The sequence below is a fragment of the Lactuca serriola genome, chromosome 3 (assembly GCF_051521515.1).
Source record: "Lactuca serriola cultivar US96UC23 chromosome 3, Lser_US96UC23_V15, whole genome shotgun sequence".
Classification (NCBI taxonomy): Eukaryota; Viridiplantae; Streptophyta; class Magnoliopsida; order Asterales; family Asteraceae; genus Lactuca; species Lactuca serriola.
The window spans coordinates 97,138,137-97,210,225 of NC_136410.1; the positions used below are offsets into that span (position 1 = coordinate 97,138,137).

Here is a 72,089-nt window from a genome sequence, read left to right on the forward strand (position 1 = left end):
GAGGGTGTGTGCTTGAGATTTTCGGCGTTGGGTTTCCGATAGATCTGGTCCCGATTGCGATGGAGGACGTATGTGTCATCGTGGGCATGGATTGGTTGAGCCGATATGGGGCCGTGATAGACTGTGAGCAGCAATTGGTGACGATTCGAGATCCTAGTGGGGGAGTGCTGACAGTCTATGGCGAGGGAACTCGAAGTGGGTCAGCATTCTGTTTGGTTGCCAGAGCAAGGAAGAGTTTGCAGCAGGGCTGCAAGGGGTTCATAGCTTATATGATGGATACCCGGGAGACCGCGGGAAGGCCAAGTTTAGTTAATGATGTTCCGATAGTGCGTGAGTTCCCGGATGTATTTCCCGAGGAGTTGTCGGGTGTGCCTCCTGAGAGGCGGGTGGAGTTTCGCATTGATTTGGTTCCGGGGGCAGCGCCTATCGCTAAGGCGCCTTATCGCCTTGCACCGCCAGAGATGCAAGAGTTATCGTCACAGCTTCAGGAGCTGTTGGGGAAAAGGGTGTGTATCACCTGGTTCTTGGTACGTAAAAATTTACCTAAGTAGTTTGCATTTTGGCCTTAGACTCAGCGAGTTGTAGGCCCGACTCGCCGAGTAGAGACGGGTTTGGGAGCACGTTTACGTTGGCGACTTGGCAAGTCCACATTCTGGACTCGGCGAGTCCCCGCTGTCTGATGAAACCCTAAATTTCAAGGGTTTGCACCCTATTTAAACCCTCTTATCCGCCCCTAAGCTTGCCCCTTTCACCCTCAGAGCTCTCTACTTCGTCCAAGCCTTGTTCCTTGTGAGATTGAAGCATTTTGGTGTGTTTTCTTGAGGGTTTGGAGAGGGAATGAGAGTAGATCAATAAGAGAAGAAGGAGGCTAGACATCCTTGTGTTATCTCAGTGATTTCCTTGAGGTATAACTCATTTTCCCTCTGTTTTCATGCTTATTGTCCCTTGTAGCTCCATGAAAGTCCTTCTTGAGCCTTTCCCCAAGCTTGTTTGTGTAATAGGGTTCGTAATAAGTTGTTTAGCCTCTAGATCTAGGCATGATTGAGCTCCAGGAGCTTGGATCTACTGCCTTTATGGAGCCATATTGCATGAAAGCCCTAGATCTACTCTTTTAGTGCATTTTGAGCCCTAAAACCTTCATTGGTGTTTATTTACACGTATAGTTGGAAACTTTACGTGTTAACCAGGCCCTAGAAACCCAGATCTATGTATGGTATGAGTTGGATTTAAGGATAATCGCGTGTATAGTATCTGCATGTGGCAGACTCAGCGAGTCGTTCATCTGACTCGGCGAGTCGAGTCGCGAGTCCCCGAGTTTTTCCCCCTTTTCGTGTTGCGGGTTGGAGTAGTGAGTCATAGGGTGTGACTCAGTGGGTTGGAAGCCAGTCTCACTCATGTAGTAACTCGGCAAGTCAATGCCATGACTCGGCGAGTTCAAGGCAATCTTCTTGCCTTAGGAACAGACTCAGCGAGTTGTTCATACAAATCGGCGAGTCTCAGCATAGAGTGTTCTTTGGATGAAGACGAACTCGACGAGTTGTTCATACAACTCGGCGAGTAGGATGAAGGACGTTTGGTCATCAGTTTAGAAGGAAAAATCGTCGAGTCGATGCCAAACTCGACGAGTAGGGACGAGACAATGGTCATACAAAGGGATAGGGACTCGGCGAGTTGGCAGGCCAACTCGGCGAGTCGGGTCAACTAGAAGTTGACTTTGACTTTGACTCTTGGTTTGGTTAGGGGTAAATGGTCATTTACCCTGAGGTCGATTAGCAGCGTTTGACTAAGTGTTTGGTGGGAATTCCAGCCGGAAGATTTTCGGAGCAGCAGCAGCAGACAGACCGTTCCCACGCAGATCAGTAGCTACTACGAGGTGAGTTACCTTCCAGTAGCGGTGGGTCTACGGCCACAATGTCGGCCCACCAGTAGGAGTTATATGTTAGATGAGTTTCTTTGTGATATCATCTAGGTTTGCTTCTACCTGATATGTTATATGCTGTCATGATATGTATATGTGATAGTAGTAGAGTTCGGTTGTTAGGACCGAAGGGTAGGTCAGATACCCCAGATATGTCTGACAGTATGTGATGATATGTTTATATGCTATGTTATGATATATGTGATAGTAGTAGTAGGGGTGAAATAGTCCTCAAGGATCGGTTGTTAGGACAGATGGGTAGTCAGCACCCCATAATGGCTTGACATGGGTAGTCAGCACCCTAGAACGGCTTGACACGGGTAGGTCGGCACCCCATAATGGTCGTACCGGGTAGGTCAAGCACCCCAGAATTGCCCGACAGTATGTATGATATGTGATTGTATGGTATGTGGTATGATGGGGGAACTCACTAAGCTTCGTGCTTACAGTTTTCAGTTTTGGTTTCAGGTACCTCTTCTTCGAAGGGGAAGGAGCTGGCGTGGTAGTGGCACATCACACACACGCTTTGTATTCCGCACTATGAGATCTTCCTGGGGATTTGTACTCTGACGTTGTTATGTTTTTATAAACTAGTTTCCAGACACGCACATCTTTTATGAAATGATATGATCGGTGAATGTTTTATTTCTAATGTTTTGCTAATTATGTGTTTGAAAAATGAAAATTTTGGCTCGTATTTTTGGGACGTTACAGGGTTTATTTGACCAAGCAGCTTGCCTTGGGGAGCGCCGATCCTTTTTGTCAAGAAAAAGGATGGTTCGCACCGGATGTGCATCGACTATCGGGAGCTGAACAAGTTAACGGTCAAGAACCGTTATCCGTTGCCGAGAATTAATGATTTGTTCGATCAGCTTCAAGGGGCATCTTGGTTTACCAAGATAGACTTGAGGTCTGGATATCACCAGATGAGGGTGCGTGATGAGGATATCCAGAAGACAGCGTTCAGGACGCGATATGGGCACTATGAGTTTGTGGTGATGCCTTTTGGGCTCACCAATGCACCAACATCGTTCATGGATCTCATGAACAGAGTATGACGGCCGATGTTGGATCGATCGGTGATCGTGTTTATTGATGATATTCTAGTGTATTCTAGATCCCGAGAACAACATGAGGAGCATTTAAGGAGATCCTCGGGGTATTGAGTTCGGAGAGGCTTTATGCCAAATTCTCCAAGTGTGATTTTTGGTTACGAGAGGTCCAATTCTTGGGGCATCTTATTAATCAAAATGGGATATTGGTCGACCCGAACAAGATTGAGGCGATGATGAGTTGGGAAGTGCCGAAGTCTGCCACGAAGATCAGAAGTTTTCTGGGGTTGGCCGGTTATTATCGGAGATTCATTCAGGATTTCTCCAAGATTGCAGTGCCACTCACTAGGTTGACCCGGAAGGGTGTTGCTTTTTCATGGGGTCCGGAGCAACAGACCTCGTTTGAGACTCTTCGCCAGAAGTTGTGCGAAGCCCCGATGTTATCCTTTCCAGAGGGAGTTGAGGATTTTGTGGTATACTGCGATGCATCGATATCAGGGTTGGGTGCAGTTCTTATGCAGAGGGGGCATGATATGCATCGAGGCAGCAGAAGCCTCATGAGGCGAGATATCCCACCCACGATCTGGAGGCAGGAGCAGTAGTGTTTGCTCTGAAGATTTGGCACCACTATTTGTACAAAGTTCGGTGTACCATTTACGTGGACCCTAAGAGTTTGAAGTATTTGATGGATCAGCCCAACCTGAATATGCGGTAGAGGAGATGGTTGGATGTGGTGAAGGATTGCGATTGTGAGATCCTGTACCACCCGGGTAAGGCGAATGTGGTAGCCGATGCCCTGAGTCATAGGGCAGAGATGCCCCGATACGAGGTATGTGTAAGAGAATGACCGTGATGACTCCGGTGTTAGATACCATTTGTGAGGCCCATGCAGAGGCTGTGAGACCGGAGAACCGCAAGAAGGAGCGAGTGTTTGGGCATGTATCTGAGTTTGTGACTGATAGCCGAGGGCTTATGACTTTTCATGGTCGGATTTGGGTGTCGTTTATAGGCGGGGCACGTAGTGTTTTGATGGAGGAGGCACATAGAACGAGATTCTCGATCCATCCCCGGGCCACTAAAATGTATTTGGATCTGAAGAGAGACTATTGGTGGCCTTGTATGAAGAGAGATGTTGCGTGGATTGTAGAGAGGTGTTTGACCTGTTGTCAGGTTAAGGCTGAGCACCAGCGTCCACATGGCAAGTTGCAGCCACTTGAGGTTCCCCAGTGGAAGTGGGAACAGATTTCTATGGATTTCATCACCAAACTGCCAAGAACCCCAAGGGGTGTCGATGTGTGACATCCCCATTTTTACGGCCAGAAAATACCGATTTTGTTTATGCTTTGTTTAAAAATCAGAGTACTTCTTTTAATAAAAATCTTGTGGAATTTGTTCCCAGAAAACCACGATAAATACGTTATCAAAACATTTTCGAAGAAACGTATTTTATTCATTTCAAAACACTTGGGATGTCATCGTCAATACAGAAACATAAGCATAAACAAAACTTACATTTATTTACACTAGTGATCTACATCTCTTTAAATCTCTCAGTGTAATGAGACTTCGTATCAACACCTGTGATAATAATAAACTGAGTGGGTCAGGTTGGGAAACTTGGTGAGCACATAGGGTTTTCAACCCACAATAATATAATTATTATGTTTAAACATCAAACAATCAACCCAATTACCCATTCCCGTTATCCTCACATTACATCCCTAAAACATCTAACACAAGGGACCTAGTCTAAGGACTATCATCGGGATGGACACTACTGCTAGGGGGATTCCTAAGCAATAAATATCCTAAAGGCAACCATGTGGGGGATGGAGTACACCTGGTGAGCACACAGTTCAAATAAACACACAGTTCGAATAAACACCTACAGGTTGCGAGCCTGCTAGTGTTCCACTGGACTGTCTAGAATAGTCTGTGGTCGTCATCTATACTCCGCTAGATGACTGGATCATCAATAACATCTATAACGAGACCTCTCATTATTTCATTTTATCACACAACAACTAACACATCTACCCATGTTTTACCCTAACATTTTCGTAGATATAAAATACATATACAGTTTAAATCATTGAAAACATGTATAAAAATGTTCATCCAGCATAGATAGCAAGTATTCAGATAATATGCACACATAGCACGTAATTTATATAAAATACTCCGTATCTATGTGTATGCTGAAAGTAACTATGCACTCACCTGATTAGGCAGTGACTCTTCACTCGGACAGCACTTCGTTACTCTTAAAACAATTTCCTCGACAAAACCTAGTATCAATATGAGTATATGACTAGGGTTTAGTCTGACGTTAACCGCGACTAATTAATAGTACAGCTATTATTATTATTATATAAGCGTTAAATAACACTCAATATAACTCATAATAATAGCCCAAATACTTATTTTAAGGTCCTAATAACATTAGTATATTAAAACATAAGCTATACTAAAGATAGGTTAGGCGTAGCTCACTTACAACGAGTTTTCTCGAAAATCGGGCTTCGCTGGAGCAGCGTTCCCGAGCCGAAAGGCTCTTTTCTCAGGACTCCGGGAGCCTCAGGGCTTCCTTTAGGTGCTAGGGGGTTTACCTAGGCTTTTAGGGGGGTTAGGGGGCTAGAGAGAGAGAGAGTCTAGAGAGAGAAATAATGGTTTGGAAAGGTGTGAGAATGAATGGAACCCGGCACCTCTATTTATAGGGGTGCTGACTGATGGACTCGCCGAGTAGGTGGACCTACTCGCCGATTTGGTGCATGTGGCAGCCTTCTGGTGGTGCCACGTGTCCAATTCTGGTGATGCCACGTCACCCCCTATCGCGTATCAGCCGTCAAACTTAGAAAAATCATAACTCTCGCATACGAGCTCCGTTTTTGACGTTCTTTTTTTCAAAGCATAGGAAAAATCAAGATCTACAACTTTCATTTAGACTCCGTTGGCTAATTCTAGACCGATCTCAAATTTAACAATAGGAGGCATTTAGACTGTTAAATGACCGCGAAGAATTCGTAACTCCTTCATACGAACTCCGTTTTCGTCCACCTTTTTACCATTGAGTTCCTATTAATGAGATCTTCAAATCTCATTTAGGTCGTGTAAGCCAAAAACCGCTCGAACTAAAATTCGAGTTTCGGGCTGTACACTGCTAAGCCGAAACTTCGAAAAATCATAACTTCCTTATACGAAGTCAGATTTGAACGTTCTTTTTATGGATTTTCTCGGTTTAACATAATATACAACTTTGGTTTAGATTAATAAGGCTAAAAAGTCTTCTATCGTAAATTCACTTTTTTTTACGCTTCCCGGTGTCGTGCCGGTTCTGTCGTAAAACTTCGACGGGCCATAACTTTTTCGTTAGAACTCGGATTTCAGCGTTCTTTATATGTACGGAAACCTTGAGACATATTCTAAAACTTGGTTAAGATTATTTATTCTAGATAATCTTTTGTTGAAAAGTCGTTTACGACCCCTATTGCCTCTAAATTGACTAGCCCGAATCTGCGGGCGTTACACGATGCAATTTGGGTGATTGTGGATCGATTGACGAAAAGTGCTCACTTCCTTGTTATCAGTGAGAGCTATTCTGCAGAGAAGTTGGCAGAAGTATATGTGATAGAGGTGGTGTCTTGGCATGGGGTGTCGATCTCGATTGTGTCAGATCGAGATGTACGTTTTACTTCTAGGTTCTGGAAGAAGTTTCATGAGGAGTTGGGTACGAGATTTCATTTCAGCACTGCTTATCACCCTCAGACCGACGGTCAGAGTGAGCGGACTATCCAGACACTCGAGGACATGCTTCGGGCATGTGTATTAGACTTTGGAGGAAGTTGGGACACGTATCTGCCTTTGGCTAAGTTTTCCTATAACAACAACCACCATTCGAGCATCGGTATGCCTCCCTTCGAGCTGTTGTATGGAAGGAGGTATCGGACTCCCATTTTTTGGGGAGAGGTAAGACAACGTATGGTGGGTAGTACGGAGATAATACTCCAGACGACTGAGCATGTTCAGCAGGTCAGGCAGAGGTTGCTGATGGCTCAGAGTCGCCAGAAGAGCTACGCGGATAGGCGTCACTCAGAGCTCGAGTTCCAGGTTGGTGATTTCGTTATCCTGAAGGTATCACCTTGGAAAGGTGTGATTCGATTTAGAAAGAGAGGCAAGTTGGGGCAACGATATATATCGGTCCATTGAGGGTGATAGCTAGGGTGGGCAGAGTAGCGTATCGTTTGGAGCTACCTGCCGAGCTGAGACAGATTCATGATACCTTCTACGTGTCTCGGTTGAGGAAGTATATTGCCGATGAGTCAACAGTGGTTCCATTAGAGGACATTCAGGTGGACGCGAGCCTAAACTATGTTGAGAGGCCAATCACGATCCGAGATAGGAGGATCAAGGTTCTGAGGAACAAGGAAGTGTCCTTGGTTCAGGTCCAGTGGCAACATCGGAAGGGGTCCGAGCTGACTTGGGAGCCGGAGTTAGAGATGCGGGAGCAGTATCCAAAATTGTTTGCAGAGCGAGACTTCAGGGGCAAAGTCTGATTCTAGTGGGGGAGAATTGTAACGCCCGGTTTCCCAGGTACATTAATTAATATTATAATTTGAATTGTGTTGAGGTGACTCGACAAGTTGGTGCTTAGACTCGTCGAGTCAGGTCGCGAATGGGTGACGTGGAAAATGATTAGACTCAACGAATCAGAGAATGCACTCGCCGAGTCAGAGCTGGCGAAAGAAACCCTAATTTCTCTGGTTTGGGACCTATTTAAGGACCCTTATAGCCACCATTTGCGGCTACCAGACCCTTGAGAGAAAACCTAAGAGTGTTTGAGCGTTTGTGAGAGGAAAGAAGCCATTATTTGATCTTTGTGGGTTGGTTTGCAAGAAGAAGGTGGTTCCAACTTAGAGGAGGCCAAGAAGGTTGCATATCTGTGGATCTCGAGCAAAGAACATCATCCTTGAGGTAGCATATCGGTCCTTTTTCTGTTTTGTTGAAGAATCCATGGATCTAGGGTTTTCTATACCCTTTCTTGGGATGATTGTTGGATATATGGTCCCTTATCATGTTTAGACTTCGGATCTAGACCCATAGTGGTCCAGAGAGCTTAATACATCTTGCTTTATGATGAGTTATGGAAGAAATGGGCTTAGGATGTTGTATTTGGGGCAAATGCTTCAAGTAGAGTTATTTGGACGATGCATGAGTATCAAGTTTGAACCTTTACGTGTTTATTGAGCTTGGGAAGGTCAGATCTATGGATTAGAGGAACAGATCTGACCTTAGAAGGCCATTTGAGTTCGAGCATGGAATGAACTCGCCGAGTCCATGAGCAGACTCGACGAGTCGGCCCGGGTTGTCCCGTGACTCACACAGTTGGTGATTCGCCGAGTTGGGGCAAATGACTCCGTGAGTCAGTTGGGATTTAGGGGACTTGAGTTCACATCTGAACTCGCCGAGTCAGTGCCTAACTCGACAAGTTGGGTCAAAGGGTGGCCATTTACCAGTGTTGACCAGAGCTGACTTTTGTTGACTTTAGGGCATTAGTCAAACTAAGTCGGGGAGGTATTAATTAGAGGTGTATTTATACTATAGGAGGAAGCTAGGTCAGAAGATTGAGCACGAGCGATCATCCGACATCTTCGAGGTGAGTCTTCTCACTATGCCTTACCCGATGGGGTAATTATGTGTGACCAGAAGGTCTTATGTGTATGATGAAAATGTGATGTATGTTGTATATGTTATATGTTATGATATGAGTATGATGATATGGACCGGAAGGTCAACAGAGCATGGACCGGAAGGTCAACAAAGTTATGGGATGGAAATCCCCTGAGACACATGGATCGGAAGATCCCATAGAGCTATGACCTGGAAAGGCGTATGTGTTGTACGTGGTATTTTAGGGAACTCACTAAGCATTATTGCTTACCATTTGCGTGTTATGAGTTTTAGGTACCGGTGATGATCGCGGGAAGGCGCCAACATGATCAGCACACACTTATGGTGGAGATGTTTTGAGATTCTGGGGATTTTGATTTGCACTTATGCTATGTAAAAACAATTGATACACGTTTTTGAGAATTGTGATTGGAGTATTTTTATTAATTTAAAATGAAAAATTGTTTTGAAATTTCACGGTGTTACACAATTGAACATAGATGAACATAAAAAAACTTAAACGAACAACATAAACGAACGTTCACAAATGTAAATGAACGAACGAGACCATTGTTCATGTTCGTTCGTTTAACTAAATGAATGAGAATTTGTGTTCATGTTCATTTATTTATTAAATAAACGAACATAAAAGAACTTCCCGATGAATAGTTCACGAACATTCAGTTCGTTTACAACCATAGTTATAATTATATGCCTTTATTTTAGATTATACATTGAAGCCGATATAATTTATGCACTTATAAAGGTATTATTAGTGATAGCGTGCCCCTAGGCATGCCAGAAATGCCAATTGGATGAGCAACATAATCAAGCCCGTCAACCTCCTTTGCTAAGCCAACATTCGTTCCGTCCTTAGATTAAGTTACCTCTTAGTAATCAGAATATGACGTGGAACCCTTGGTGGAAAGTCAGCAAGCGACAAACCATCACTGCTAACTTCAGTACAGGTGCACGCACCAGTACCATGGTTAAGTAAATCATGGATTAGGCAGGGGACAAATGTACGATCTACCAATCAACGCCTCTGTCTAGGGTGTGACACTCCTGTCCCACGAAACTGATACGTACTTAGTGTAATATCCAGTATGCTTGAATCATTAGAGATTGAATATGTATTTGAAAATAGCATTTGTGTACGAATATTTTTATTGTGAGATCAAGAGAAGGTAGTGATAATGATTTTTAGAACCTTGTGAAAATGAGAGTTCAATTGTTCTGTGAAAAGCAAGCATGCAAGGACGATTAAAGTATGTTTATATGCTTTATTTATTTGAAGCATTTACATATAAGGAAGGATTTTCGAAAAAACCAACAATATATTTTATGAAAAATTAAAACAAATAAAGCTTGCGATTCTAGAAAATTTTACTCAAATGAGATCAGTGATCCATAACCACATATTATCTACTCCTAAACTAACATTTAATTCCACATATGTCTACAACGAAACTTGAACCCTCGACCTCAAAGAGAGAGGGCACCACGTGATACCGTTGGGCTAGAAGCCATTGGATAATATTAGTTAAATCTTCAGCGTTTAATATGCATTAATTACTTTCTTAAAATAACTAAAATGATTGGTCCAGAATGAATCGTACATGCACACAATAGATAATAAAAACATTTAAACCTATATATATATATATATATATATATATATATATATATATATATATATATATATATATATATATATATATATATATATATATATATATATATATATATATATAATAACAACAACGTTAAGTACAAAGATATTATTTTATTGACCGACAAATCACATGATTCATGACTAAGAAGTCTTGAGTTCGAGCCTTCTTATAACCATTCTTTCCATTTCTTTTTATAAAACGTGCAAACAAAAATTATACCCAACCAATGTTAACCAAATTAAATGACTGATATGAACATATTGTATAAAAAGTACGTGGGGTACTTACTTAAAAAGATTACCTAGAATAAAGTCGTAAAAAAATACAACTTAATGATTTTCTTGCAAATATTCGCTTTAAAATAAAAAGTTTGAATGAAAATTGTGGGATAATTACGAAAATAAACAAAAAAGATAAAAGTGTTAATAAGTTGCAAAGTTAAGGGTTTTATTGTAAAAATAGAAAACTAAGAAACCACTTCAAAAGCGAAGTGCTGTTATATAATCTCCGTAGATTCGTTTACGCACGACATTGAACACCCTAACACTTCCCATCCATCCCACCACCTGTGTTTGCTATTCGATCCTTCTCTGTGTAAAATCCATCGACACAACACAGGCTGATGCTGGCTTCCCCTTCATCGTATCTGTCGAATTCTTTTTTTCTCTTTGCGCACAATACATCAACAAGTCCACAACACACCGAGTCTTCTTTGACTCTTCCAAGAATCGATTATATCATTCAATTCATCATGCCTAATTTTTATTTTTACAAATCTAATTTATGAATTGTGGCTGTGAATTTGTTTGCACAAGTTTATAGCTACATCATTAACCTAATTTTTGTGAATTTATGATTTTGTTAATTGTTGGAACAGTGGAAGCTTATGTTTTATTTTTTGCTCTGCTAGATATGTAATTGCTAATGTTATATAGTTTTGTGAAAACTTAATTAGTTGGCTAATTGTTGGAATATAGTGAGGGGTTACAGATGATTTATTCCATGTTAATTTGGTCCTGGGTTTTGGCCAGTTGTATTTTGTAGATATAGTTCGTTATCAAAGTTTTCTTATTGCTTGTGGTTGTAGATTACTTGTGGATTCTGGAAAGCATTGGCTGATCATTCCATTCTATTCTATTCCTTTGCAGATATTTTGGAGCCACAAAACAAATTGCATAAGGAAAGATGCAATGGATGTAGAAAGCGATAGACTAAGCAGCTTGCCAGACGATCTTATCCATAAAATAATTTCTTTTATTAGCATCAAAGATGCAATAGCAACCAGTGTTTTGTCATCTAAATGGAGGTCTATCTGGACTTCAATGCCCTATCTGAATTTCGAGAATCTCAATGGTGGGCCCAGCATCTCCAATTTTATTTCTAATGTTTTGTCTCTCACCGTGATAATGAAACATAAGTTTCTTCGGTCAGTCTCGTACTTGGGAAAAGAGTAAGGGATGATGAATCTGTTACAGACATTCTCAATTGTGCATTGTCTCACAATGTCCAACAACTCAGTGTTACGCGTTCGCCTGAGAAAATTGTTGGACGCCCCCTCGTTTACCGATTATCATCTATTGCCACACCAGCGTGGGACCTCCCTGCTTTAACGACTTTGCATCTTCACCATATCCAATTATCTGATGATAATGAGTTTTTCTCCAAATTCACCAATTTGAAGAACCTGTTCTTAAGACGATGCACATTAATGAAGGGAGCAAAAGTTTTGAATATTTGTCTTCCTCGACTTTCTGATCTTACACTTGAATATATACGTATGGATATGGAGTTGAAGGAGTTTGTGAATGTGGTTGCACCTCAACTCAAGAACCTCACTATTAAATGGTGCGCTGGGAAGCATCTGATTTCTGCACCTGGGCTCGCCTCCTTGGTGATAGAAATTTCTCATCCATGGCAGATTTCTACACCAGGCTTCCCTTGTTTGGAGAAGGCTGATCTTTGTATGAACCATCCATTCATTGCAGATGCTCATGAAATAGTTTGTCTGCTTCAACACTTCCGCAGTGCCAAGCTTCTTATACTTAGCTTGGGGATTCTACAGGTATCGTATTGGTCATTCATCTTACCAAGATTTTTAATCTCAACACTTGGTTATGACTTATGAATATTGCATTCATCTATATCTAACTTCCTTTCCTTTTATTTTCTGCAGCGTCTTTTTGAAGAAAGGGAGGTATATCTAGAGTTCTTGCATTTGGCTGCTCCACTTGAACCTATTATATATATATACACACACACACACACATTATTATGAAGATGGCATTGATCTATATGTAATTTTCTTTTATTATATTTTCTGCAGCATCTTTCTTCATCCATGGAACTAATCCCACATCAAATTTGTGCGTTTGCTAACACAAGGATATTAAAGTTTATACCAAAATTACCAGTTAAGGTATACTTGGAAGTGCGGGCACAAGAGAAAGTAACTGAAATAAAAAACTATGATGCTTCTCCATGTGCCATCTTCCCAATGGTCTCACATAAGGTATTTTCACAATGCCAGTTTATTATTTGATATGGTTTCATCATTTTCCTAGTTTATGCAGTAAAGTGTTTTTTTAGACGACATACATAACAATACCAAAACACACAACATTGTAACATTATAACATTTTACCTTACAAAACTTGAAATTTAGTATGATTATGGAATCATATTGCAGGAGACTACAGTTATGGGGGATATGGCATCAGCACAACTATTTGTGAAACACTTGGGGCTGTGGCTAAAGCAGTGTAAAGCAAATACAAATAACAAGGCTCAAATGGATGAACATGGCAAACCACAAGTTAAGAAGCATTGGGTGAGGGAACTGCAATTGAACATTGGGGAAATGGTTGCACTGATTAATCAAAGTAAATCTGTAGCATTTGAGACTTGTCTCATCATGGCACACTCTATGTCAAGCTGTGTTGAAACATCAGAGATTATAGAATGGTTGCAGGAAAGGCGTTCATTGTTTCAGTGTATCGAAGAATTGATGACTCAGCTATCTGCATCAGAGAGGGCTGTGATGCAACCCAATTATTCTAGATTGTGTGAAGATGCTGCCATTCTCACGAATAATATATTGGGATGGATGAAGATCATAAAGGAAACAGTATTTGAATCACATTAAAATACTATTACTTTAATATTCAAATCTAGTGTTTATAGGTGATATAACAACTATATAAAGGGACATATCCCTTTGCAACACCGATCCTTAACCCTACTCAAGAAGAAATTGGATCTTTTCCTCTCCCTCTCTCCATATTTTCAATTATACGGCTTTTCTACAGTTTGGGTATGACATATTAGAGGCTACCATATTATTGGAGCTAGTTTTCCAAGGAGATTTACAAGAGAGTTTCTTGCATCATTTTATTGTTGCAAAAGGTATGATTCTAACCTAGTAAATTTTGATTTTGTAGTTTAGATGTTGTTTCATAAAGTATGTTGCTATACCTAGAGAAAATGTCATAAAGTTCTACGTTGCATACTCCCATAAGTGTTTGTGTAAAATATGTTGTGCAAATCTTTTTGTTCTAACCTAGAAAACTCATCAGAAAGGAGGGGCCCAACTTAACTGTAATGTGCGTGCATCACTATTGAATTATGAACTAGACTTCCGCTGATTTTATGATACTATTATGTTTTGGAAATTATGCTTTTCATTAATTAAACAAAATGAGTTTTCATATTATCTTGAAAACACAGTGTGACATTATATTTTATTCTGAAAAAGAAAAATTATGGTTTGAAAGTTGGGACGTTATAGCTTAAATGTAAATTTCCATGAACGTTCAAATCTTCTAATATTTAATAAAGTTTTAACCATTTTCTATTAGATGTAATATCCTAAATATTCTTTGATTTCAAAACTAATTTCATTGTTGAAATTAGACTTCGACAAAAAGACTGAATCGAGACCGAACCATTCTATAATGAGACCAAAAAAAGGACTACTCCAAGAAACACCATATTGAAAAACTTATAAGCTTAAGGTTGTGCGTTTGGCGCACATAAGCTATCTTAATTTTTGAACATATTGCATTTTAATGTATAAATTGGAATGGTCGAATTTGTTCCAATTCTTATGGGTGTAGGTTATTTGAGCAAAAAAATTGATCCAAATGACTCTTTTTTGGGGGGCATCGCACTTGATAAGTGAAAATCGAACGCGGCAAAAAAAAAAAAAAAAAAACCAAATGCTTAAAAACTAAAGATGAGGAGCCTCGATACAATCAGAAAAATTATGGTTGGCAATGGTGATATTCATGCAATTAGTTTATCACAATTCACCCCCTCCCCCCTCACATTGGAAATCTTTTGCAATGGTGAAAAAATCCCAAAATTATGTACTGATTACTATTTTTGGCTGTGTATTTTGATTCTAATTCCTCTTTATTATGTATTTTGGTTCTAATTCCTCTTTATTATGTATAAATTGGAATGATCGAATTCTAAAATTCAAGTACATCGATTGCAGTCTTTGCTTCTTATTCATTTTTATTATTTGCTTTTGATGCCATATGCCTATTTCCATTTGATTTTCTGATTAGTTATTCCAATTTATAGAGTTCGAAAGAGGAGTTCAAGAATCCAATTGTTGTTCTCATTTTGTTTTCTGAGTTTTGATTAGTGGTGCAGAAAAAGGAGGATGCAGACCACTAAGCTTGAGGTGATTTCCGATTTCTTAGTTTTCGGGTTTTTCTAATTAGTGGCGTGGAAAGATGAACACGAGGACCACCTACTCTTAGGTGTTGTTTGTTTTTTCGAAGCAAAAATCCATAAACTTTGCGGACCACCTCTGCAACCCTCTGCAGTAGAAGTGGTGAACCAAACGGCTGCAGACTGTGATAAGAAGCGTGTTTGTTTTTTTAACATCTGCATGCTGCTGCAGATATTAAAAAATTAGAATAAACTGATTTTTTAATCTGAAAAATAGTTTTTTAATACTGAAAATTTAATAATTTTTGACATTTCGGCAATAATTTATAATATTTCAGCAAAAAATAATGATATTTAAAAAAAATAAAGATATTTTGGTAAAAAATAATGATATTTCATCTACAAATTATTATTATTCAATATAAAAAAAAATTCAACAAGAATAAACAAAAAAAAAATGAAAAAAAATGTGAAATAAGATTTCAACAATATATAATCAATATTTTAGCAAGAAAAAAAAAGAGGTTGAAAGAGGTAGGAAGAGGCAAAACAAGTGTTGCACCAAGAAAAACACGCACAGAGGTTTTTTAATCCGAAGACTTCTGAAAAATAAATAGCTGCGAGATAAAAAATATTGTGCGTGTGCTGTGCCGTGCATCAGTAAGAGGTCTGAAGAGGTTTTTTTTCAAAAAACAAACAGCACCTTAGTCTCTTACTCCTTTACCTGGATGTAATTTAATTTCTTGTAGTGCCAATCAAACGTGTTCACTTTTTGTTGTTTATTTGATGACATATATGTACTATGGGTGTAGCAAATCTCAATATTTCAATATCTCAATTTTCCTTTATAAGTTACAGAGATTAAAGTAAGCCTAAATGCATAGCTGTTGTTCTTTTGATAATAAAAGTTGTACATTTGATTTGACAAACCGTTAATATGTTATCTAAAGTTATTATTGGGGCTGCTTAAAAATTATTCAAGTTTATCTCTAGCTTCTAGAGGCAATAAGAACATTCTTGTAGCAAAACAAGTTTGGTTAATATGATTGGAATCAAGTTGAATTAAAGTCCACACTGTATTCATAATCAAATGAGTTCTTAATAATGTAAATTGTGTTCTAGACCTCATTGTAATCTCCTGTGTTGACTTTTTTGTTTTATTCTATTGAATTCTTCATTGGAAATTATTCAAACCTAGAACGTTTAGAAAACTATGATACATTAGCAACATGCTTTTGGTAATACATGCATTTTTAGCTATTAGAATTGAGTTTATTGTTAAAAGTTATAATGATTTATCTTAGGTTTTGGAGAAGCAAGCACATAAGAAATTCATGATCTAGATAAATATCTACTTATTCCTAAATTTAATCACCTGTTATGACGTTAATTAATACGTATTAGTGGTTGTACTTTTACAAACTTCATAAATAGTCTTCCAATTTTCCATCTAGCATTCCCAGTTCAATAATAATTTGTTTTGTTATGATGTCTTATCCCATCTAAACCTCACTTCAGTTCACTAATATTGTTTTTCAAGAAAATAACCTCAAGTGTTATTAGTTCGGTGTAACTGAAATTTGAAATAACTGGTGTGAATTAACAATAACCAAATCCAATGTTTGTAATTTAGCTTCTCATATTTGTGTGGTAAAAACATATGTTTTTGTAGTTGTGAGACATAAAAATGGGGCGTTATTTTAACTTTTCACCCTGGACATTAAAAAGCATTGGACCACTGGATACAAGTGCATTGTCAAAATGGGTTATTTGTTGAAAGAAACAAAGTGCTTATGAAGATAAAAGAGAATGGCTATTTGCAAAATAGTGTGACATATAATGTTATAGTTCAAAAGGTTTTGAAGCAAAATAATTGTAGAAAAACCGAACTTCTCTTCGAGGAAATGGTTAACTCCTACCACTTTTTTGATGTTACCAAGGTTAATTAATAAGCTAAAAGGCATTAAAAGGGGAGATGATAAGGTGGTATTATTTTGATTGTAATGAGTTGTTAAATTAGTAAATTCCAACATTTTAGGGTTCTTTTTTTAATTAATGCATAATTAATATGTAAAAAAGATTATGTTAGATGCTTTATAATGAAGTGATTTTGCGTTGATTTCTTGTTTTTGTGGTATAAAATAAGATATGAGAATTATCTCCTTCATATTAAAATGTTAGTCTACATATATTCCATTTTCAAATGCCTAATCAACAAAGGTTGATTTTATATGTTATACAACAATATTTAGTAATTGAAAGAAATTAGTGTTCATATTAATTTCATGGTGTATGTAATTTAGAATCTTCCCTATTGTTATAACTTTGGGGCCTTTCTTATATTTTTGCATTTGAGCCTTATATATGTTTGGACCAACTATGCACAAAAATATTTTATAGTAGTTTACAAGCTAATTTTTGATAAAAACTATTTGAGATTATTTATTGATATAACGCCAAACTCAGCATAAATATGAAAGTAAAATGTGATATTTTAATAAAGAAAGATATATATATATATATATATATATATATATATATATATATATATATATATATATATATATATATATATATATATATATATATACTAGTTTATAACTCGTGGGAATCACGATTATAAAATTAATTAAACTTTTATAGTAAAAATTCAAAATTATTAATCAATTATTTTAAATAAATTATTAATTTAAAAGATATTTTTTTAGTTGTGCGAAATTATAATCGTTGATTCAAATAAATATGTAAAATTAATTTTTAATATATATTAGACATTTTTTATTTGTGAATTAATGAAAACATTAATATAAAATTTAAATTTTAAAATAGAGAATAAATACATTGACAAATAGGATCACAGTAATGAGGAGATCTAAAAAATTTAAAATGAAGAACTAATATATTGACAAGTGGCAACACATTAATTAAGATGTCTAATATGATGACACATGGCAAAATAACTACTCTTTTATTAGGATATATATATATATATATATATATATATATATATATATATATATATATATATATATATATATATAGGCAAGAAAGCCCTTATATTTGCAATTTTTAATGGTTTTATCCTTTTTGCTTTGTTCAGTTTTACCTAAAAACTTTCATTTAACTTTCTAGCTTTACTAAAGTAAAACTTGCAATAAAGTGCTTAACTTTATAATTTTTTATGATTTTATCTTAAGTACGTTTTTTAAAATTTTACTCCATAAATTTTATGAAATTTGTTCATTTCACTCGTTTTACTTGTTTTCCCTGTTAACGATTTTTTTTTGGTTGGTGTGCCACATAAGCGACCTATAATTAGAAATAAAAGAATAATGAGGCGGTAACGAAGGATGGGTCGGTACCAGTGTTATTGATGGCGATAGCGAGGTCATAGCGACAACCTACCTATAAGCTATGTCGCGATAGCGATGAAATAGCGATGGCTATTTCATTTTTAGAGAATACCTATTAAAAAATTTATACTACTTTTACTTCACCTAATTAGCAATTATAAATAATAAATAAGCTAAAAACCCCAAGACTATTAACTCAAATAAGTTCTAAAACATGCATACTACCAAAAAAGACTATTAATCTTTGATTGCAAGAGAAACCGCAGGAAGAAGGGAAGGAGCTGGCAATAGTTGAAGAAGCAGAAGGGAGGCTGGGTCGAGAGAAGAGCGTATGAACCTTCTTTGACTTAGTCAACTAAAAAAAACCCTAAAACGGGTCTATAGATACCGTATTAAAAAAAATCAAGAACGTCGCTACGTCGCTATGAAGTCGCTATTGAGCCCATAGCGACCCTTGAACGCCTCGCCTCGCAAAACGCAATAGCGGTCGCTATGCTCGCTATTGATATCACTGGTCGGTACTCCACATGAGATATATGTTGGCCGAGGCCATCAATAGGAATAGTCAGCAGAAAATCTTATGCATGAGGTGCTCGAAGACACTCAAAAACTGTTTTCTGTCTAACAGTCATTTCGAAGTCGACTTCCATATCTTTGACGATTTTGCTAAAAAGGGCACACACCAATGTTTTTCGGGATTTAGGGGGGGTGTCCTTATTAGTGAAACTGCTACAATCGAATCCCATAATCGTATCTCGAAGACAAGTCAAAGCACATAGGTAATCAGAGACCATACCACATATGCCACTGTCACGTAAGATGTGGTCTTGTAATGTCCAAGATTGGGCCCTCGAGACTACAAATTCGTAAGAGGAAACCTCGTATGCTGAGTACAAACCCAAACCACCGAATCGAATAGGTAAGGAAGTCAAGCGCCATTGGATGTCCCAAAAAAAGGGGCCTCCACATACCACCATATCCTCGACAGAACCACACAATCCTTTGTCAAAGAACAAAGTTGCATCTTCTACGTGCACCGGTTGGCATGTCCTTAAACCAAAGAAAAGTTTTGCAATGCCCATACATGATCGAAGCAAAAGGAGCTCACTCTGCGGGTCACATAGTTGTGGAAGAAGACCCATCAAATCAACATCATTGACCGCTCTCTTCATGGCCATCCCGCTAATAAAGTAATAAAGCCCGCGTCTTTGCTACCCCCCCCCCCCCCCCCAAGGAGCTTCACCCCCAAAGACGGTCTCCTTATATCTGATGGGAATAAATCAGCATGAAGCTTCCTACCATCACAGGAGGATCAAAAAAATCTCTGTTTTCTTAATGTTCATCTCAAGACCCAACCTGAACCATTCACCCGAATAATGTTCAACACTTTAGCCACCACCTCTGAATCCCCATTGACCATGGGGTGTTGGGGGGGGGGGGGGGGCAAAGTGGACAGCTGCACAGGGCCCAAGTTTTTTATTATGTATATATATATTTAAAAATAAAAAACTTATAATAATGATAGGGGCCACTTTTCTCTGACTCGTCCTGAGCATTTGAGGATATTTACATCCTCAGGATCGGCCTCAGGATCGGCCCTGCCAATGACAATCCTATCATCTAGATACCAAACATGGAGAAGGAGCTTGCAATTGTCTCTAATCTTGTGCACAAGCGGATGCAAAACGAGGGCAAAAAGAAGAGGGCCCAAAGGTTCGCCTTGTTGTACCCTAGTGGCAGACCATATATGTTGGTCTCCTATATAAAGTCTCGCTAATAAACACATGTATCTTGAAACTAGTTACATTCAAACATTTTCAAGTACAATGTCACGAGTTAGTCCGATGTGTGGATGTTCATGACATAAACGACATTCTTTGGCTTAATCTTGTTCAACTCGATCCATACGTATATAATTACACTAGAAATGAACAAGAATTAGGCCAATGAACCATAACTGAAATAAATTTAGATTACATCCATCATTCCTTGAGATTAATCAGACTATATACCAAGTTAACAGTTTTATTTCCTTTCACTTTTGTTGGAAAATTAATTTTACTAATTGCCAAAAATGGATTTTCTCCATTTTTAGCACGAATTTCGAACTTTCAATGTAATAAAAAAAGGACAAATGATTATGTGTTTGTGTTCTCTTCCGTGATACCTTCGTTTTGATATATCACACGTTCAAAACAGATTAGAAATGAATGAGAAATTACTTATCAAAGTATGGTAATTGGAAGAGAAAAATAAGTGGGTTAAATGGTTTTAACTCATCCCATATTGATGGGAGTATGAAAAGGAAATGGGTATATAATTACAAAGAGTAGCTATCTTCGTAAGATTTATTAGAACCAATATTCTTTTTGCGCGCGCACGCAAGCAGTGCAAATGCGAACCAATTTGGCTTCAGGCACTGAACTTGTGTGCGAGCGTGCATCCTGTGGGTCCGGATGCACCACCAGTCGACCAGAAAAGTTCAAGGACCTTTTTGTAATTATTTCTTTTCAGTTAGTAGTTACAAAAACAAATTAAAAGCTATTAATCATAGATTTCAGTTTTGATTTCTTGATTAATTGTCTTATTTAATTATGACGGTTACAATTTCGTTTTAATTACATCAATTATATTGGGTAGTATAAATACAACGCCTATGTGACTGATTAGACACCGAATGAAACGGAATAATACTCTTCCTCTCTTAGGTTTCTGCTTCATCTTTTATCTCTTGCTACAACCAAGATATAATCCGGCCAATTGAGGGTTCGAACAATCTAGAATAATTGCTTTCTACTGTTGTATCCAGGGAACATACACCCATATAAGACAAATTTGTTTTAAGAAAATTATATTAAACACAGGCCTCAGTCAACAATTTTAGGATTTTGTTCTTTCGTATAGTTTTTAGGTTATATTTTCCTAACACACTTTACATGGAAACATTGGCGGACCTTTGTAATGCCCGAGGGGTCCACTACTCCGATTCAGCCCCTTAGTGTATTTTTATTTTTTATTTATTTTTTTCTATTAGGTGCAACGCCTGAGAAATATAACTGTCAGCACTAGTCAAATGTTCTATGTCCGCCGCTGCATGAAAGAGCATTAATTTATAGTAGTTGACATGAATAAAAATCTAATCAAACTATGTACCAAGTTAACATTGGTGGACCTATGTAGTGCCCGAGGGGTTTTGAGTCACTACTCTGATTCAGCCCCGTAGTGTATTTATTTTTTATTTTTTCTATTAGGTGCAAAGCTTTCGAAATATGAGTGCCACTATTAATTTTTGGTGCCACCACTAATCAAATGTTTTATGTCCGTCGCTCCTAATGAATCGAGTATGAAGGGGTGAAACGGTTCGGGGTTTTGGTCGGTTCCCATTCACCAACCTAAAATAAAAATTTGTTTCACACGGAGAACAAGTACACTATTAAAAAAAACATATGACATGTAAATCAAGAAAATGAAGTAGCCATTGAAATCTCACGTGAATAATCTCAAAAAAAAAAAAAAATTACAAAAATGTGGCTGTGCTGGGTTTCAAGCGCAGGTCTCCACGGCCACAACGTGGACTTCTTACTACTAAACTACAGGCACTTGATGTTTCTTTTTATCTATAACGTTACTAAAAGAGCACAACAAACTTATTCCTCTGTTAAAACGATGGGATACAAGTATAACCTACGGCTACAAGCTTCAGACTCATTGCAAAGAAGGAAACTAGGATACATTGATGGGTTTTGTTTTCTTGAAATTATAATGTTTGAAACAATTTTATGAAAAAAATAATGACATTTTCATTATGTATCATTTCGATTTTTTTCTTTATAAACACATGAACAATTTATTTTAGAGAAATTGAGTAAATTAAGCATTTTTTAATATTATTTTAATAATATTTACCTTTTTTTTAAATGACCATTCAGTGCGGAAAGGGTTATTCCGGACCTTATTTTGTATTGGGTAATGGATCCGATTCGGTAATGTGGTTCCCCTTATAAATACTATTTTAACCCGTTACGGACATCATTTCAAACTCTGTCATTTTGGATTACCCTACATACAACATTTCAGACTTCAAACCGAAGGCCAGCGACGAGTCAGGGGACGAAGGCGGAAACGTTGAGTCCATGGACCGACGACAGTAATACCGAGTCCTTAGTTGGGTGTTGTTTAGGATGTGTTCCTAAATAGGCACAAGTTGTATGATTTTGATGTTTATGCTATATGAATGCTTGTATGTTTGATAATGGCATGATATGTAGGAGTAGGATGTAGTACTTCTATTGTTACGTAGTGTTGGAATTCACTAAGCTTCATACTTACCCTTTCCCTCTTAAAATTATTATTTCAGGATTTGCAGGTTCTAGTAAAGGGAATAACATGGCTTGACTATACAAATGTCGCAACTTGATGATTATTTATAACTATGAAACTGTATAAACTTTGTTTCCGCTGTTTTGAATGACAGTTTATGAAACATAATAGAGTTCATTATTATGGATGTTTTTAGTTAAACTTAATGGTTTTAGTCAAGTAATGAAACCTTTGGGGTGTTATTTTAAATAAATGAGTTTTTAAAAAGTTCAAAATTTATTGTAATTTTTGGAACATTACAAGGCTTCTTTAGAGTAATTTTTGAATGACCACCTTCGCGAGGATAGATTAATTGGTGCATCAAAATAACTTTGGAAGTCTATATATCCATATGATATGTATGAACTTTCATCCAAAGCAAACATCTATGTGTGACCCTTATCCTATTAGAAGTCAAATTAATCTTATCGTTGGAAGTAGGATTGCAAGTTTTCATTAGATCTAGTAGAAGCACTAGCGATTCCCTAAATATGGTGTGTGATAGACACACACAAGTTATATGCAGTTGTTTTCAAAATTAACTGAATGTCGGTCTTAGTTTGGAAATATCTTTCTATAATAAGATTTGTGACTATAGTGTTGGAATCATAGTTTATAATGGATAGACATTAGCAAAAAAGTCCGCACCCGTCAATAAACAAACATTGGAAAATTTGAAATTGATTCAAGATACATAATTCAACTTTGAATTCTTACAAATGTAACATGACGTAAGAATACTCTATCTAATGAGGTACATGGATCACTAGAATTTAATCTGATATAGTCAACCACAAATGACATGATACGTACTTAGTGTAATATCCGGTATGCTTGAATCATTAGAGATTGAATATGGATTTGGAATCAATATTTGTGTATGAATATTTTATTGTGAGATCAAGAGAAGGTAGTGATAATAGAGCAAACTATTAGTGTTGTCAAGAAGAATTTTGATGATTTTAGTTAGGATGTGTCTTTCAATAGATATGAAACACTAGACATGCTGAAATCACTCTTAAAAAGAGCAACATAACCCATCTAACAGAAGATGTCTAGAAATAACTCACTCGTTTTATGATTTTTAGAACCTTGTGAAAATGAGAGTTCAATTGTTCTATGAAAAGCAAGCATTCAAGGACGATTAAAGTATGTTTATATGCATGCATGTATTTCTTTGAAGCAGTTACATATAAGGAAGTATTTTCAAAAAAACCAACAATATATTCTATGTGTGACATTTATGATAAATTAAAACAAATAAAGCTTGCGATTCCAGAAAATTTTACTCAAATGAGATCAGTGATCCATGAACATGCCTTTTATTTATTTATTTTTTCTATTTTTATAGTATGAGAATGCTAATGGCACTTGAAGTAGTTAATTATATAGTGTATTAATGAAAAAAAATATAACTAAAGTAGAATTATATATATATATATATATATATATATATATATATATATATATATATATATATATAAAATAAAGTTAAATACAAAGATATTAAATCACATGAATCATGACTGAGAGGTCTCGAGTTCAAGCCTCCTTATCACCATTCTCTCCGTTTCTTTTTATAAAACGTGCTAACAAAAATAATGTCCAACCAATGTAAATGAGACTAAACGACTGAAATGAACAAATTGTATAAAAACTACGTGGTATTTAAAAAAAATACCTAGAGTAAAGTCTGTAAAAAAATACAACTTAATGATTTTTGATATGTGCATATGTAGCCCTTTATTTAATATTAATTTTTATCATTTATTAGCTATTTATTTGCATATTATGGACAAAAGATACTTAAAAGTGTGTGAATTGTGTTTTCAGTCCAAAAAGAATGCTTGGGAGCAAAAGAAGCAAGAGTACTCATTGTGAGTGATTTTGTTAATCTAAGCTTGTTAAAGAACCTTATATGACTATGATTAGCGAATGTGAAACTAGAATTAATAGGAAAATAGGTAAATTTCCGTGGAGCTTGTGTGATGACCATCAACAAGAGGTTAACTAAAGGGCCAATTTAGTTGACCATTACAAGTCTTAATTAACCCGAATAAATAACTTAGGAAATTAAAGTAATTAGACAACTGACCACTGTTTGAGTTAGTTTGTTTTCTAAGGATTAATGTAGCGAATGTGAACCTAATCACTTGAATCGGTAGCCAATAGAACAACTAATCCATTGCATTATTACCATAAAATCAACCATAGGATCAATTGAGTTGAACCTAAACAGAAGTTTCCTTCATTATTGAATTTAGTCGAATATTTGCTTTCCTAGTTTCTAGTTAATTAGTTTAATTATTAGTTAGTAAGTTTCTAGTCTTGCAAAACTAGAGAAAACCATCTCTTTTATTATTTGTTAGTTACTATTAAATAATTTTAATAATTAGTTTAAATTGTCGTTCCCTGAGTTCGATACCCTGCTTACTAAAATTATACCACCAATAGATAGGTTCACTGCCTTTTATGTGATTAATTTACATTTTATAAGTAGGATTAAAACTAGTTCGTTTCACACATCAATTTTCTTGCAAATATTCATTCTAAAAAAAATCTAGAAAATGATGGTAAAAGATGGTAAAATAAAAAGTTTGAATGAAAATTGTGGGATAATTACGAAAATAAACAAAAAAGATAAAAGTGTTAATAAGTTGCAAAGTTAAGGGTTTTATTGTAAAAATAGAAAACTAAGAAACCACTTCAAAAGCGAAGTGTCTCCGTAGATTCGTTTACGCACAACACTGAACACCCTAACACTTCCCATCCATCCCACCACCTGTGTTTGCTATTCGATCTTTCTCTGTGTAAAATCCATCGACACAACACAGGCTAATGCTGGCTTCCCCTTCATCGTATCTGTCGAATTCTTTTCTTCTCTTTGCGCACAGATACATCCACAACACGGGTCTTCTTTGACTCTGTCTTCTAAGAATCGATTGTATCATATAATCCATCATTCTCTTGTGAGTATAAAATTTTCCACCCTTATTTTTATTTTTACAAATCTAATTTATGAACTGTGGCTGTCAATTTGTTTGCACAAGTTTATAGCTACATCATTAACCTAATTTTTGTGAATTTATGATTTTATTAATTGTTGGAACAGTAGAAACTTGTGTTTTCTTTGCTCTGCTAGATATGTAATTGGTAATGTTATATAGTTTTGTGAAAATTTAATTAGTTGGCTAATTGTTGGAATATAGTGAGGGGTTACAGACGATTTAATCCATGTTAATTTGGTCTTGGGTTTTGGCCAATTAAGCAACGGTTGTATTTTGTAGATATAGTTGGTTATGAGAGTTTTCTTGTTGCTTGTGGTTGTAGATTACTTTGTGGATTCTGGAAAGCATTGGATGATCGTTCCATTCTATTATATTCCATTGCAGGGATTTTGGAGCCACAAAACAAACTGCATAAGGATATGGTTGGATCTGCTAGGATGAAAGATGCAATGGATGTAGAAAGCGATAGACTAAGCAGCTTGCCAGACGATGTTATCCATAAAATAATTTCTTTTATTAGCATCAAAGATGCAATAGCAACCAGTGTTTTGTCATCTAAATGGAGGTCTATCTGGACTTCAATGCCCTATCTGACTTTCGAAAATCTCAATGGTGGGCCCAGCATCTCCAATTTTATTTCTAATGTTTTGTCTCACCGTGATAACGAAACACAAGTTTCTTCGGTCAGTCTCGTACTTGGGAAAAGAGTCAAGGATGATGAATCTGTTACAATAATTCTCAACTGCGCATTGTCTCACAATGTCCAACAACTCAGTGTTACGCGCTCGCCTGAGAAAATTGTTGGACGCCCCCTCGTTTACCGATTATCATCTATTGCCACACCAGCGTGGGACCTCCCAGCTTTAACGACATTGCATCTTCATCATATCCAATTGTCTGATGATAATGATTTTTTCTCCAAATTCACTAATTTGAAGAACCTCTCCTTAAGACGGTGCACATTAATGAAGGGAGCAAAAGTTTTGAATATTTGTCTTCCTCGACTTTCTGATCTTACACTTGAACATATGCTTATAGATATGGAATTGGAGGAGTATGTGAATGTGGTTGCACCACAACTCAAGAACCTCACTATTAAATGGTGTGAAGGGAAGCATCTGATTTCTACACCTGGGGTTGCCTCCTTGGTGATAGAAGGTTCTCATCCATGGCAGATTTGTACACCAGGCTTCCCTTATTTGGAGAAGGCTGACCTCTGTATGTACTATCCATCCGATGCAGATGCTCATGAAATAGTTTGTCTGCTTCAACACTTCCGCAGTGCCAAGCTTCTTATACTTAGCTTGGGGATTCTACAGGTATCGTATTGGTCATTCATCTTACCAAGATTTTTAATCTCAACACTTGGTTATGACTTATGAATATTGCATTCATCTATATCTAACTTCCTTTCCTTTTATTTTCTGCAGTGTCTTTTTGAAGAAAGGGAGGTATATATCTCGAGTTCTTGCATTTGGCTGCTCCACTTGAAGATTACATAACCATGCATAGTTATATAGTTTATGTTTTGTGTGTATACAATTTATTTTATCAAAAAACGGTTGGGAATGTGAGAATAAATCTCAACCACTAAATATATTTTATCGAAAAAACCTAAATAGACGTTCATACCGATATAGTTATTTTTTAATATAATATACGGATATTTTAATTTTTTACATCAATTCTTGTCGTGCGTATTATTTGCATGTGAGTAAACCATGTATCTAGTTTTATTCATATTTGTTATTCACATGTGAATAAGGAATAAGTTGTAACAAAAATCACGTGCATTTTTTATTCAAATGTGAATAATACACAGGAAGAGAGCTGAAGTATGATAAAATTATTTTTACAGAAAATCTATATATATACACACACACACATGATCATGAAGATTGACTTGATCTACTTTTCTTTTATTATATTTTTTGCAGCATCTTTCTTCATCCATGGAACTAATCCCACATCAAACTTGTGCGTTTGCTAACGCAAGGATATTAAAGTTTATACCAAAATTACCAGTTAAGGTATACTTGGAAGTGCGGGCAGAAGAGAAAGTAACTGAAATAAAAAACTACGATACTTCTCCAGGTGCCATCTTCCCAATGGTATCACATAAGGTATTTTCACAATGCCAGTATATTATTGATATTTTTTCATCATTTTCCTAGTTTATGCAGTAAAGTGTTTTTTTGGACGACATACATAACAATACCAAAACACACAACATTATAACATTGTAACATTATGAAACTTGAAATTTAGATGATTATGGAAACACTGCAGGAGATTAAAGTTATGGGGGATATGGCATCAGCACAAGTATTTGTGAAAAACTTGAGACTGTTTCTTAAAGAATGTAAAGCAAATACAAATAACAAGGCTCAAATGGATGAACATGGCAAACCACAGGTTGAGAAGCCCTGGGCATGGGAATTTCAGTTGAACCTTGGGGAAATGATGGCACTGATTAAGCAAAGCAAATCTGTAGCATTGGAGACTTGTCTCATCATGGCAAAGTTTAGGCCAAGCAGTAGTGAAAGATTACAGATTATTGAATGGTTGCAGGAAATGCGTTCATTGTTTCAGTGCATTGAAGGATTGATGACACAGCTGTCTGCATCCAAGAAGGATGTGATGCAACCGATTTTTTCTAGATTGTGTGAAGATGCTACCATTCTCACTAATAGTATATTGGGATGGATGAAGACCAGACAGGAAACTCAAGACATCAATGTGCTTATTATTTAGTATTTATTGTTGTTTTGGTATTGTTCTATTTCTGCTAAGTTAAGACTCCTGGATGATTATTTTAACCTATTTTGGTAGATGTTATTATCAACAACTTTAATTGAAGAGTAAATTACAGATTTGGACCATGTGGCTTTTTCCAATCTGCACATTTGGTTCAACTTTTGAATAATTGATGAATGGTCCCTATGGTTTCAAAATCTTGTACTAGAGGTCCATGAGGGGCAGTTACCCTCTAAGAAGCTATTGTTATGTATATGTGAAATGATGAAAATACCTCTGTTTTTTTCTTCATTTTTCCCATTGAACTTGAGGAACAACTTATGTCATTTACTTGAAAAGAAGAAACTAAGGATGAATTTGATGGGCTTTCTATATTCTCTTTCCTTGAAATTGTACATGTTTGAAACACTTTTATGATAAAATTCTGATTTTTTTTATCGAATTGATAAATAAAATAAAAATAAAAATAAAGATAAATAATGAGATGCTACTTACGAGTTCAATTATGTATTGTTTTTATATTTTTCTCTTTTCTCGTAGACACACCAATTGCTTAATTAACTAATTTAAGTTAAAAACTAAAAGAGTCCACTCCTTAGTAACTCACGATCATGGATATTCCATACTAAGGAGTGGACTCAATGATCGTGAGTTACTAAGGAGTCCACTCCTTCGTAACGGCGACGTCGCGCCTCACGCCATGGCGTGCCTTGGCGCCCGCCATGACGCGCCTTTTAGAACACTGATGTATTTTAAACATCTTGTTGACTTATGTAGGGTTGGTATGAGACAGATTGTGAGTGCATCAGTTTGTAGCTTGTATTGATTTTGTGCTTTTTCATCCAATCTCTATTATTGTGCTTATTGATGTTGCATATATCATCTCTATTTTCACATCAGTTTGCAAAGAAAGAAAGTGATGGAATGTAGAGAGAATTCAAGTAAATTCAGAAAATTCGAACCATTAATGGAGTTCTACTAGTCTCTGGATGTTGAATCAAGGTTTGATTATGATTCTAACAAAAATTCAATATCTATGAGCTTGATTCACCATTTGGCTGAGTTTTGGGTTTCCAAACCCTAGGTAATGAGGGAAATCCGAAATTGACTCATGATCTATGATTTGTTGGAGTAAATTGACTTTGATTTGAAGTTCCTAGCTTCAGATTAAGTAATGAACTCATTATCATGAGCTATAAAATTCAATAGAGGATTTATGATTAATTATTGCTAGGTAATGATATGTTTGTGAGTTGAATCTCATGAATAGGTTGATTTAGGTCTAATTTTAATAAAACCCCAAATTAAATTGTGATATTAGCTCATTACATCTACTGGAACTATTATGATTGAGCAATCAAGTGAAGGTCAATGTGCACAGGTGAATATGGAACTCATGGAGTTTTAACTTGGTTTAAGTTTTTGCTGTGTTTGGCTACCAAATGGAGAGGAGGAATCATTACATGCTATCAATGAATTAGAAATATTCAAAATAGGATATACAAAAGTTGTGGAACTTCTTCGGCTCATGTGAAACTTCCTCAAACTGTAACAACCTAAAATCATATATTGGTTAGTCATTGTTAAATTAATCAATAATAATGTAAAGAAATTATACTAACAATTAAGACAAATTACCTTATCTAGACCTCATCAGCTTCAGACTTTGGTATGAGATCCTCCAAGATCATCTATTAAATAAGACACAAATGTTAGTCAAAATATAATAGACATAAAACCAAGATTAAAGTGAAGTTTACCATAGACATCAAAGTCTCTTTTTCTTCTATCAATAGACCAATCATCTTCTCATGCCCTTTTGATGCAGCAATATGCTGTTTATGTGTATTGATGCATAAATTTAGTGTTAGCTTAAGCAAACCTAGACATAACTTATATGTTCTAAAACATAGAAAGGCACTATTTAAACAAGCACTTTTGAAATAAATTAGTCCTTAGTTCAAGTTCAACAAGCTTTTTTTTAAACCTAATGAAACTATTTTGTGAACATCATGTATGAATAGCATGTTTTGTGACTATTATCATACAACACAAAATTGTGCAGTGCATTTGGCAAAATCAGACTGGATTGAAATCAATGGAACAAAAAATAAAAAAAAATTTCCTACCAAAATAAGTGAAAATTGAGATCAACTTACCAATGACGTCTTTCAATAATAATCTTTTATGTTCATCTCAGTTTCTGCAAGGATAGACTTGTCATCAAAATAAGCCAAGAGGTTGACCTTTGCAGCACGCTCACGACTTGTTTCCGTCATCTGATACAACATACATGTTAGAAATGTAAAAGAATTAGCAATAGAGTTTGTTTGCTAAACTATTTATGTAGAAGCACATTTTTTACCTTGGACAGGTTTTCTAATACTATTTTTTCTGAATTAACACTAGTTGATGATATTGGCTGTTTTAAATTCAATGTGGTTGAAACAGTTCACACATTTCAAATACTTAAATCTTGTTCCATCAAAGGGCAATGTTCTTTACTATGGTTGACATTGTTGATTAAGCAACATTCATATGTTTCTAAACCTTATTCCAACTCCATTCTCTCTGTATGTCCTAAAGTTATTGGATGTGAAATGTAATAGAGTCAAAAGTTTAAATGTGTAACTCTAGGAAGTTAACTTGGTGTGGCTTAATCACTTTCATCAACAAACTTCATTAGTGATTGTATATGTTTGAGTAACTTTTAATCAAAGTGGTTGACCCTAACTCATATCTAATTTCTGATGCAGATTGAATCGATTGTGGATTCTTGTATTCTAGTTATAAATGTGTCAGATTTGTTATCAATATTGATAACCCCAATAGAATTTGCCTTCATCGAGGTGTTACCTAAAAAAAATAATTATCTGGAGATAAATGAGGGATTTTTTCCCTTGATATGGTGTAATTCTTGGAAGCCTAAAGTAATCATCATGACATGTCTCATTGTACAATGTTGAGACTAGTCCATTTTACTATATAATCGAATAATCTATTCTTATAAAATTATTGTTTTAACTTATTTTAATCTAATTTATTGTGAATAATTACAGGCTCACACTTTCTTATTATTTGCCAAATCTCATTGCATGTCTTCCATGAGTTTACCTCTACCAAATATATATGCTCCATGACTTGATGAAAAGTTGATAGTATTTCTGTTTCCTTTTTTGTTGAATAACATAACACCAAATTTAGTGTTATACTATTTGTTAATACAAAATATAGTGTTATAGTTTCATTAGGTACAAAACGGTTCTTCTATTTTGAATTTATACATTTGTAGCTTATCAAAAGTTTTTATAGTATAAAACACAATACATATTTACATAAAACACATAATTGACATATATTTCAATTGAGTAATATATATATATATATATATATATATATATATATATATATATATAATACTTTTCTCAAAATATAACCTGTAAATTTGTTCTAATAAACTTTATATAAGTCAAAGTTAGTATAAAACAAATAAATATAAGTTGTTGCAAAGATTTAGTGTTTTTACTTTATAGTATGTTTTATGCTATTTTTATCAATTTGGTGTAGAAGATAGTTTTCAGGGTTGGAGATTATTAAATGTAAACCAAAACAGTGATTCTTAAACAAATTTTTCTTATGTTCACTTTATATAGATTGTTACTAAGAAGAATGTGTGCATGTCAAAATTCAGGCACTTTGTGAAAAAGAAATATGGATGTGGATCCTTCTATTAAGGATGCTACGTTTAGAAAGAGTGCAACTTTTTTTATAGAGACCGTGACATTATTGTTAGGTTTATATCCACACAAGCTATAAAGATTTGGGTTGTAAAATTCATTGTGTTTTCACTTGGGTGGTTATGCATTCTTTTATTAAGCTATTTTTATGCTCCCTCGAAATGAAGGAAAGACGTGGTTAGGGAGTTTAGCATTGGGGGGTTTAGCTACTCTAAACTTAGAGATGTCGGATTCTTGAGCCTTTATCTTACATGCTTGTATTTCTCTACGATAACTATAACAACAATCGCTAAGTTCAAAACAAAACTAAAATATTTTGCTTATTTGACCTAAGGTTATATGCAAATAAATTGAATAATAATATTGACTTTTTGCATTTTTCTAATAATGTGAATGTGGATTTCTTTTCAGATTATGGAGGCATTCATCCCACAAGTGAGATGGATATACTAATTACAAAAAATGCAAATATTTTAGTTTTATTATTCAATTTATTTGCATATAACCTTAGGTCAAATAAGCAAAATATTTTATTTTTATTTTGAACTTACCGATTGTGGTTGTAGTTATTGTACACAAATACAAACATGTGAGATAAAGCCTCAAGAATCCGACATCTCTGAATTTGGAGTAGCTAACCCCCCCCCACTGAAACTCCCTAACCTCGTCTTTCTTTCATTTTCACGGAGCATAAAAATAGCCGAATAGAAGAATGCACAACCATCCAAGTGAAACACAATGAGTTTTATAACTCAAATCTTTATAGCTTGTGTGGATATAAATTCAACCGTAATGTTATTGGTCTCTATAAAAAATGCACTCTTTCCAAACATAGCATCCTTAATAGAAGGATCCACCTCAATACTTCTTTTCCACCAAGTGCCTAAATTTTGACATGCACACTTTCTTCTTAGTAAACAATCTATATAAAGTGAACATAAGAAAAAATTGTTTAAGAATCACTATTTTGGTTTGGTGTATTAGGTTTACATTTAATAATCTAACCTTAAAAACTATCTTCTACAACAAATTGATAAAAATAGTGTAAAACATAATATAAAGTATAAACACTAAATCTTTGCAACAACTTATATTTATTTGTTTTATACTGACTTTGACTTATATAAGTTTATTACAACAGATTTACAGATTATATTATGAGAAAAATATTATATATATATATATATATATATATATATATATATATATATATATATATATATATATATATAAATTTATTACTCAATTGCAATATATGTCAATTATGTGTTTTATACTATAAAAACTTTTAATAAGCTACAAATGTATAAATTCAAAGTAGAAGAACCATTTTGTGCTAATGAAACTATAACAATATATTTTGTGTTAACGAATAGTATAACACTAAATTTGGTGTTATGTTATTCAACAAAAAAAAACAGAAATACTATCAACTTTTCATCAAGTAATTGAGCATACATACCTGGAAGAGGTCAACACATGGAAGACATGCAATGAGAATGAGATTTGGCAGATAATAAAAGAGTGTGAGCCTGTAACTATTCACAATAAATTAGATTAAAATAAGTTAAAACAATAATTTTATAAGACTAGATTATTCGGTTATATAACAAAATGGACTAACCTCAACATTGTACCATGAGACATGTCATGATGATTACTATAGACTTCCAAGAATTACAACACCATATCAAGGAAAAAAATCCCTCAGCTATCTCCAGATAATGAATTTTTTTAGATAACATCTCGATGAAGGCAAATTCTATTGGGGTTATCAATATTGATAACAAATCTGTCACATTTATTACCAGAATCCAAGAATCCACGGTCCATTCAATCTGCATCAGAAATTAGATACGAGTTAGGGGTCTACCACTTTGATTAAAAATTATTCAAACATATAGAATCACTAATGAAGTTTGTTGATGAAAGTGATTAAGCCACACCAAGTTAACTTCCTAGAGTTAGATATTTAAACTTTTGACTCTATACATTTCACATCCAACAGCTTTAGCACATACAGAGAGAATGGAGGTGGAATAAGATTTAGAAACATATGAATGTTGCTTAGTCAACAATGTCAACCACATTGAATTTAAAACAGCCAATATCATCAACTAGAGTTAATTTAGAAAAAAGAGCGTGTCCTCTTTTGTTCAATCAACCACTTTGCTCAAAATTATAACCTATTTCCACACCCTTACTGAGAACTTTTCAAAAACAGTTAATAACATAGGCATAAAAGATTACTATATCGATTCCAAATAAAAAAAAAAAAGTAAAGAAAATGCACATCAAAAGAGGGTTTATGGAATTAGTGGGGGTCGAGAGGAAAAAAAGGGTTATTGTTAGTGTTGAATGTTAATATTCATTGTTTCCATCTTTACTTCTTCACTAATCAGTAATGTGATGAAAAAAATCGAATACCGAAATCCAGTCTAAAAACTTACCTAGGGTGAAATTTTGTAATGAAGAATGAGAATCAGAGGCTGAGAGTTGTTAGCTTCCTATCCAAGTGTCGACGTCGTTGTTGAATGCTGATGAGAAACAGGTGTGGTTCGGAGGAGGATCAACGAAGATTTATCAACGGAACAGTGAAGAGAAGAGTGAAGAGTGCGAGAGTCAAATAAGGTAAATATCAGGATAATTTCTACAAACCTCTAGAAAAATCTCACCATGGAAATTTTTTTAATAAATTCTTAAATTTAACTTTTTGAACAAAATTTAACTTTTAACTTTTCCAAAAAAAAAAATCTAAAACACAGACTAGTTTATTTATTTTAATAATTCTTGACCTCATCAAGTCATAGAATTTTTTTTGATAAATTCTTAAATTTAACTTTTTAAACAAAATTTAATTTTTAACTTTTTTAAAAAAAAAAAAAAATTTTAAAACAGACTAATTTATTATTAATTTTAACAATTCTTGACCTGTTCAGAAAGTCATAAGACCAAATTGTTAGTTTTTCAAAAATAATGAACTTTTCTATAGATTTCGTCAATATTTGTATATAATGTATAAACATATTTTTTATGTATTTATATATATTTTTTAATGTATTTTTTTTAACAATTTTACATATTTTTATGCACTTTTATGTGTTATTTTTCTATGTATTAATATTTATAAATATTTTTACATATTTATATATTTTTGAAGTTTTTTATATCGATGTTTATGTATTTTTAAAATATAACATATTTTTTAAGTATGTATATGTATTTTACATATATTTTAATGTAATTTTATGTGTTTTTTTTATGTATTACGTATAACGACCCAATTTTCAAAAGAAAATTTTCATTTTTAAAATATCAAAACATTTCTAATCATCCATGAAATCTCGACACAATTGTTTTCAAATTCATACATCAACAAATTTTATTTCAAATATCAGAGTGTCCTAAAAGAAAAACGCTTGTGAGAATGCACGTCGTGTCATCAAACATTGCCCTTGCCTTTAGGCTCAGAAGTACCTGAAACAATCAACAAACTGTAAGCTAATGTTTAGTGAGTTCCCCATAGCATACCTCACACAGTCCACATATACACATAATCATATTAGCTATAAAAGCTACATAAACCACAAAAGCCATGCATACAACATATAAGGAAGCCATGGAAACCCTCCAGGGTCTTATACCTAGTGCCACTGGAACCCCCCGTGGTCTTAATTAACTGTCATGGGAAGTTGGGAACCCCCATATGGTCTTCCTGCCATTGGAACCCTTATATGGTCTTCCTGCCATTGGAACCCTTATATGGTCTTCCTGCCATGGGAACCCCCACATAGTCTTTACAATCAATAGGTGACATACAATCCATACAAGCAAATATACTAGAATGCCATGGAAACCCTCCAAGGTCTTACATATAAGTGCCTCGGGAACCCCCCGAGGTCTTTCATGCGAGTATCACAAATAACTAGCATATCACATATCACATAACCAACTAATCATAACTCAGAACAATAATGGCTCGGCCTTGGTGCTTTTGACCCATTAGTATGGTGAGGAGACTCACCTTGAGTGAATGCTGAACTGACAAGATAAGATCAGATAAATCCCATGCGCTGCTCTAACTCAACTGCTTATAGTCATCATGTGATTAACTTGTCACAATCCTGGAATACCATAAATGTCCTCAAAATCAACCCTGGTCATGTTGGTCAAAGTCAAGGTCAACAGTCCATGTTGACCTCAACTCGTCGAGTGCACCAACAACTTGTTGAGTTACTCGAGTAACTCGTCAACTCACTGAGTTACCTGTGTAACTCGTCGAGTACCTCAATGTATAGAAGACCAAAGACCCATGTAGACCGAAAACTCCAATCCTTCACAAAAATCACTTGGAATCTCGAAAACGGGTAAACCCTACCCGACTTGTCGAGTAGGCTAAGGGACTCGACGAGTTCCTTCAGTCCTTTTTGCGTTCGAACCTTTTTAAGCTACCCCAAGGCTCCAGATTGCAGATCTGGCCTCCTAAGGCATGGTTTCTACGTAAAGTTGCAAACTTTATGTGCATGCAAGCTCTTAAGTGCCAAAACCAAACTATGGGAGGGGTTTTAAACAAAAGATAAGGGCCAATGCTTGATAAATTCAGTAACTTTATAAGTCTAAGGACTTAGAGGAGTCCAGATTTGAAGTTGCAACTCCAGATCTTACTCAACACCCAAAATGCTTCACAAACATACTAAAAATGACCTAAATCACAAGAAAAAGAGGATATAATGCTAGAATGATCAAGGTAATATCTTGTTACCTTCAAATGCATGCCCAAACGTTGTAGATGCTGGATCTACAATCTCCTTCCCGTTCCAAGCTTCTCAACCTTCAAACTCCTTCAACAAAATGCACCAAAAACCCTTTTCTTAGTCTCTCAAGCACATGGGACAACAAAGAACGACTTATGATCTTTTCTCTAGGTAGTGAAGTGGTAAGGGAGGCCACAAGAGGCGGATTAAGTCCTTTATATAGGGTGCAAACCCTAAAAATTAGAGTTTTCCTTTACAACGCCTACTCGTCGAGTCGGGGCCTTCCGACTCGTTGAGTAAGATCTAATTCTCGCGTCCTCATAAATGATCTCTACTTGACGAGTTGGAGCTCCCCAACTCGTCAAGTCCTTGCATAAAACCCTAAAAACTTGAAAATTTTAAATGATACCTGGAACATATGTTACAAATCTCCCCCACTTGAACTAGACTTCGTCCTCGAAGTCTGCTGACGCGAACAAGTCCGGATAGTGATCTCACATCTCCTCTTCCGGCTCCCATGTCCATTCGGAGCCCCTTCGATGATGTCATTGCACCTTTACCAGCTTCACTTCCTTGTTTCGAAGAACCTTGGCCTTCCTATCCAAAATCGTGACAGGCCTCTCAATGTAGTTCGGCCTCTCGTCCACCTGAATGTCGTCCAGAGAAATGACCGCGGCCTCATCTGTGACACACTTTCGGAGTTGAGACACATGGAAGGTGTTGTGTATCTGGCTAATCTCGTCTGGCAAGTCCAATCGGTAAGCCACCTTTCCCACTCGGGCTGGAATCCTGAACGGTCCAATATATCGGGGCCCTAGCTTGCCCCTCTTCCGGAACCTGATGTCTCCCTTCCATGGGGACACCTTCAGTAACAAAAAGTCCCCCACCTGGAACTCAAGGTCCGATTGCCGTCGGTCAGCATAGCTTTTCTGACGGCTCTGTACGACCCGTAGCCGGTCGTTCACCTGCTGGATCAATTCGGTAATCTTGAGCACTACTTTAGTGCTCCCCATGACTCGGTGTCCCACCTCGCCCCAACAAACTGGGGTCCTACATCTCCGACCATATAACATCTCAAATAGAGGTCAGTCGATACCGACATGGTAACTATTGTTGTATGAAAACTTTGCAAATGGGAGGTATGTATCCCAACTACCTCCAAAATCCAACACATATTCCCGAAGCATGTCTTCGAGTGTTTGGATCGTCCTATCGCTTTGGCCATCTGTCTGGGGGTGGTATGTCGTGTTGAAATGCAACTAAGTGCCCAGTTCTTTGTGGAACTTTCTCCAGAATCTGGATGTGAATCGAACGTCCCGGTCAGAGACTATTGACACTGGCACCCCATGCCTAACCACCACCTCTCGTACATAAATATCTGGCAATTTCTCCGCGGAGATGCTCTCGGAGATCGGAATAAAGTGGGCACTCTTCGTCAACCTATCCACAATCACCCATATGGTATTCACACCCCTTGCTGTCCTAGGTAACTTCGTGATGAAGTCCATAGTGGTATCTTCCCACTTCCACATGGGAATAGGTAGTGGCTGAACCTTGCCATGAGGCCGCTGATGTTCGGCCTTGACCTTCCGGCAGGTCAAGCACCGCTCCACAAACCAGACGATATCCCGCGTCATGTAGGGCCACCAGTAACTTAGTCTCAAGTCTCTATACATTTTTGTAGCCCCCGGATGTATAGAGAACTTGGACTTGTGCGCCTCCTCCAATAACTTCTGCCTCACTCCTCCAGATGCCAGGACCCACACTCGACCACATTGGGTCAAGAGACCCTGACCGTTCTGAACGAACAAAGAAATTTGCCCCCGTATCCGCTCTAACTTCCAATTTTCTTTCTTCAAACCCTCTACCTGAGCTCCCTTGATCATCTCTAACAATGGAGAGATCACCGTCATCCTCAAACATACGTTCCCAATCGGGGGACGTGCCGTCTTATAGCTCAATGCATCGGCCACCATGTTGGCCTTCCCTGGATGGTTTAAGATCTCACAATCATAATCTTTCAGTACGTCCAACCACCTTCTCTGCCGCATGTTGAGGTTCTATTGGTCCATCAAGTACTTCAAACTCTTATCGGTATAAATAGTGCACTGCACTCCATACAAGTAGTGCTTCCAAATCTTGAGGGCAAACACCACTGCCCGCAATTCCAAGTCGTGAGTGGGGTAATTCGCCTCATGAGGCTTCAAATGCCTCGATGCGTAGGCGATCACATGCCCCCTCTGCATTAGTACCACGCCTAACCCTGAGATTGATGCATCACAGTACACTACCAAATCATCCAGCCCCTCAGGTAGTACTAGAATCAGAGCCTCACATAACCTCTGTCTCAGGGTATCAAAAGCCAACTGTTTTTCCGTGCCCCATCGAAATGTCATATTCTCTTGTTCAAGCGGGTCAAAGGCATGAAGATCTTGGAGAAATCCTGGATGATTCTCTGATAGTACCCCGCTAGGCCCAAGAAGCTACGAATCGCAGATGCATTCTTCGGTACTTCCCACCGCATCATCGCCTCAACCTTGGCCGGATCAACCAAAATGCCCTCCTGGTTAATGATGTGCCCCAAATACTGCACCTCACGCAGCCAAAAATCACATTTTGAGAACTTGGCACACAGACTTTCCGCTCTCAATGTCTCCAATACCTCCCTCAGATGATGCTCATGTTGCTCCCTGGTCTTAGAATAGACCAGGATACGATCACTAACCGATCCATCATCGGTCTACACACTCTGTTCATGAGGTCCATGAACACTGCTGGGGCATTGGTGAGCTGAAATGGTATCACCACAAACTCATAGTGCCTGTACCAGGTCCTGAAAGATGTCTTCGGTATATCCTCATCCCGAATCCTCATCTGGTGGTATCCCAACCAAAGATCAATCTTGGAAAACCAAGATGCACCCTGTATCTGATCGAACAAATCGTCGATCCTTGGTAGCGGCTAACGGTTTTTCACCGTTAGTTTTTTCAGCTCTTGATAATCAATTCACATCCTGTGTGACTCGTCCTTCTTTTTCACGAACATGATTGGAGCTCCCCACGGGGAACTGCTCGGACATATAAACCCTCAGTTTATCAGCTCATGAAGCTGCGTAGATAGCTCCTGCATCTCGGGCGGAGCTAGCCGATATGGTGCCTTGGCTATTGGAGCGGCATCCAACACCAAATCAATGCGAAACTCCACTTTCATCTCCAGAGGCACTCCAGGTAACTCCTCGGGAAAGATATCCTGAAACTCCTGTACAACCGGTACACTCTCAAAATCCCTCAGGTTCTCAATTCTCGTATCCGAGATATATGCCAGAAATCCCGTACAACCTTGCTGCAGAAATCTCCTAGCCCTCGCAGTTGAACAGAAGGTTGGACCCTATGAGGCCCTCTCCTTATGAATAACCAGTTCTCCCCCACTTAGGGTTGGAACCCTCACCAACTGGTGCTCGCAATCTATCATGGTCCCATTGCCTCCCAACAAGTTTATCCCGACAATCACCTTCAGCCCTCATAACGGTATCGGGACTAGATCAACATGGAACCTCTCCCTAAGCACATTCAGGACATAGTCCCGATACACCCTTGCAGCATTCACAGTGCGGTCGTCCGCAATCTCAACCTCAAGCGGGGAATCCAAGGTCCACGACACATCCTGAAACTTCTTGCTAAGCGCAAGAGATACCAACGACCGAGTAGCTCCCGAATCGAACAAAACGTGGGCAGGCATACCATTAAACAAAATGTCCCTATACATAAGCACAATATACACATAAACAATCCAATAAATATAGAGCAGGAAGATAAAATACGTACCAGCCACAATGTCTGGCGCTGCCCAAGCCTCCTCGGTGATCAATTGAAATGCGCGGATCTTCACCGCAGGGGCATCCACCTTAGCAGGACGGCCATCAGTAATCCTCAATGTGGCAGGTGCAAGCACCACCACTGCTCCTCCCCCTCCCTGCAACCTCGGACAATCGACCTTTTAATGGCTAGTCTGGTTGTAGTGGAAATAAATCAGGCCCTTCTTGGGGCAGTCCCTGCTCACGTGGCCCGACTGACCATACGTATAACATACTGGGCCCGTCCCCCGGCAAGCTTCACCATGAGAGGCGCACCAGCCACGACCCTGTTGGCCCTTACTGGATGAATCCAAGGTCTTAGGCTTTTTAGCCTGACCTACTGCTGCCTGTGCCTTCTCAGGCTTCCACTTGGTGCGGAAGTCCAACTCCATCTCCTACTCACAGACCTTCTCCATCATCTCATTCAGGGCTTTGCACCCTGTAAAACTCACAAACTCCCGGATATCATCCCTCAGCATGGAATGATAACTCGTCCTCCTCATGTCCTCATCGATAGCATACTGTGGAATCAACAATGCCCGTCCCTGAAACTTGTCAGTGATCTCCGCTACAGTCTCGGTGGTCTGCTGAAGCTCATGAAACTCCCTCACCAACCGTTGCACCTCGATAGGTGGTGCAAACTCTAAGTCAAATTGCCTAACAAACTCAACCCATGACATCTCAGCCACACCGGCTGCTCCCACTGGCTCGTCACCTCTCCCCATCAATCTCGGGCTCGATCCCTCAGCATACATGAAGAAAACGCCACCTTTGCCGCATCAGGGCAAGAACTCGTGCACCGGGCATTATCTATGTCCTCTACCCAGCGTCGGCTAACAATGGGATCCCTGGCCCCTAAAAACTCTGGTGCCCCGCACACCTTGAACTCCCAGAATGAGGAAGTTCGGGCCCTGACCTGGCCCGCAACAATCTCGGCTCTGAATGCCCTGAGCCTCTCCTCCATGATCTCCATCATACCCTCCTTGACCGTCCCAAAGATAATTGGGGTAGCGTCAAGGATGCCCCTGGTAACCTCTACTGCAATAAGCTCACACAGCCTCTCGTCAATGGGCTCGGTAGTGTCAGCTAACCAAACCCCGGATCCAGATCCCGATCCTGATCCCCCTGCTCCAAATCGTGTTACCACCATACTGCTCTGCAATACAATAAAACATAATGATCATGATGTATGTAGAGGGGATCCTCCCACACCGGTCCTCCTGAGAGCTTCCAGATCTAATATTGGTTCGGGTACAGGTCCTGTACTTTTAGTAGTACAGGCCCAATACTACCTTCCACATCTACCTGTACCTTCCCCAAGGCTCTACCTGATAACTCTAATTCTTCCTAAACAAATCATATCCACAGACGACCACATAACTCATATCCTAGGCTAACCTAAGATTTCCTCCATCCATATCAAACCAAAACTCAATCATACTAGGTTGCCTTATGCATGCAAATTATACACAGAACAGGATCAAATAGACTTTCGAATAATAGACTCTACCCTAAGACCACAACCAGACAAGGAACAGGAAATAAGGCCAAATCAATCATTTTGAGGCTATAAGACCCTAACCGTATAAAATTTTGAAATCATACACATAACAAGATTCATACGATTATCGTAACTCACATATCAGTATAACATGGCTAACATATTGGGGGAACTACCTACTTGGCTCAACCAATCGTACGCATTGCACTCTCCTTTTCCTCATTCTAAAAACTTTTTAACTTTTATTTTTGAAAATAATTTTACTATTTCCTTAGTTTGAGTCCTGACACACCCGAGAGTGTGCCCGAGTCCCTCAAACCAAGGCTCTGATACCAACTTGTAACAACCCAATTTTCAAAAGAAAGTTTTCATTTTTAAAATATCAAAACATTTCTAATCATCCATGAAATCTCAACACAATTGTTTTCAAATTCATACATCAACAAATTTTATTTCAAATATAAGAGTGTCCTAAAAGAAAAATGCTTGTGAGAGTGCATGCCACGCCATCAGACCTTGTCCTTGCCTTTAGGCTCAGAAGTACCTGAAACAATCAACAAACTGTAAGCTAATGTTTAGTGAGTTCCCCAGAGCATACCCCACACAATCCACATATACACATAATCATATTAGCTATAAAAGCTATGTAAACCACATAAGCCATGCATACAACATATAAGGAATCCATGGAAACCCTCCAGGGTCTTACACCAAGTACCACTGGAACCCCCACGTGGTCTTAGCTAACTGTCATGGGAGCCCCCACATGGTGTTCCTACCATGGGAACCCCTACATGGTCTTCTTGTCGTGGGAACCCATACATAGTTTTTCAATCAATAGATGATATACAATCCATACAAGCAAATATACTAGAATGACATAGAAACCCTCCAAGGTCTTACTTATAAGTGTCTCGAGACACCCCCCCCCCCCTCCCGAGGTCTTTCATGCGAGTATCACAAATAACAAGCATATGACATATCTCATAACCAACTAATCATAACTCATAATAATAATGGGCCGACTTTGGTGCCTTCGACCCATTGGTATGGTGAGGAGACTCACCTCTCATGAATGCTGAACTGATAAGATAAGATCAGATAAATCCCATGCGCTGCTCCAACTCAACTGCCTATAATCATCATGTTATTAACTTGTCACAATCCTGAAATACTATAAATGTCCTCAAAATCAACCCTGGTCACCCTGGTCAAAGTCAAGGTCAACAGTCCATGTTGACCTCAACTCGTCGAGTGCATCCAGCAACTCATTGAGTTACCCGAGTAACTCGTCAACTCACTGAGTTACCTGTGTAACTTGTCGAGTTCCTCAATTTCCAGAAGACCGAAAACCCATGTAGACCGAAAACTCCAATCCTTCACAAAAATCACTTGGAATCTCGAAAACGGGTAAACCCTACCCAACTTGTCGAGTAGGCTAAGGGACTCGACGAGTTCCTTCAGTCCTTTTTGCGTTCGAACCTTTTTAAGCTACCCCAAGGCTCCAGATTGTAGATCTGGCCTCCTAAGGCATGGTTTCCACGTAAAGTTGCAAACTTTACGTGCATGTAAGCTCTTAGGTGCCAAAACCAAGCTAAGGGAGGGGTTTTAGCCAAAGAAAAGGGCCAATGCTTGATAAATTCAGTGACTTTATAACTCTAAGGACTTAGAGGAGTCCAGATCTGAAGTTGCAACTCTAGATCTTACTCAACACTCGAAATGCTTCACAAACATACTAAAAATGACCTAATACCCAAGAAAAAGAGGATCTAACGCTAGAATGATCAAGGTAACAGCTTGTTACCTTTAAATGAGTGCCCAAACATTGTAGAAGCTGGATCTACAATCTCCTTCCCGTTTGAAGCTTCTCAACCTTCAAACTCCTTCAAAAAAATGCACCAAAAACCCTTTTCTTAGTCTCTCAAGCACAAGGAACAACAAAGAACGACTTATGGTCTTTTTTCTGGGTAGTGAAGTGGTAAAGGAGGCCACAAGAGGCGGATTAAGTCCTTTTTATAGGGTGCAAACCCTAAAAATTAGGGTTTTCCTTTACAGCGACTACTCGTCGAGTCGGGGCCTCCGAATCGTCGAGTGGGATCTAATTCCCGCATCCTCATAAATGATCTCTACTCGACGAGTTGGAGCTCCTAAACTCGTCGAGTCCTAACATAAAACCCTAAAAACTTGAAAAAATTAAATGATACAAGGAACAAATGTTATATTACGTATTTATATGTATTTTTGCATATTTAAGTATCTTTTAAGTTTTTTATATAGATGTTTATGTATTTTAAATGTATAAACGTATTGTTTTACGTATTTATTTGTATTTTTTTAAGTATTTTACATATTTTTGTGTATATTTATGTGTTTTTTTATGTATTACACATTTATATGTATTTTTACGTATTTATGTATTTTTTTAGTTTTTATATAAATGTTTATGTATTTTTATTTATTTTAAATGTATAATCGTATTATTTTTATGTATTTATTTATTTTTTACTTCAAGTTGTCTTCACCATTTCATCTAATTCGCATGGCTTCTTCGAGTATGTCTAGGGGGTTTTCCTACATACCCACATATTTTAAGCTTTTCCTTTCGGTGTTTAATTTCATGATAAACAAATGGGAAAAGCTTAACATATGTGGGTTTGTAAGAAAACCATCTAGACATACTTGAAGAAGTTGCCCGAATTGGATAAAATGGTGAAGACGACTTGAAGTAAGGAATACTTAAATATGTAAAAAAATATAGTTATAAATTTAAAATGCTTAAAAATAAATAAACATCTATATGAAAAACTTTTAAAGAATACATAAATACACGTAAAATACATAAAAATACAAAACAAATATGTAAAATACTTAAAAATATATATAAATTTGTAAAAAATACATTTATACATTTAAAATACATAAAAATAGATAAATATCTATATAAAAAAATATAAATACGTAATACATAAAAACATAACACATAAAAACAAATAAAAAATATGTAAAATACTTAAAAATACATATAACTACGTAAAAAATACATTTAAAATTTTAAAATACAAAAAATGTAATCATATAAATATAAAAACTTAAAAAATACATAAATACGTAAAAATAGATATAAATATGTAATACATAAAAAATATGTAAAATACTTAAGAAAAATACATATAAATAAGTAAAAAAAATATATTTATACATTTGAAATACATAAAAATACATAAATATATACAAATAAAAATTTTAAAAAAATACATAAATACGTAAAAACAGATATACATACTTTAAAAATACATTTAAACATTATATACAAGTTTTGACGAAATCTACAGAAAAGTCTCATTATTTTGACGAAATCTGCTGAACAGGTCAAAAAGGCTAAACTGAATAAATTAGTCGGTTTCTTGGGCTTTTCTATTAAAAAAAAAATTAAAAAATCAGTACTTTTCTGTTTAAGAAATAAAATTTAGGTATTTATTAAAAGTTTTCCTAAAATATTACAACTTTTCTAAAGATTATCCTAATTTCTAATAGAAAGAGTACAACTCTTATGAATGAATGAGGATAATTGTTTCTATTAATATATACTAGTGATAACCCGTATACTATACAGTTGGTTACCATTAATAAAGGAACATAGATATTATAAGAATAACAATTATTAATCATGCAAACAAATATATTTTTATATAATTTGTACATCTAATCATGTATAGTATTTAAATTGATTAGGTTTTTGGGAATTGTTTATTTATAGCATTTTGAAAACGGAATGTTGATTTTATGGGATTATATCTTGATTTCTTGAGCAAACATTTATTGTTGATTTATTGGGGGCAAATTTAAAATTAAGAAGCAAAAAAATGACACATGATATAATATTAATTAGGATGTGTATTATAATCACATACGATAAAAGGAGAGTAAAACCATGTGTGTATATATATATACATATATATATATATGTATATATATATATATATATATATATATATATATATATATATATATATATATATATATATATATATATATATATATATATATAGACACACACACACTAGATGTGAGCCAGCGTAAAACGGTTACGATAAATAGTTCATTTGGCGAATAGTTTTTTATAGGGAAATAATTAATAGATTTTATTATTTATTATTATGTAATAAAAAATACAACTTTTAAATAAAATATTTATGTTTAGATCTTATATTTATATTGCAAATTATTTAATATTTGTGTCTAGTTTAAAAAATATAAATTAATTTATATACATGAATTTAATATTTTAAAATTGTCATTTTCCTTCAAATTTAATTTCTTAATAACTTTCCTAAATACAAGTATTCAAACTTTTGGGAAATAATAATAATTGATTTGTACGAAAAAACTTTATAACTTATAACTCTTAAAATTCAAGATATCACTAATATGTTTTATAATATACTATAAGATATATATATATATATATATATATATATATATATATATATAATAATAATAATAATAATAATAATAATAATAATAATAATAATAACTTATTGTTATTAGGAGTCACAGTTACAAAAATAATTAATTTTTTATAGTCAAAACTCATAAATATTAATCAATTATGTTAAATAAATTATTAATTAAACATTATTTTTGTAGGGTTTTCAATATATGAATACAATTAATTATCGACAAACATAACCGAAACTTATTCAAGATGAATTTAAATTTCTCTTAAAAATCAGGGATCAAATAAATAATAGTCTAATTTATTATCATCATCAATACTTTATAAAAAATAAAAAAAATGAGAAAATGACAAATGTCATTTTTATAGAGCATTTGAAAAGAAAATGTAAATTATGAGAAAATAGCAAGTGTCGCTGATAACTATTATATATATATATATATATATATATATATATATATATATATATATATATATTAATTCTCAAAGGTTTAAGGAATCGGAAAGTTACTTTGTTTTAGACATGTGCCAGTGCCACTGAACTTTTTGATTCTTACACTTTTGGTCTCTTATTACAAAAGTTTGTAGTTTTCAAAATTTAGCCACAATATGTTCCATAGTTTGGTAAGTTTAGTCCATGTTGCATTCTATTGTAAAAAAATCGATCCGAGGCGAAGCCCGGTGTAACATCTTAATGACAAGGTACTTCTAATTTTAACCTTAAGAATGAAGGTTATTTGCCTATATATATATATATATATATATATATATATATATATATATATATATATATATATAGACACACACACACACACTAGATGTGAGCCAGCATAAAATGGTTGCGATAAATAGTTCATTTGACGAATAGTTTTTTATAGGGAAATAATTAATAGATTTTATTATTTATTATTATGTAATAAAAAATACAACTTTTAAAATTGTCATTTTGCTTCAAATTTAATTTCTTAATAACTTTCCTAAATTCAAGTATTCAAACTTTTGGGAAATAATAATAATTGATTTGTACGAAAAAACTTTATAACTTATAACTCTTAAAATTCAAGATATTACTAATATGTTTTATAATATACTATAAGATATATATATATATATATATATATATATATATATATATATATATATATATATATAATAGCTTATAGTTATTAGGAGCCACAGTTACAAAAATAAATAATTTTTTATAGTCAAAACTCATAAATATTAATCAATTATGTTAAATAAATTATTAATTAAACATTATTTTTGTAGGGTTTTCAATATATGAATACAATTAATTATCGACAAAGATAGCCGAAACTTATTCAAGACGAATTTAAATTTCTCTTAAAAATCAGGGATCAAATAAATAATAGTCTAATTTATTATCAACATCAATACTTTATAAAAAATAAAAAAAAAATGAGAAAATGACAAATGTCATTTTTATAGAGCATTTGAAAAGAAAATGTAAATTATGAGAAAATAGCAAGTGTCGCTGATAACTATATATATATATATATATATATATATATATATATATATATATATATATATATATATATATATATATATATATATATTAATTCTCAAAGGTTTAAGGAATCAGAAAGTTACTTTGTTTTAGACATGTGCAACTGAACTTTTTGATTCTTACACTTTTGGTCTCTTATTACAAAAGTTTGTAGTCTTCAAAATTTAGCCACAATATGTTCCATAGTTTGGCAAGTTTAGTCCATGTTGCATTCTATTGTAAAAAAAATCGACCCGAGGCGAAGCCCGGTGTAACATCTTAATGACGAGGTACTTCTAATTTTAACCTTAAGAATGAAGGTTATTTGCATTTTAGCTCTTGTGCATGGAAAAGATTAGAAAATGGCCCATAGTGACATTTTTTTAAAATTGAGCATGAGGCACTTACGTTGGGCGTACAAGCCTGGTATGCTGGGAGTAAGTCCCTTTAATGGGTACTGACGACGTTTGGCGTACCATGCATACGTCGGGCGTAACTCGTCTGGACTCAAACCCTAATCCAAAGGTTTTGGACCATATATATATATATATATATATATATATATATATATATATATATATATATAATTTTAACCTTAAGAATGAAAATTATTTGCATTTTAGCTCTTGTGCATGGAAAAGATTCCAAAATGGCCCATAGTGACATTTTTTAAGAATTGATCATGAGGCACTTACGTTGGGCGTACAAGCCTGGTAGCCTGGGAGTAAGTCCCTCTAATGGGTACTAACGACGTTTGGCGTACGTTGGGCATAAGTCGTCTGGACTCAAACCCTAATGCAAAGGTTTTGGACCATATATATATATATATATATATATATATATATATATATATATATATATATATATATATATATATATATATATATATATCCCCTCACGCCATTTTGTAACCTCCATCATTTGAGATGTTTTCTTGCAAGCCAGAAAATCCTTGTACTTGCATCCGTTTCTCTCGACTACATCATCTTGGTTGTTTCTCCTATTAACTGGCGGATCAACTTGGCCTACTGACCTATTGTAGTTTCCTTCCTCCGATTGTTCGGGAATCGGCTCCTGTTGCACAACGGGCACGGTGGCTTCATCCCCATTCTCTTGCATCATCCACCTAATTTCTTCCCTTTGTTTAGCTAACATAGCCCGCATCATGGCTTGTACTCCAGCCGTGGTGATTGGCTCAGGTGCAAGTTCTACTACGATTGGTATTTGTTGTATCATTGGGGGTTGATCTCGGTTCCCATTTGCATTCACGTTTTCGCTACGGGTCCTTGCCATCTTGATCTATACACCAAATAAGGTGAATCTAGATCTTTATTTAGGATTGACATTTAAATAATCCTTATCACTCCGAACCGTTTATATGCTAGTTCTAATATCGTAGTTAAACGCTTAGAATCCTAAACACATAAGGTTTCTAGATCCGGTCGGCAATAGACCATAGATCCGAACAAATAACAACATATCAGGCACAAGCATTTAACACATAGGCACAATTCCTAAAATAAGCTAGTGCTCACACCTCACAATCATCGCTTAGCACTCTAAGTTTAAGTCTAGAAATAAATCCATATTCCTAGTTCGTTTAAACTAATACTCTGATACCAACTGTGACATCCCCATTTTCACGGCCAGAAAAGACCGATTTTGTTTATGCTTTATAAAAATCAGAGTACCTCTTTTAATAAAAATGTTGCGGAATTTGTTCCCAGTAAAACATGATAAATATGTTATCAAAGCATTTCCGAAGAAAAGTATTTTTATTCATTTTAAAACATTTGGGATGTCATCGTCAATACAGAAACATAAGCATAAACAGAACTTACATTTATTTACACTAGTGATCTACATCTCTTTAAATCTCTCGGTGTAAAGTAGCTTCGTATCGACACCTGTGATACAAATAAACTGAGTGGGTCAGGTTGCGAAACCTGATGAGTACATGTTATATCATATATATAATTTAGAACTCACAAAATATACAATTTCACCATATATGTGTAAGCAACTCTTATCCTACCCCGTCGATCCTCACAACGAGACTATCCATACTCTCAAACCTAAGTTTAACCGTTTTACCTAATCCATACTCCCGGATCAGAAATGAACGGCTTTACCTAATCCATACTCTGAGATTAATGACGAATGGTTATGCCTAATCCATACTCTCGGACTAGGGACGAATGACTAATCCATACTCTCGGATTAATGACGAATGACTATGCCTAATTCATACTCTCGGACTAGGGACGAATGACTATGTCTTAATCCGTACTCCCGGACTAAGGACAACTAACTATGTCTTAATCCATACCCCCGAATTAATGACAGATGACTATGTCCAATCCATACTCTCGGACTAGGGACAATGACCGTATCTAATCCATGTTCCCGGATAAATGACATATACTAAAGTTCTATTCTCTGAGTATAGCTCACTTGTACTCATAAGAAAATACTACCCGATATTCCTCATAATTAATTTAGGTCTACTCTTTATCCTAATCATCATATATAATCAGGTATGTTCTTTAACACGTATTTCAGGCAACATCAATTAACTCGCACATAAACATATAATTAATACTTCAATCAATACTTGTATTAAAATCATGTTCATGAAAAGGACTATGCACCCACCTGATATGGTGGTGACTCGGTACTTGGACAACACTTCGTTACTCTTAAAACAATTTCCCTCGACAAAACCTAGTATCATTACCACTAGGGTTTAGTTCAGTATTTACCGAGACTAATTTAATAGTCTAGTAGTTATTATTATTATATAAGTGTTAAACAACACTATATAACTCATAATGGTTGCCCAAGTAATTATTTTAAGGTCCTAATAATGTTACTATAATTAATTAGAAGCTATATTAAAAATAGCGTAGGCGTAGCTCACTTACAGCGGGTTTTTCGCAAAACCGGGCTTCGCTGGAGTAGCGTTTCCGAGCCGAAAGACCCTTTTTCTCGGGACTCCGGGAGCCTCGGGGCTTCCCTCGGGTGCTAGGGGGTTTACCTAGGCTTTTAGGGGGGGGGGGTTAGGGAGCTTAGAGAGAGAGTATAGAGAGAGAAAGAAGAGGGTTGAGGGGTGAGGAAATGAGGAAACCCGAAACCTCTACTTATAGGGTGAAATTCCGACGGACTCGCCGATTCGGTGCCACGTGTCATCACCTGATGGCTTTTCTTGGGGAGAAAGCCTTGGCCCATATTCAGCCACGTCACCCCTTTTACAACAGCACCTTGCCGAATTCTAAACCCTGTAACTTTCGCATACGAGCTCCGTTTTCGACGTTCTTTTTTCCACACGTAGGTAAAAGCAAGATCTACAACTTTCATTCAGACTCCGTAGGCTAATTCTCGACCGATCTTAAATTTAACAGTACGAGGAGATTAGACTGATAAATGACCACGAAGATTTCATAACTCCTTCATACGGACTCCGTTTTCGTATGTATTTTTACCGTTGAGTTCCTATTAATGAGATCTTCAACTCTCATTTAGGTCACGTAAGCCAAAAACCACTCAAACTAAAATTCGAGTTTCGGGCTGTACACTGCTAAACCGAAACTTTGAAAAATCATAACTTCCTCATACAAAGTCAGATTTGGGCGTTCTTTTTATGGATTTTCTTGTTTTAACATACTATAAGACTTTGGTTTAGACTAATAAGGCTAAAAAGTCTTCTATCATAAATTCAATTTTTACGCTTCCCGGTGTCGTGCCGGTTTTGCTATAAAACTTCGACGGGCCATAACTTCTTCGTTATAACTCGGATTTCGACGTTCTTTATATGTATGGAACCCTTGATACATATTCTACAACTTAGTTAAGATTATTTATTCTAAATAGTTTTTTGTCGAAAAGTCGTTTTCGACTCCTATTATCTCTAATTTGACTTGCCCGGATCTACGGGCATTACACTCCCCCCCCCAATGCTAAACTCCCTAACCAAGTCTTTCCTTCATTTCCATAGGGCATAAAAGTAGTCGAATAGAAGAATGCATAACCACCCAACTGAAACACAATGAGTTTTACATCCCAAATCTGTATAACTAGTGTGGATATAAACCCAACCCTAATGTCATCTGTCTCTATAAAAAAGATGCACTCTTTCCAAACGTAGCATCCTTAATAGAAGGATCCACTTCAATACTTATTTTCCACCAAGTGCCTGAATTTTGATATGCACACTTTCTTCTTAGTAAACAATCTATATAAAGTAAACATAAGAAAAAATTGTTTAAGAATCACTATTTTTCCTCTAATCCATCTATCTAGTTTGGTTTTTTAGGTTTACATTTAATAGTTCTTGAGGTCTTTGATTCTTTCACATTAAAGAGTTTTAGATTAAAATTACACCATCTCCAACCCTAAACAATATCTTCTACACCAAATTGATAAAAATAGTGTGAAATATACTATAAACACTAAATCTTTGTAGCTAATATCCAACAAAAAAAACACAAATACAATCAACTTTTGATGAAATTATGGAGCATACACACCTGGTAGACATAAACCCTATTAGTGATTAGGGTCTAGGCCCAAACCCTTTGGGTTTAGCCATTAGGGTTTAGGTATTCTCTATACATTTCTATGTAACAATTGCGAACACTAAACTAGAGCTCTTATCCCCGGATTCTTCTACTTCCTCGTTTGCATATGACTCCTCATTGGATGGTTCCTGCCTTTAAACTTATGGCCTTTTCCTTAACTTGTCTCTTCTTTAGATCTATTTTTCCGAGTCTATCGGAATAGGATCCATCCGCGGTAGCTCGAACCCTCTTTCTTTCTTGCTGCTTTTCTCTAGACTCATATGTTGCCGACTCAATGATCGTTGCCACCGTTGCTCCTCTCGTCTTATACAAATGAATCGCCACTGGCCACCACTTCTTCTCTCCGCATCTCCAACGACTAGTTGTTGTTAGCCGTCATTGTTAGAGCTCTACCACTGTCTTCATTTTTTGTTATATTTTATGTTTATTTTTTTAGTTTAATCATCCCCTCTTGATCAAACTACAAGGGGTTGTTAGTGATTAGGGTTTATACCCAAGACCTTTGAGTTTAGCCATTAGAGTTTAGGTATTCACTATATATTTCTATGTAATAGTATTTTGAATATCAAGCAATCTAATATCTTACAAACCCTTGGAAGACATGCAATGACATTTGGCATACAATAAGATAATGTGTACTGGTAATAAGTCACAATAAATTAGATTGTAATAAGTTAAAACAATGATTTTATAATTAAGTAGCATAATTGACTAACCTCCACATTATAGCATGAAACATGTCTGACGATTAGTGTAGGCATCCAAGAAATATAGCACCATATCAAATGAACAACCGTCTCGGCTATCTCCAGATAATGATTTTTTTTAGGTAACACATCAATGAAGGAAAATTCAATTGGTGTTATCAATATAGGTAACAAAACTGACACGTTTATAACCAACATCTAAAGTGGATTCAATTTCCCTCAGACATTAGATATGAGTTTGGGTCCTCCAATATGATTTGAAATTATTCAAACATGTACAATCACTAATGAAGTTTATTGATGAAAGTGATTAAGCTACACTAAGTTGACTTCCTAGACTTAGACATTTAAATTTTTGACTCTGATACACTTCACATCCAATAACTTTAGCAAAAACAGAAAATGAAGGTGGAATAAGGTTTAGAAACATATGAATGTTGCTTAATCAACAATGTCAACCACACTAAAGAACATTCCCTTTGAATGAATAAGTTTTTAAGTATTTCAAATGTGTAGTGAACTGTTTTAACCATACATAATTTAAAACAACAAATATCATCAACTAGTGTTAATTCATAAAAAAGTGGGTGTCCTCTTTTGTTCAATCATCCACTTTACTCAAAAATATAACCTATTTCCAAACCCTTACTGAAAACTTTTTAGAAACAGTTAATAACATAAGCATAAAAGATCACTAGTTCGATTCCAAAAAGATACGGTAAAGAAAATGTAGATCAATAAACATCTATTATATTATTATGGGTTAAAACCCTACGTTCTTACTAGCTTTCCCAACCTTACTCACTCAGTTTCTTTGTATCATAGGAAACAATACAAAGATAATGATGTTCGAACCAAATGAGAGATTCGAGGAAATATAGGACATAGTATAAAAGATATTACAATGCCTTTAATGTCTACGTTTATACTTATGTTTTCTACATCTGTTATGACATCCCGAGTTTTAATAATTAGTAAAAAACTTTTTTTTTGGTAATTACTTTTTACGGGACAAATTCCGTAATATAAGAATACTCTGTTTTAAAATAAGCATAAATAAAAATGTCTTTTTTGACCGTAAAAATGTGGATGTCAAACGCAAGAAGGCGGTGAGGGTGGCAAGCAATAAATACCACTTAAAAACCAACCTCATTAGGAACCAAAGAGACGTACCTCAAACTTCCCTTATAGCAAATAAAGTAGATGAATCTAGTTGTGGTTAGACCAACAATACACATTAAGAAAAACGCGAGGATGCAATGTTTGTACTTTGAAGTGATACATATAAATACGATTTTACAATATATATATATATATATATATATATATACACACACACATACATACATACATACATACATACATACGTTTGGAGTTTATATGTATTTTTAATTCAATTAACTAAACAATACGTTGTAAGCCAACACTTAAATTATTAAGGGAGTCCTAATATTTTGTCTTTTAACTAGTCGTATAATTAAATCAAATTTATTTTGACTTTTAGTATAAAGCCTAGTTCGTATGTGTTTAAAATCAAAAGGAATGAGCAACCAAAATAAGGAACAAATTTAGAAAATTTTGGAACTTCAGGTTCCACGATGTAGGGAAGGAACAGCCGCACATAAAACATATGTCTTATTAAATTATTGTTTTAGGTTCTCAGCAACAAACCACGACGTGGCCAAGACGTGGCAATAAAAGCAGTCGCCACCCAAGTTCAACATTAACCGAGTCCACGACGTGGTGGAGGACGAGCAACAACATCACAAAGAGGCAGAACGACCAAAACGTCGTTTTTCAAGCATAAACAAATTCAGTTTTAACCAAGGCAAATTTCTAGACTTTTATAGTGATTTAAAATAGAAATCCTACACATACAAACCCTAACATACCTGTCAATACAAAGCCTAAGTGCAATCGAATTGATATAACCATGTTCTGATACCACTGATGGGTTTCAAGCCTAGTTAAAGACTGAATCGGGACAACATAAGCAATAAAAAATAATTATCTATAGACTCGAAACGATCGGATCAAACTCAAACCATATATGCACTTAATGAGTACAAAAGAACAAATTATACCTTTACTTTCTTTTTTGTTTTCATTTGAAGAGCCAGATGATCAAACTTGAGAACCCAACATAGAGTTTCTCTCTTGTAATCGCACCCAAGGCACAAATAAACAACAAATCTGAAATTACCACCGAGAACCAACACAAAACTGATTCAAATCGATGAATCTGATCATCACCATGATGTGGCAGAAGAGGTGCCTCAACGTGGTATCAAGACTTTATGTTTTTCTAGGGATTACCCAATGGTTCCGAACTTTTGTAGTAGAGAAGTATTTTTCTCTCACACTAAAACTGGATTTGGAGCCATTTTTATATAATGATGTGATTTGAAACCTTAAAGATAATTACCAAATATAATAGTAATTATCTATGGTATTCAAATCATTTTGGAATATTCCATATTCCTTAATTCGCTATTAATTAATTAAACTATTATTCAATTAACAAAATAAGCCCCTCAAATAAATATATTTTCAGTTTTGCTTTATTTTTTTTATTACGTATAACCCAAAAGACACTGCTATTTATAGTATTATTATTTAGCTTGTTATGACTATGGGTACTATTCTCCATCAATCCTAGACATTCTTGCCATTGTCACTCAGGCTAGCTACCTGGTGTGAAGCGAAAAACTTTGTGCTTGGACCCCCATGGGATATTAGAGACATGTTATGTACTCAGACCCATACGAAGCACAAGTAAGGACAACTTATGTGCTTGCTCCTCTAAAAGACACAAATAAGACAATTAGCGGACTGACTTGTTCATCTCCCGTCATGTATTTGGTCAAGGGGTGGCTCCCTATGTGTTTTTGAAGTTGTGAGTTTATGTTATGGACTGAACATGAGTGGAAAAGGTATAATAACATGTGTATATGAACTTATGTGTTTTGCACCACCTTCTTGTATGTCTTGTGCATTGAAACTATATGTATGTATGTATGTATGTATGTATGGGTCAAAACCTTATGTGTCTCACTAGGGTTTCTAGTCCGACGTATTATTTTGATGTGTGTCTCAGGTAACCGTTAGTAAATGATACTTACTGACGCTTTGAATTTTAGACCTTTTAGCCGTTGTGTTATATTTGGCTATTTAGGGTAAGCTTTTGCCTATGGTTTGATATACACGAGTTGACATCCCGAGAATGCTGAAATAATGGTTGTTTATTTAAAAAGAAAATGTTTTTGAAATCTAAGAATTATTGTTGTTAAATAAAAATATTTGTTTTAAATATTGAGTTTAAGTTGGTTTTAAGAATAACCAAATTGAAGGATGTCACCATTGGTATTAAAACATGAGTTTAAGTGAACTACGTAATATAATATGTGTCTAGACTTAAACTTTAAGTGCTTTATTGATAAAGGTGAGACTAGTGTTATAACATGCCTTAGGTTGCACATCGCTATGATTACCTTTATGTGTTGCTATGTGCTAAAGTGAATTCATATCGTTTTATGTTCTTGACACTTTCATGTGGAGTATTGACACAAGACTCTACAAATTAATATCCATCAAAAGGAACTTTAGACCTTTTTAAAGTTGAAAAACAAGTATGCCTTCAACTACTCTTATCAAGGCATAAACTAAAACCATTAAAGTAAAAGGACCATTAAAATATGGACGTATAAAGAAAAAAAACAAGTGAAATCACATAACATTTAAAAGATCATGAACTCATTGTTGAGTTTTGGCTAAATGAATGAATGATGTTTAATCCCACATTGATACAAGGAAGGAAAGTTGGGTGGATTTCAAGCCTACAAAATGAGTCCATGATTTTGATTTCAAAGTACCATAATCACTGCACTTGAATTATTAGATTATTCCCTTCTTTCTCTTTGATTTTAGAGTTTTCCACATATATTCTTGTGTTTGTTATTTTTCTCTATTGATTTCATTAGAAAGTTGTTAGAGATCAATGAGTACATTTTCCCAACTCACCAGCATGCTATGTTCATTTCCAAGGATGAAAAAAAATATGAATCTCATTAATTTATGTATGATTCTCATTAAAACAAAAAAGTTCTTAAAAGAATTACATCAAACAATTGGTAGGAATAATGAATTCCATCTTGCATTGATATTATGGCATAGAGCACATAAGTAAAAACATATAGATACATGTATAGATGATTATATGAAACATTTATCACTTCATTATATATGGTTGCTCCTCCATTACCATCGATCTAGAACCACAAACCTATAATTGCATATAAATCAACGTTAGCCATATAATCACTACTGTGTTCGGCTTTATATTAAAAGTAATAAATATTCTTGCTAAAACAAAAGAAAACATCATAGCAAATTATTAGTGAAGCTATAATTTAAAGAGCTTGTGTTTCATACCTTTACCAATGCAATGAATATTTTATTTAGTTTTGAAGACATGTATATGAGATTTATAGCTAAATGGAAAATTCTCTTCCACAAAAATAAGAGAACGAAAGTAGAGATGGTTTTCTGCCCAAGTCAAGTTATTATGATCCCTAAAACTAATGAGAATTATAGTGTCATAAGTCTAGAAGTCTTTTTTTGATTAGAGACTATAGAGATTTTTTTGTTTTTGGAAAAAGAGGATGGTTGATTTAAGGTTATTTTGGGATTAATAGATACGGGGGTTATTGGATTCGTTTGTATATGATGGATGGTTTGGATTCCACCTATTATCGTTCATTTTCATTAATGAACTATTCCTACCAACACCATCTCCAAAAATATTTGCTCATAATTGCCACTCCATGTCGCTCCTCAAAACAATTAATCTGCTAATCAGAAGTTGATCATTACGATGCATAAGAAAAAAAACCATTAGTTAAATAACTATGAGCATGTGGGATTTCTGACATAACAGTGAATCAATGAAAAATGAACTTATGACTCCATTATCTTTTTTCATACAAAGAAATTAAAATATCCATAATAGGTGTTATCATCTCACAAGGGATATACAAAAGTTTTGGAAATATATACACATCATATTCAATATAAAAAAATCATTTCTTATAGTTGTGGTCATTTTCATATATTAAAAACAGAGTTACACTATAGCTACCTCAACCCATATGAAGTTTTTGCAAACTGTATCGCCCTAAAATCCTTTACGTGTTAATCATTATTAGATTATAATGATGTAAAGACATTATATTAATAGTTAGTCAAATTATCATATCACCAACCTTTATCTACTTTGACTTTGGCCTCAACACCCACACCTACTTCAAATTTAACCTCGCCAACCTCATCTTCTTGAACATTGATCATCATATTATGTGACCTTACCACCATTTGATGGTAGTGTCCTTTTCTTGGGTGGTAAAGATTTTGATGGTGCATACCATGGTTTGAGTTAAAGTTTAACCATAAAAATCAAAGATATTTGATGAATGTCTTATTGTCCTCGTGTGGTCTATCCCAGTTTTTCTTTAGCAACTTCACCATTTCAAGACAATCTCATATTGTAGAAATATTAAGGGATTGCTTGTAATTATTTTATTAATCTACAACCATTCCAAACTCTAAGAACCCCCTGCCAAACACAATAAGGGACCATTGTCTTGTTTCATTAATTTGGATCCTTTGTTGGTGTAGTTCGGAGGAGGAGTAGAAGGATCATCAATGATGGTCGATCTCTTAAAGGTGAAGACTTAACAGATAGAATAATGTATAGTGAAGAGTTCAGAGTCAAATTAGGTAAATATTAGGGATAATTTATCATGCAAGGAGTACAACTTTATAATGCTTCGGTAAAGGGAGTGAACGACGAGAGCAAATGGAGCAAACCGATTGGATACTATGTTTCTATTTAAAATACAATATGGTATGTCCGTCTACAATCCAAAAACATGTGGTCACTTCACACTATATTATTGAATTGAATTTCACATTCCCTTGAGGAAGATGGAGATAGCGAGTAAACGAAGGAACAAAGTTCAAGAGATACTCTATTTTCTATTCTTATTTTCCGTTTAATATCTTATGATATATTGAAACACCTTTGTTTTACTTCTTTCTAGGATCTTAATCCTCTTCATAAGTGTTTATGTTTACTATGTTTGACAAATTGCCTAAACTCAAAGAAGGGTGCAATGCTCATGACATGATGTGACTTTTTGGTGAAAATTGCATCATATTGTAACATTGTTTTGTCCTAAGAAATGGTAATCTTTAATCTTAATCTTAATCTTCATTTTGTAAAAAGTTGATTGCAACATATTATTCAAGAATATTTGCTTAGTCTTTATCTTTATTGGTATATGTGAAAAAACAAAAGTGCAAATGTAGTAAGGTAAGCATCAAACCTATTTTTTTTATAATGCTCAAAAAGTTAATATAGATTCAATTTGATTTTTATATTCTCATATTGGATTACTAGTAGAGGTCATTACAATTTCAATGGTATACCGGTCATGTCTTGAAGACATATAAATTTTGTAACAATGTTAGAATATTTTGGTCCAAAGGACAAAATATGCAATCTGATTATTTCATCATCCAACTTCTAAACACTGTTGATCCTTGATTTGTGGGCATATAGACAACTTGTGTGTAAATGTTTGATTAATAGTCATTAGATACTAGATGTTTTATTAGAATCAACTATATTTAAAGCATCCACAATAGGAGCTTTTTCAAGCTTTTCCATTATGAAAAAAGCTATGAAAAAAACTCCGAGTGTTATCTAGGAGGTTTGTTATTCTTGGGGTGAAACTTAGAGTGTCAGGGATGAAACTTTCTTTGGTCTGGGTGCCATGCATCAACAGGTCTTGATGGTGAATCGTATTCTTGTCAAGTGAGCATATACTTTTCATTAGGGCTTCTTCATGCATGATGTAGTTGTCCACCCTTTCAATCACCTTTGTAATGTCCCAAAAATACTGATAAAATTTTTTATTTTTAAAACCGTCAAATCCATACATCAAGTGTTCCAAAACCAAACATGATATAAATGTATCTCGGATATCAGAGTAAAAAATAGTCATTAATGCCGAAAATCATAGGGAAATGTTGTGCAGTCAGGTCGGGCCCTTCCTTTTAACACGGGAAGTACCTGAAAATGTTAAACCACATAATCGTAACCACAAAGCTTAGTGAGTTCCCCAAAACACCACATACCATACAAATGTGCCCAACCTAGCATATCAATGGGCCCAACCCAACATACAAATGGGCCCCAACCTAACATACAAATAGGCCCAACCCAACATACAAATGAGCCCAGCCCAACATACAAATAGGCTAGCCCAACATACAAATAGGACCATCCCACTATACAAATGGAACCATCCCAACATACAAATGGGCCTAACCCAACATACAAATGAGCCCAACCTAACATACAAATGGACTTAGACCAACATCCAAAATGGCCCAACCCAACATGAAAATGGGCCCAACCTAACATACAAATGGGCTCAGCTTAACATATAAATAGGCCCAACCCAACATAGAATGTAAGAGTCATAAAGACAGTTAGCATCCTATAATGTATAGTAAGAAGACTCACCTTAATCTGTAGACAGACAAATCTCACACTCCAGCTGTTGATACTCGAACTCCTCACACTAATCATATACACAATAAAAACCTAATTAGAAATTAAGGTACTAATACATACTCAAGGTTCTTGGTTCATAATTAACTCTCCTTGAGGTATAAGACCATTTTACCCTTCCAAGACTAGGACCCACTCCATTTGACCAATAATCCATTTTGTTAAGAGTAAATCCTATGGTGCTAAGCCTAATATAACGTCATGCTCTACGCTCAACGTAGAGCCTAAGATGGGAATACGAGGGAAATTCAGGCTATGCTAAGCGTAGAGAAGATTACGCCTAATGTAATTTGCTGATTTACCAACTTCTTATTAAGCTCTTAATTCACAAAGACCAACCATCCAAACATTAGAACTGAATTTAATAAATGTCCTAAGGGGTAAGGTTTCTGACTTTACACATTTGCATGGCTAAAAAGAGCACAAGTCCAAATCCTAAGTCCATAAAACACTCTAATGCTCAAGTGCTCATGCATGGATGGTTGAGAGTGACCAAGCTCCCATTTTCATGGCTCTACAACCTTAGAAACGTCTAGAAATGATATATGGTATAGAGTAGCTCATATCCATTAAGACCAAGGTTATGGGACAGAAAGCATAAAAACTCATGAGATAACTAGATCTAGCATGAAGGAACATCAAAATGCAAAATTTATACCTCTTGAAGATGGATGATGAAGTGAAAACTATGGATCTACCAAGCTAAGAGCTCCCAAATGCTTCTCCAATGGACTCTTGATTCAAGAATGCATACAAAAGCACTTTAAGGCTTCGAAAATCTCATAAGGTGGCTAGGTTTCAAGATGACTAAATATGAGGGTGGAGGTTGAGCATGGAGAGGCCCTCAAGGATTTAGAGCCTTTAAATAGGGCTCACAGCCCTAGAATTAGGGTTTTGATGTTGTGCACCTACACTCAACATAATTTTCTTGATGCTCAGTGTATGGTATTAAACCTTCACATGGGATCCCCTACTTACGCTCAACGTAGGAGGCTATCATACGCTCTTCATAGGACATGAAAAGTGAAAATTGACAACTTTAACCTTAAAGGTGTTTACCTGAGGATACAGGTGTTACAAATCTCCCCCACTTGAATCAGACTTCGTCCTCAAAGTTCGTTGCTACAAATAACTCTGGGTAATGTTCCCCCATCTCTTCCTCGGGCTCCCATGTCGACTCTGAACCCTTTCGGTGTTTCCATTGCACCTTAACCAAATCTACCACATTGTTGCGAAAGTTCTTCGTCTTTTTATCAAGGATCGTAAGCGGCTTCTCCACATAGTTCAGACGCTCATAAACCTGAATATCATTCAAAGGAACCACTATGGAGTCATCAGCCAAACACTTCCACAACTGAGAGACATGGAACGTGTTGTGGATCTGGTTGATATCGTCAATTAGATCCAACCGCTACATAACCTTGCCCACCTGGGCGATCATCCTGAAGGGACCAATATAGTGGAGGCCCAAACCTCCAACCTAGAACTTGAGGTGACAACGTTAGAAGCATAAAACCTCCAACCTAGAACTCGAGGTCTGAACGTCTACGATCGGCATAATGGTGTTTCGATTCTTGGCCGAGTTGATTGTGTTTTTTCTTGCATGGTTATATACAGATGGTGCCAATGTTGTTACGTGGCTCCCTAGATGTTTCTGGTAGTCCCTTTTAGAGCTTTCTCCAGTGAGCAGTCGAAGTAGCACGTTGCATGGTATGCAACAAGTATATGCTAGAAAACCATACAGAGGGCGAACCCCTAGTATTGCTCTCTGATGCCTAAGCCAGAAGTCATTTTTTATGCATTAAGTGTATATGAATTGCTTAGAATGTTTCCTTGTTACCTTTTAGCGAGGGATCGTTCTTATAGCAGAGGTACAAACCAGTTCTTGGCTCCTCTTGTGGGCTTTACATCAATCTCCCGGTTATGATGGTCAACCCCCTTTTCTATTAAAACAGTCTTGCTTTTTCTGTGTTTCCTGGAGATGCTTTATAGGGTATGTACTATAATTATTGCTTTGGAGGGTGATTCTTGATTTAGTGCTTGACATTTAGGTAGATGCTTGTGCTCCGGGCAGACAGGCCGGGTTGCTTGACCGACCTGGTTTTATGTGGACCGGTGACCCTACCCTATTATTTCTCAATACAACAAAACAAAAGCTACTCTACTATAAAGCGAGTCCTTTGACCCATTTAATTTTTCAAGATGTACTATATATTATATAATAATAAAAAATTAGGACCTAACTTATGTTGGAAAAAAATAATGTGTGTTAGTTAAAAGAAAAATAGATATATTTTTGAAAAATCCATTTATATCATATATTTACAACTTATAGTTAGTCTTATATCGACCAACTAAATGAAATAGATTACAGATTACGCCTTATAAGTAACTAGATGAGAGAAAACTTTGAAGTATCTATGTGTTTGGCGGTTATAACTTAGCTAATAAGTTAAAAGTTGATTAGGTGAAATTACCATTTTATTATAAATTGGCTCTTGTAGTTGTTTTTTAAATATAATACATATACTAGATTATGATCCGTGTTAAACGCGGACAATAATTAAATACATATCACATTAATAGGTGATTTTGTCTTAGGTTGAATTTTAATAAAAAAATGTTAGTTAGATTCATTTTTAGAGTTTTTGCACCGAACTTATTAGATAAGAATATTTAATATTTATATTAGAACAATTTGATTTTTTAATACAGTAATTTTCAAAATAAATGATTTATTTGATCTTTGTTTTATCACAACATAATGCGACTTCTTAATTAAAACATGTTGTATAGTAGCTTTATGAATTGACTATGTTCGGTGTACCAACCCCCATGGAGGCTCATATGGCTCTTTTCAAATTGGAAATGTAAAACCAAAAGCAACAATAAGTTGTTACATGTACCAACAACATTAAATTCTGCAAAGAAATTCGATAAAAATTACAAATAAAATGAGTTGTCATAACCATAAACATCAAATTCAAACATTGTAACTTGGTCGATTTCAAAGTATTTTTTCCTTATAAATATTAAAATATGATTTTTCAGGCTACACCTAATCACATATACATATCTTCCGATCAAATAAATTATTATAAAAAAATGTTAGTAATAAAATATAATATTAGTTTCATAATTTGCTAAAGGTTAACACTAATAAATAATAATGAACTTTCACAAATCTTGCATTTTGGTCACTACATCCAGCTAACAAATGAAATTTGGTTTAAAGGATTGATTCAAGAAGTACATCGATGACTTCTTGTAGCTAAATTTTGCGAAATGTTAAGACCTACTGAGATATGAGGGAATAGTCTGTGAGGCTACGATTGGCTTCTATAGGGCAATAGACATTCAAAATCGTTAGCACATATCTTTCTTACCTGTTTTAATTATCAAATTTAGATCAAACTTGTCAAAATCAAATTATATAAAAAAAACAGATATATAATCTAACAATCAAACAACATATTTTTCGTTGAAATAAATATCATAAATCTACAACTTACACTTTATGTATTATTGTTAAATTATATAGTAACTTTTCAACTTTAATGGTCACTCACACCTCTTTATGTCTTATTGTTGTGACACGCATCTATATCGAAAATAAAAGAAAGAACTATAGAGAAGAATGTTAACAAAGTGATACTTCATTGAAAACGTAGCAAAATTCTTCATAAGGCCGCTAGGATTCTTCTATAGACCGCTAGAAGGTCTATATAGTGACAACCAGTGTGGCATCCATAAGAACGCATCACATAAAATAACAGTTTTGATTAATGTAAGTGAAAAAATCATTTAGAATGCTTACCAGTTTTGATTGTTTCCACTTGGATGTGAACATTAACATTGGTGTAGAGAAATGAAACCTCAAATGAACCCTACATAGCCAAATCAACAGACATGACAACACAAAAAGAAGCCTAACTTGACATATAACCAAATTTCCAACAAATTTCAAAATTTTAAGGTTTTGCTGAACAACTTTTTCAATTTATCAGAATTTTATTTTATTACAACCTTATATGAGTAATCAAGAATCTAAATCAAGTTAAAGAAGTAATTATTCATTTAAATCCAGTAAAAAAATTACAATATTTTGAAATTACATATAATTTACATGTTTGCTTATTGTCTTTGAGATACCCGACCACTTGGATGTGTACTATTATTTGATTAATTAGTGCATAAATTACATTATAGAATATGAAATTTCACGATTGTTCAAATTCATTTACACTTAATTTAACAATAGAAAATGGACAAATTTATAATCATAAAAGTATGCTTAATTCAACAAATTTGTTATCAAAATTAATAGAAAACTAAGTTTCTTGAAGAAACAAGTCAAATACACAAAAAGAAATAAAAAACGAAAAACATTTGAAGATCATGTCAGAAATGTATGACCAATAAGATCTTTTTGGCTTTTTTTTTTTTAATATAGACATGGTTAATCTTTTCTCATCTTCAGGATGATAAGTACAAGTGAGTAGAGAAAACAAATTTATAATCATAAAAATATGCTTAATTCAAAAAATTTGTTATCAAAGTTAAAGGAAAGTATTTTTGGTGAAATAATCAATTATTAAGTATGTAGGATATTACCACTAAGAGATTTTGAGTTTTGCATTATCGATCCTCAAGATTCAATAAAAACATCAACTAATGCTCATCACTTTCAAGTAAAAATCTTTGCAATTTAAACTTAATCATAGTAAATCTAATCAATAACGTCATAGAAAAATGTAAGTTTAAAAATAATTACATAAAGTTATTGAGTTAGATAGTTGGAAATCGAGCAATTGTAATTTAACATGTATGAGACCGATTATTATATTCAAAATTGGAAGTATTTACTATATTAATAAGAATTAAACACAAGGTAATTGTTTTGCCCTTGATGAATTTTGGTACCACCGATGTACACTGAGAAAGAAATAGAATAATTAAAAAGATATATCATGTTAATTTGCAAACATATAGGATGGTTAGTGCATAAGTTATGACTTTAAATTTGGGGAGGATTTTAATTTTAATTTAGGGATAACAGAAATTCGTGAAGGTTTGAGCGGAAACATTGATGGACAACGTGTTTTACCAAACATTGGCCAAGATGACGTAAACAATTTGATTTAAGGGTGGAAAAGGTATAAGTGAAACACAATAAAAAATATTTATTGCTTTAGATGATGAAATAAAGTTTCTCTTTTAGACATAGAATTTAATCTTCTATTTTGTATATATAAATGTCTTACACTTGGGTTGTGGTGACTTTATAAGACATGTGGAAGATATGGTGGATAACCTATTGACCCATGTTCAAATTTTGTCACTACTCAGCCTTTGTGGCTATGGAGGTTCGCCTGCAGTGACACTATGTCATGAGGCATAGCCTCATGTTCGTAACGGGGGATTAGTCGGTGCGTGAAAGCTGACCCGAAAACCCTCGTTAGGGAAGTTCCATTTCCAAAAAAAAATGTAAAACTCTTAGTCTTTGCGTCTCTCTAGCGTCATTGTATTGGGTTTTATTATTTAAATTTGTAAAATTGTGGATATCATTAATATCTAAAAAATAATAATATTTCAATGGTAAATGTTTACTAATAAATTTTTCAATAAATTCACAAGGAATTGTAAATAATTTTTTTTAGAACGGTTAAAAGGTTTATAAAAGTTTATAATTTCATAAAAAATTGTAGTTTGCTAATATTTATATTGAAGTTGTAATGAATAACATTCTAACAATATTGACAAATTCGCATTCAAACAGAATAATAGAGTAAAAATGAAAAAAATTCTAAATTCATATGAGTTTAAACCCAAAAGTCAAATAGATAAATAATTCAACATTTCATAAAACCCAAAATGTATTTAAATGATCAAAATTCTAACCCAAAAAACGAATAATATGAAACAAAGTAATCAAAAAACAAACTCAAAAGCCAAATAGTATGTAAACATAATATGAAATCAACCGTACTCAAATCAACCAACTACTCATATAAAATCATGAAAATCATATATTATGTGTTTTTCTTTGGAATTAACAGTTTTGGCTTGCCTTTTCCAGAAGTACGATCTGTCATTGATGTTAATGATCATTTGCTTGAGGAGATTGTTTCCAGATTATCAACATCGTAAACATCTTTCAAGTTGTGTTTTAATTCTTCATGTCTAGACATTTTTTTAAAGGATGTCCACTTAGTTAGTGGACTTGTTACAATACTTTTATCAAGATTCAAAACCAGTATGATGTTATCACCAGTAAATGATACGGCATCCTAAATATAGAAAATAAATTCATCTGTCAATCTAAAAGTTAATAATATTTTAAAGTATTTAAAATATTAGATTTAGTTATATTATATTTAAAACCTTTAAATTTAATGTGTCATGACATCCGAATTTCGCCGATAAAACGTTAAACGAATCGGATTACGACGCCTATATTTGTAGTACATAGACATATGTTAGTTGGTCAACTAAAATATAAAAAACGAATTTAATAAGTGTAGTGTTTGTAGTATGTTTCATTAAAGAATGTTACATGTTTGATGTTAGTTCTTTTTTCCAATTCAATAGTGATTTTATTATCAACATTGAAGTTTGAGATTGCATAACCATCAACATTGTTCTTCAAATTATAATGAGAAATTTGAATTTTGAACGGAAAGTTTTTATCCAAAAGTAATTTCAAAGTAGACGGATAAATCTTCATATTACCCTCCTAAAAATGGAAAATTTAACGGTTAGAAAAATAGACAGACAAAAAGTAATTAGTTTTATATAAATAAAGTTAATATCGATAATCTCGTTAAACTTTTGAAGCAACTCTTGTGTGTTTTTTTTTCCAGAAGTTTCTTTACGTCACAATCAAATAACGTAAGTGACACCACGTCGGTAAAGTCTTGCATTATAATGGTGATTTTGAAATTAAAACAATTGATATAAACAAATTCAATAATATAAAATTTGAAAAATTAATCGAAGATTAGAATATATATATATATATATATATATATATATATATATATATATATATATATATATAAGAGTTACTGAAAACATTGGAACAACAAATACGTCTTTGTTCATGCAAGTTGAAGTGTAACAATAATTTTTTTTTTTATCCTGCTTTTGATCCATTCCACTAGATTTGTCATCATGCATTAAAACGACTTTTATGACTTTCACTTGACAAACATAGGTCAACACATTAAAAAAATCGTTATAAATGGTGTAATTTTGTTTCTGTAACTAAATGAATGAAACTAATATGCTTCAAGTATATTGATTATTTTTTTTTATGACCTCTCAACGAGAACACAATAATAACAAATAATAAGAACATAATAAACGCAAGAAATTGAAGAATAATAAGGAGAATAGAGTAAAGTAAAAGTTTGGAAAATTTTTTTGGAGAAAAAGATTGCTCAAGAAAAACACTGTAAATCATATGACTCAATCCAAAATTGTAAGAATAACCACTTCAGTGTAATCGTATATATATATATATATATATATATATATATATATATATATATATATATATATATATATATATATATATATATATAGAGGGTGTTTTTGAAAAAATGAAATCATTATCTTCTAAAAAAATTGGAATCCTAAGATATCATCTTGGAGATTTTTGGTTATTCATTTGGAAAAAAAAAGATATCAGCTATATTAATTCAAAACTTCAAATTAATTTACTTTCTTATTTAATCAGTTTTAAAATTCAAACAATACTTTCAAATTGATTCATTTTATGTGGGATATACTGGGAGATAAATTATGAATAATATTGACTTTAATTTTGACTCTTAATTTTTTCTCATTTAATGAGATTAGATTAGATTTTATAGGTTAATAACTTAATTATTGATATTCTTGTTTAATTAGTTTTTTTTTAAATAATAAAAATAAAAAATAAACGGGTTTGAATTTGGAAATCAAAAGCTATAAATAAGGGAGTTAAATTAGGAACAATGTTAATTAGAGAAATTGATATCATTTATATAAATAGAATGATATGTTTCAATTGATAAAATAATTACTGAATTTCAAGATTCTATAGTTAATACAGATTCTATAATTAAATGTAATTGCGTTTGAATTTTATTTGAGAAATATGATGTCAGCAGTTTGATCTAATGGTGGAAAATATAGGGTTAAAACACAATCAACGACCCTGATTGCTTCGTTGGCGAATTAAAGATTCTTTTTTAATAATATTTAGAGATTTATTAAAACCAGTTTTTGAAATATCTAATTGGTTTTGTTGAACCGTTTTTTTTTTTTTTTGGCAAATTGGCCGATTCCTCTTGTTTGCTAACAAACAGTTTTTTTAGGGAAAAAAAACCAAGTCAAACCGTCTATTTCTTGCAAGTTTAATTGTTTAACACATAATTTTTTTGTTAACTATAAAACACTATTAACAATTTGACACATTTCATTTCATTTTGCATTTTGATGTTGCACCTTCTATTTCTTGCAGGATTTCAGTAATGTATTTTGCACCTTCTATTGATGTTGCACCTTCTATTTCTTGCAAGTTTTCATTAATATATGTTGCACCTCAAAATTTAATTGAAATAGACGAAAAGGTAGATATCACCGGTTATATCTCTATACAGAATGACTGCTCTGGTCCATATATAAGACCTTTAGCAAGTGTAAAGAGGTGTAAAATAAAAATAATCTAACATTATGTAACACTAGGTTAGAATGTTAGATTACTTTTCCTAGGCTATATTGAAGTATGTATGCACCAAGAATTAAAGAGGGGGTACATTAGCCAAAAAGTTCAATTCCTGCAAAAAAGTGTTAATGTAACTAGACAAATTTGACTTATAATTATTGATGCATATCATCTAGTGAAGGCTTTTGTAGGGTCCATTCTGCAAAGAGCAACATGCTTTGTTTGTTGGGCACAATCTGAAAGTTTGACCATGGATACCTAAGGATTTTAAGATTCCATTTCAAGATTTGAAATCTACTTTTTACTCACCTAAATAACATAGATTCATAAAATATGATTTAATCATGCACATACATCATTATTTACCAACTAACTACAGAAAACTTTTCGGTTTGTTAAATTATTATTACATGCGCACAAGAATTAAGTATCTACTTGACTATTTCATTGTTAACTAAAATATTCTTCAGGAAGGTACAAACAAATATAAATGAATGAAAGAAAAAACAAAAAGAGTAAACTTGTTTTACAAAGAAAAAAAAAGCCATAGCCCATAAAATTTATACACGAGCATTTCTTGTTCCGTATCCTATCAACAAAGAAATATAGTGTTAACTACAAAACACAAGATCCCAATATTATAACAACCAGAAGAATTTTCTCCTGCCTCACAAATAAAATCACAAGATAAAGAATTCACCCCCAAAGGTTATAGTCATACCAAAAGAAACTAAACCATGGATCGGTCCGTGTACCCCGAGTAATTTTCCCGGCTTAGTGGGCTCCAGTCAGTCTCATACTGACTGATCGATAACGGTGTCGTATCGATCGATGTGGCCATCGACATGTCGTCGATGGACATCATCGCGGGCCACACAAAAGCCGGCTTGAAAGGTGGTACCGGGGGCACAGGAAGTGCCCCCGATATCATCTGAACAATGGCTTGTGTTTTCGGCCTCTCGCCAGCTATCGGATGCGAACAAGCTAACCCTAACAACAATAGTCTGTTCGCCTCATCGGTGTTATAATCATCCACAATACGCTTATCAACCGCTTCCAAGATCCGCCCTTCACGATACAACGACCATACATAATCCACCATGAACTGAAACCCGTTGATTTTTGTCCCTGGGCGTTGACCGGATACAACCTCGATTAGTAGAGCGCCAAAAGCGTAAATATCGGAATGTTGAGTGGCTTTTCCTGTGTGGAAACATTCGGGAGCGATGTAACCGACGGTTCCCAGTACGCCTTCTGCTTCCGCGTACGAGGTTTTTTCGTTATCTAGGGCACGCGCGAGGCCGAAGTCTCCAAGACGGGCGTTGAAATTGGAATCGAGCATGATGTTGCTAGCTTTGATGTCACGGTGGACGACTTTTTGGTCGTATTCGTAGTGGAGGTAGTGGAGGGCAGAGGCGACACCGACTATGACCTTATACCTAAGGGCCCAGCTTAAGGGCTCACCGGTTACTGTAAACAGATGCATGTCAAGACTGCCTTTTCGCATGTACTCGTAAACTAATAGGAGCTTCCCGTTCTTGTGACACCATCCTGAATCATTAGATAATGTTAGATGTATAAAAGACTTTGCTTTTAAAAACGTTGGCTCTTATACCACGATAAATATAATCGATATACAAATACCATGATAAATATAATCGATATACAAATGAATATGTCACGTTTATTAAATGTATCATCAAACTTGGCATTTAATTATATGAGACCAATAAAAGATGGCTATAGTGGGGAAGATAAACAAATGGAATATGATAAGTTGGCAGGCGGTGATTGAAAATGCACAAAGTTGTCTCCTTCAATAAAAACAGTGTTTGTAGGCCATACTTGAGAATGAAGTTATTCCAATTTTTAAAAATCACTATAAAAGTCAAATACGATACATTGGTGAGATTCAACGACTTAAATGAAGCTATTACAAGTTTAATGTATATGAATTTTCCAATTCAACGACTTAGCATTTATTGATTTTGTCAAATTTTATCCACTTAAAGGATTTAACAAGTAATACAACTATGTGACGACTTTATCATAACACGGTGTCTCGTAAGGATTTATATTTTAGTTTGCAAGGTCAACATCATGGTTTTTTGATTGATAAGTATACATGGAATTGACGCTAAGATTTTTGCAATAAATAATTAGGATTTTGTAAGAAAA

General features: G+C 34.9%; 3 protein-coding genes and 1 long non-coding RNA gene across 9 annotated transcripts in view; 2 read left to right on the plus strand and 2 right to left on the minus strand.

Annotated features, from left to right (window-relative positions):
- Nucleotides 1-10,812: 10,812 nt before the first annotated feature.
- Nucleotides 10,813-14,825, plus strand: LOC145092912 (F-box/FBD/LRR-repeat protein At2g04230-like). Its single transcript, XM_079030908.1, is given in 5 exon segments — nucleotides 10,813-11,704; nucleotides 11,707-12,375; nucleotides 12,487-12,507; nucleotides 12,637-12,822; nucleotides 13,000-14,825. Coding segments are annotated over 5 exon segments (1,533 nt in total). The 5' UTR covers nucleotides 10,813-11,503; the 3' UTR covers nucleotides 13,456-14,825.
- A 10,594-nt stretch (nucleotides 14,826-25,419) lies between these two features.
- LOC145092913 (F-box/LRR-repeat protein At5g02910-like) lies at nucleotides 25,420-28,592 on the plus strand. Of its 3 annotated transcripts, none has more exons than XM_079030910.1 (5): nucleotides 25,420-25,671; nucleotides 26,033-27,029; nucleotides 27,141-27,161; nucleotides 27,648-27,833; nucleotides 27,979-28,592. In XM_079030910.1, exons 2-5 carry the CDS (start codon nucleotides 26,130-26,132, stop codon nucleotides 28,462-28,464), a joined length of 1,593 nt encoding a protein of 530 aa, XP_078887036.1. In that variant the 5' UTR covers nucleotides 25,420-25,671; nucleotides 26,033-26,129; the 3' UTR covers nucleotides 28,465-28,592. The 3 variants fall into 3 exon arrangements, with proteins under 3 accessions (XP_078887036.1, XP_078887035.1, XP_078887037.1); XM_079030909.1 differs by having other exon boundaries at nucleotides 26,095-27,029; XM_079030911.1 differs by having other exon boundaries at nucleotides 25,422-25,671; nucleotides 26,095-27,029; nucleotides 28,000-28,592.
- A 1,261-nt stretch (nucleotides 28,593-29,853) lies between these two features.
- Nucleotides 29,854-34,853, minus strand: LOC145092915 (uncharacterized). Of its 4 annotated transcripts, none has more exons than XR_013702683.1 (7): nucleotides 34,655-34,853; nucleotides 33,829-34,042; nucleotides 33,667-33,736; nucleotides 30,627-30,746; nucleotides 30,228-30,302; nucleotides 30,106-30,158; nucleotides 29,854-30,023 (listed from the first exon to the last, which is right to left on the minus strand). It is a non-coding gene; the product is annotated as an uncharacterized LOC145092915 (long non-coding RNA). The 4 variants fall into 4 exon arrangements; XR_013702682.1 differs by having other exon boundaries at nucleotides 33,667-33,742; nucleotides 34,655-34,852; XR_013702684.1 differs by lacking the exon at nucleotides 33,667-33,736 and having other exon boundaries at nucleotides 34,013-34,042; nucleotides 34,655-34,848.
- A 35,549-nt stretch (nucleotides 34,854-70,402) lies between these two features.
- The window catches only part of LOC145092916 (putative L-type lectin-domain containing receptor kinase S.5), a 3,756-nt gene continuing 2,069 nt past the window's right edge, over nucleotides 70,403-72,089 (minus strand). Inside the window, exon 2 of the mRNA XM_079030912.1 lies at nucleotides 70,403-71,462. Within this exon, the coding sequence (XP_078887038.1) occupies nucleotides 70,642-71,462 (821 nt within the window). The 3' untranslated portion in view covers nucleotides 70,403-70,641. The remainder of the gene's footprint in view (nucleotides 71,463-72,089) is intronic.

What these genes read in the sequence shown, in the direction of transcription:
- LOC145092913 (XM_079030910.1), top strand. Translation starts at nt 26,130, where the DNA reads ATGGTTGGATCTGCTAGGATGAAAGATGCAATGGATGTAGAAAGCGAT. An exon ending in TTAGCTTGGGGATTCTACAG is followed by an intron (nt 27,030 to 27,140) that starts GTATCGTATTGG and finishes TATTTTCTGCAG; the next exon opens with TGTCTTTTTGAAGAAAGGGA. An exon ending in GTCTTTTTGAAGAAAGGGAG is followed by an intron (nt 27,162 to 27,647) that starts GTATATATCTCG and finishes TATTTTTTGCAG; the next exon opens with CATCTTTCTTCATCCATGGA.